Raw genomic sequence first — 68,809 nt, 5'->3', positions numbered from 1 at the left:
AGTGCTCTGGTTGCCTGCACAGGGAGCACGGGGTGGTGGGGGGACCCTGCACGGGTCACGCAGCCCGAACGCCGCATGCTGTGCACGTAAAGCCAGGGCAGAGCTGTCACACCTGTGGTTCTGTGGCCGGCATCCCCCAGCTAGTGAGCGGTGTTTGCACATTCTCACTGACCTTGTGCCTCTTTGGTAACAATCAGCAATTCATCTGTTTAATGTGCACATGTGGGGAAGGTTGTGGTCTACGTCCCCTAAAGCATCTCAGCTGCGATTCACAGGTCTGAGCAAGGCTCCGAGTTGCTGTGCTGTCCTCAGAACGTCGTGCCACGTGGCCAGTGTTTGCATTCGCATGATACACAGTGCAGGGTTTAAGGAGGGGAGAGCGCTCAGGTACAAGGTGGGCACTGGGAAGTGCCCTTGTCCACACGGGGCAGGGAGGCCATGTCAGTGCCCCAAGCCTCCCTCCCTGCTGGTGCACGAGACCTGCGTCTTCTGCAGCAAAGGAAGGAATCCTTGGAGGGGCATGCAAGTTCCCAGTTACCACAGCAACACTGCATGGCAGACATCCCCAGACTCACTGTCCGCCGTGTTCCCTTGTGGTTCTGCTGTGACTGGGCCACACGTGTCTCAGGCTGCCCGGGCAGCTGGCCTGCGTTAGCCTTGCTCCTTCCCAATTAACAAACGAGCTTCTGCAGCAGGTTATCCAGCGATTGGCAGTTGGAGGCTGTAATCCAAATGCTATAACCCAAGGAGGTGGCCCAGTCCCAAAGACACCCCACACCTGTATTCCAAGGGGAAAAATGCCAGGTGAGGGCTGGTCACACAGCGACTGTAGGGCCTCTGTGGGACAGCACGTACGCCAGCCCAGGCCCGGCTCCAGCCCCCCACCCCTCCCCGGGAGGAGCTGAGGAAGGAGGAGGCTCACCCTGAGGAGGACTGGGGTAGAAGGACGTGCTGCTGCCCCCCGTCCTCCACGAGGAAAGACCCGGCCTATGTGGGGGCGAAGTTGAGGGGTCTGCGGGCAGACAGGCGGGCACCAGCACCCTCAGTGTATGCAGGCAGGCCCTGGGCTCCTGGGCCTTAGGAAAAGGGCGTCTACATGTAGACAGAGCCTCTCCCCATCCCAGGGCCCTGGACTGGGAAAGGTGCATCCGAGGACCAAGGCCACAGGGAGAGCCCTCCCCACCGCCCGGTCCTTGGGGCTTCCGGACACAGCAGCCCGGCTCCGAGCGCAGACACCCCTGCCTCCTTCCCCAGTGCACAGACCCCTTCCTAAAGAGTGTGCCCTGAGCTCAGATGGCTGGGGGGCCGGGGTACCAACAAGGCCCACGCAGGACAACGGGGTCCCTTAAAGTATGGTTCCTGTGAGCAGTTGCCCCCAGGAAGGGGGCCCCTCTCTGCCCACCCCTGGGGACACTGCCATGGGCCGCCAGGCCTGCCTTCCTCACGGTTTACTCTGGGGCCAGTTGACCTCCCAGCACTGTCATGGCAGCTCGGGGAGGCTTCATTTTCCTGAGAAGCCCTTTGCTCTCACACTGAGGGCTGGGTCTCCGTCACCTCAGCGCTCCCCAGAGGTAGCGGGAGGCACTTTATTAGCACCATCCACATTGCTGCTGCTGTTAATTCAGGTTTATTATGCACTGCCAGGACTGCCCCTGCGCTTTGCATGCACGTCGGCACACCCCAAGTGAGTTATGGCATGGCCTTCATGCGCCCGGGCAGCCCCCACCCAGCGTGGGTTGATCCTAAAGTGTGTTTGCTGGCGTGCACTTCTCCAGCCTGGGTGTGTTTTCTCATGAGAGAGGAGATGGCCAAGCGTAGTTGTGCTTTTTCTGTGACTCCACATGAAGCCTCCACGGATGCAGTTTCCTGGGGTCAAACTCACTCCCAGGTCTGGAGAAGATTCCAGAGAGGTGTCTCCCTGAATGGCATGGCAAGGGCTTCCCTGCTTCTCGGTCCCCACTGGGCAGATCCATCCATCTCTGACCCCCAAAGGCGGTGCAGAAGCCTGGGTGCTGGGAGTCACTCAGACCCCACGTAGGCTTGCATTAGACCCTAAAGGGCCTGCCCCTGGAGACCCAGGAGCCCCTCATGAGCCCACACTTGGAACCTGTGCCCCTGCCTGGTGGCGCTTGCCATCTCCTTTGTGCAACACTGGCCCGGGGAGGGGAGTCGGCATCCGAGGATGTCTTGGTGGCCTTGTGCTTGCTGAGTTGCGGTGGGAGGGCACACCCCGGCAGCCAGGCAGTGAGCGCCCTGGGCTGCTGGCCTGTGCTGGCTGCTCCATCGCCTGGATCAGGCTGCAGTGAGGTCCTGGCCATTCTGCCTTCCCACACCTGCCTTCCCATGGCAGCCTTCTGAGAAAGGGAGGCAGGCAGGCAGCTGAAGGCCCTGAAAGCCTGTAGGCTGGGCCCTGGGGTCTGTGCAAGGTGAGAAGGCTACTGGAGGCTGTAAGGGGACACTCAGCTCCTCCATGTTGTGGAATCTGCGCTCCTCATACTCCTAGAGTTTGGTCCCTGGGCACTGCGGTCCTGAGGGCTTGGTGCAGAGATGCCTGTGGCCAGCGTGCCGCCTGCCAGCCTGGACAGCCTCTCCGCCCTGAGGGCCACCAATCTCCCAACAGCCCCTGGGCCCTCACACTGCAGCCCACATCTTCCCCAGCCTCCAGGAGGTGGCCTGTGGTGCCTTCCATCCTCGTCCGGGTGGCTTGTCCACAGAAGGGCCCATGGCCCTGGGTCCCCTCCTCACCCTCCACGTGGGGCACCAGGCCCTAGACCCACTCTTGTCCGCCCGCAGTCAGAGGGAATGAAAGCGACAGTGTGCTGGCACGAGGGGAGATGGCTTGGCACCTCGCTCCCCGCACACGGCAGGAAACTCCAATCAAATTCTAACAAAAGGTCACATTTGCAATAAGTGAAAAGGAAACGTAGGTAATTGGTTCTGGAGCCTGTTAACGCCTCTGCAGGCCCTCCGAGGTGATCTGACGGACTGGAAACCTTTTTGCTCAGATAATTAAAAGTGAGGCTTCATTATATCATTAAAAACAAGGGCCAGAGAACTGTTTCTTCACACATTGTATGTTATCAAAAGAGGAAAGCAGTCCAGCCAGGCATGGCCCTGGGTTTGTGAATAAAAGGAACACAGGCAAACGAGGGGTTCCCCAAAGCCTCCTGGCCCGGGAGGGAGGCTGGTCAGAGCACCAGGTCTGGAGGCAGAGTCAGGCCCCACGTGAGCTCTGGGAGAGACTGCCGACTGAACCCTACAGCCGCAAGCTGCTGCTTTTCCAGTGAGAGACTGTCCCCAGGCCCGAAGACAAGCCGAACTGAAGGGAGGTAAGGAAGACGGCCCCCTGCTGCCTCATCCCTCCTTCCCCAGACCAAGGTGCCCAGGGCCACGGTGTCCAGGATGAGCCCTGGCGGCTCTGGGAGGGGACGGGCTTGGCGTCTGGACGGGGCTTAAGGATGATGTCACAGGCGCTCTGTCTTCAGGACACGTCCTCCAGAAAATCAAGATGAAAACCTTGCATCATGAAATCTCACTTCTATATAAACCGGGGTGAAATGTCACATCTGAAATAAAATACAGGCATTTGTATGATGTGTTTATTTGTGTAACTTTTCTATTTTCAATCCCAATGATGAAATATTTACAGGCACTTCTTTGGGCCCTCATGGGGCAGCTTTGTAGAAGACAGGCAGAATCTCTGTTGTGTGTGAGTTGGGGTCAGAGAGTAGTGTTGCGGTAATGCCTGGTCACCGCAGTAAGATCTGCATGCTGGTTGGCAGCCGCGAAGGACCACGGGCCCTGCCCATGTGTGGCAGCCCCTTCCCCTTCGAGGGCCTCCGTCCCGCGTGAGCCTTGGCCACTGGGTCTCGCCTGCATCCTGAAGGCCAGGGTCAGGTCTCCTGCACAACCCCCCGCAAAGGGTCAGGAGCCTGCACAACCAACTGTCATCTTGTGTGTGAAATAGTCTATTGTTGCCAGGTTTTTTTGGCTTAAAAGAAGAAAAATCATGATGTTCCAGATCTTTAATTTTTAAGGCACATTTTCTTGGTAAACATACTTTTTTACAAGATCCATTTACCTTGTATATAGAACAATTGGTTTACACATGGGTTTTGGAATTAAAAAAAGAAATGCTGAAATAGGTGTTTTTTGTTTTTAACAAAAATTCTTATCAACCAAATCCCAATTTTATCTAAAAATAAAATACTGTGCCAGAGAAAGTAGTGTATTTCCATGTGTATTTCTCTTCGTAATTTGAATTTCCAGCATTCCAACTTATTTTTAACTGAAAAAAAAAATCTCTCTATTTAAAGTTTTCTCCTTTATTTGCAAACTGTTGTCTCAACCTGTGGGTGAAACTAGTGGCCAAAGTGGAAGAAGACAGCAAGCTCTGCAAAGAGATGGGTTTTGTCATTAAGTAGCCCACACAAGTGAGTCATAGTTTTCCATTTATTTCCATTGCCTTTGCATGCGGGGACCGATTTCACTGACCCGTGGCTTCACGCTAACAACACGAGCCTGCCCGGGGTGAAAGGCTGTCCCGTGAGCTTCCATAACTGTGCTGAATGTGGCGACTGACTGGCGGTGTGGCCTGATGCCCCACTTTTCTTACCTGACAGTCAGGCAAAGCCTCACCCCCTGCGCCTGCACTTCCTGTTTGAGGGTTTTGCATTCTTCCTTCAGGACAGCAGGCGACACTGATGTCCTGTGATGCCCCATGAAAAGCTCTGCTGTCTGTGCAGGGCCTGCTGGGCTTCCCTAGGGACAGCCTGCAGGAGCCGCACCTGGGCGCTCCCGCCACCTAGGCTTCTGCGTTCCAAATGCCAGGCCCACTGCCACCCTCTCCTGTCCTGGGCCTTGCTGTGTGTCTCCCATTGGGGCATGCTGTCCCTCCTCTGTCCCCCGCTGTTCTCCTCCAGGGTCCTCTGTCAACCCCACCGTGCCCTGGGCCTGTGGTGTCTCAGGGGAGCTGTGCATCTTCATGGGGGTCCCCGGGTATGGTGCCGGGTCTTCCTCCCCAGCTGGTTGCCATCCACTCTAGACTCCAGATGTATGGCATCAAGGATGTGCCAGGCAACCCGGAGGACAGCTGCTCTGTGCCATGACTTGGCCGGCTGCCACCCTGTCTGCAGCTGAATGGCTTAGGGCTCAGCTGCCATGCCCTGTCCTGGAGAAGCCTGAGTGGAGCCCGCCATAGCATGGCACGATCCCCAGGAGCCTGCTCCCTGTGACGGGTCCACCCTCAGCCCTAGACCTGGTTTTGTCACACCCGGCTTAACCATACATGGCTAATTTGCCCTACAATGATCCCCGCAGAGAAGGGAAAGCATAAAAGTCCTTAAACACCGAACTCCACATGGCTAATGCCTAGGGACCCTCCTTCCGAGTCCAAAAACTAGTTCCTTTCACACTTTAGGAAGAAATGGTAAGGGGTCTGTGCTTCTTACCAAGCTGGGAGCAGCCAGCCCTGTGCAAAAAGCTGGCCTGGGACAAGGTCTGGCCACCAAGACTCCCTTCTCACTGTGCCTGGTGGCACAGCATTCCCACTGTTCAAACCCCCACCCACGCGCCCTTCCCACCTCGACACCTGGCCAAAGCCACAGCTCACAGAGGGCTCTTGCCGGGGTGGGGCCACTCCGGCCGTCCATACCCAGGCCTCAGGCTCTGAGCCCTAGAAGGGGTGCCTCCCAGGTGCACCCATGGGAGCCAAGTGGGTGGGTGCCTGCTGTGGGCCAGCACAGAGGGCAGGAGGCCTGCTGCTCTTGACCCAGACATCCCAGGCAAGCCAGGAGGAGGAGGAGGGTGGGAGGGTGCCTGAGCCAGCTGGGGCCCTGGGGGCTTCAGCCTCTGTGTTCGGCTCCAGCCCGACCCTCTCCTCAGCCCCACTGTGCCCTCCCGCAGTTGGGGTTCTGGCCAGGACTGACCCAACGCCGAGTACCCCCTCCCGAGTCCCCAGACTCCGCTGGAGGCTTTCCTATGGCCCCAACAGCTGCAAACAGGCTGCACAGCCACTCAGGTTTCTGGGGCGCCATCTGCGGCCTTGGACTCGGCCAGTCGTAAGGGTCTCCACAGCGAACACACTCACCCATGTAGTAGGAAAATGGCCCTTTTAACCCAATCTCGAATCTTAAAGTGCAAATAAAAGAAAAGCAACTTCTATGAGTGGCTGCATCTGCTCAGCAAGTTATGGCCACATGCACCTGTTTTAACAAATCATTCAGGGTCCACCACCACTCCATCAGTTTTAGGAGAATGAAACGAGTAGAGTGTGACATAAAAAATTAATCTGCCTTCCTTAAAAATATTACATTGATCATTTCAGTGGGGAATAGTCACTGTGTTAATAAGGCTCAGATTTTAATATATGAGAGTCAAGTTAATTTGCTGCTTATATGAGAATAATACTGAGTATTAACAGAAGGTCTGTAATGTTCCCAACACAGTCTCCCATGTGTATCATACTTCCTAGTCTCCAGCAGCCTGATGTGAAGCATGGGTTGTGACAAGAACCCCCACTTCTGGGTGACCCCCAGCCTGCGCTGAGTTCCCTTCACCTGCTCTGCTGTGCTGGGGAACACAGGATTTCTGCGCTGCTTCCCGGGAAGCCAGGGGAGCTTGCCGGGGCCCCAAAAGCACACAGACCCCCACGCCTCTGTCAGCGCCACCTGTGTGTGCTGTGGGGGTTCAAGTTGCCCCCTCTGAGCCTGCACAGGAGTGCTCCCCGGAGGTGGTGGCTTTCCCCCAGAAGGCCACAGCAGGTTTTCCTCCCTGCATGGGCCCTTCCTCTCCAGCTCGTAAGACATATTTTGGACAGTGACCTAGAAAATGACTCTGACAGGAAAGGCGTGATAGAATCAGTGGTGACAAATGCTGCATGGGCTCCTGACCCCTGCCCACACAGACAGCTGCCTTGCATGTGGTGTGTGGGTCTGGGTGGGAGAACTGGCCTCACGGAGCCACCCAGTCAGTTCGTGGGGGGACACACCACACCCCTGGGCCCACTGGCAATGACACCCGGGCCAGTTTTCAGATGGGCCATTTGTCTTGGAAGTGAGGATGTCCTCTGGTGTCTAATTAGCAGAGAAACTCATTCTTCCTGTTTTCAAACGAAATAGATAGTGCTGAAGATTTCAGCTCACCTGGGAGTTTGGGGCAGGAACTCCTGTGGCTTATAAAGTCATTTGTCACTTTGCTGTGATTGCGCAGGCCATGCAAGGGTCGGGGAAAGGCCAGTGATGACTCTGCTGCCGCATCTCAGCCTAGGAAAAGATGCGCTATCGATCGATAAGGAAATGGGAAAGCACAGCCGTTGGACCTCCCTGGGCTGTCGGAGATCTTTGCCCCGCCAGCTTGGGTCATTCTTAAATGCTATGTTTCCAATAAAGGGTTTGCCTGTTCAGCTGCCTATTTAATTAATACATGATCTGCTTCCCTCTCTCTAATGTTGCAGCAAGACGCTTCCTTGATATTCTTTTTGAACCACTCTCCTAACTCTGTATTTTCTCTGCTGTCAAAACTGGTTCCTACAGCAATGGGTTTGTTTGGAGCCACTGGAGAATCAGCTAATGACACTTAGTGCCTCTGCCTTCTTGCAGGTTATTGGAATAAATCTCTGCTTAAGGCGAGGAAGCCCTGTGCCTGTGAGGGTCCCGTGGGAGGCCGGCCCTCATGTGCAGGGGACCGAGCTCACAGGAAAGCCAGGTGACCCCTCTGAGGACACACAGGGGCACGTCACCTGGTAGGGAGCCGGAGAGCAGGGCCTGTCCAGCAGAATGTGCGCTCTGCCGTGTCGGGACACCCCACCTCGTGGCTGCCAAGGGTGGTCCATGTGCCCCAGCGGCTTTCTGACCCTGAGAGGGCCCCTGGGCTCAGGCGCCATCATGCAGAGCTTCTGGACTGTGTCCACTCGGACGCCTGAGGACGACTCGAGTCAAGCCCACCACCCCACGTGTCAGGGTGCCCCCGAGCCTGCTGAGGCCATGGACGGGGGTGGGCACAGTGGGCAGTGGGGAAGGGGGCCCTTAGATCTGAACATGGCTGAGCTCAGGGTCCTGGGGCTTCTCAGGGCTTCAGACATGTCGGTTGGGGCTGGTGCTGGGTGAGAGTGTCCCCCAAAAGTCATGTCCGCCTGGAGCCTGCAGTGTGACCTTATTTGGAAATGGGGTTGTAGCAGCTGTGAGCAAGTTAGGATGAGGTCATAACAGATTAGGGTCAGCTTCAAATCCAGTATGACTGGTGTCGAGGGAAATCTGGACACAGGGAGAAGGCTGTGTGGGTTCAGAGGCAGGCACTGGATGGGTACGCCTGCAGTCCCAGGTTATGGGGAGCCCCCCACTGCTGCAGAGGTTCTGGGCCTGATCCTGCCCCAGGCCTCCAGAAGGGGCCCACTGTGCTGACCCCTTGATCTTGGGCGTCTGGGCAGCCGGTGCCCAGAGCTGTGAGACAGCACATCCCTGCGTCAGGCCGGCTGTTTGTGGAAGCCGTGCTGGGCCCGGGGTGGTCAGGGCTACGTCTGTGGTGACTCAGGGTGGGAAGGAAACCCCGTCCCCAGAGGTACAGTACTGTGAATTCTCTGAGAGGCCATAGGTCACACACTGTAGCTGAGGCTCAGGCCGACCACCAGGTGACCAGTCGCCAGGCTGGGCATGTGCCCCAGGCCCCTGGGTGTGTAGGTTGTGGAGAGCATCTGCTGCTGCGGGTGTTGCCCATGTAGACAGGCAAGTGGCACCCTGTGGGACCCCAGGTCGTACCAGGAGCCACGCGGCCCTGGAGAGCCATACGTGTCCCCAGACCACTCAGTGCCAGCCTGCAGAGGCTGGGGCCCTTTAGCAGGTGGCTGGCCATTTGCAGGGAGATCACCGCTGTGTGCATGTCATCCTGTAAGATCAGGAGCAATGGGACGTGTGAATTAGTGGAGCAAATTCCCTGTTTGGACAGGAGGAGGTCAGCCTCTGGGCCCCTCCACTGGGAAGAGGATCTTAGGGACCCTGGCCTGAGGCCCGCCCCACCCCGCTATCTTGCTCTGCTTTGGGGGCCCCTTCACATTCTGTCCCTTCTCAGGGGATGGTAGGGCAGGAAGCAGGAAGATAAGGCCTCTAGGCCGGGTTATCTGGCTGACCCTTGGAGAGGCTGAGAGGGGAGTGTTGTCATCCCAGGGGCACCGAGGGGTCACACAGGGAGCAGCCGTGGCCATCCAGCCCGCTGTCAGCACGTCAGTGCCACCGGCTCCCAGACACCCAGACATGCCTGAAGGGCCGCACGCCTGAGTGCTCTCATGAATTTGCCTCTGAAAAGAGCAGAGGGGCCTGCAGGTGGCCTGCAGACACAACCGGGAGCAGGCCTCACCAGCCCTGGGGGAGAAGAAAATAAGCTTTTCATTTGGATGTGGCGTTCAAAAAATGATGGTAACAGGAAGCCAAGACGCAGGGCGATCTGCGAAGAGTCTGCTTCCCTGGTCTGGTTAAAACACGTCCTTTCACCTTCTGACACCAGAGTATTGGGAAAACAAAGGAAGCTTCTTCATTAAAAAAAACAAAGCAAAACAGGCCTTTCACCTTAAGGTTGGTTCTGCATTCATTTGTAAATAGACAGGCTCCTGCATATGAACCACTTGAAAATAATCTCCATTTATTCATGCTGAACCAAGTCCCAGAAACATGGTGTGACAGCTTCATCTGACCAGTAGGGGAGAATCAGAAAAACATTTTTTCCAACCATCACTTTCTAATTCCCGTGATCAATTAAAAAGTAGAGAGTGTGATTTGATACTATCGTATTTCATTAAAGCCATGCTTTGGAAAGTGACGTCAGTGCACGAGTTTGCACGTAGAAATGCTGACACTAAATAAACGTTTTAGATGCTGGTGTGTGAGAAAGACTATTCCCATCTAGAATTCAAGGCAGTTTTGAAGCATTCTGCAGTGCTCATTTGATTAAGCAGCCAGCATCTATGTGGTCTAATTAATTCTTGGATGCCACTTAACAAGAAAAATGACTTAATGTTATTCATTGGAATTATAACTGGTTTTTATGTCGTTACGAAGGTACCTTGACAATATTTTATAAGGTACATTTTATTATCCATATACTACACATGTGTTGCCAAAGTAAAAATCATTTTTCAGAGTAGAAGAAGTGCGGTTTACAATCCTTTAAAGAGAAGCTTTCTAGATGATAAATTCCATTCTAGCTTAACAACTTAACAAAATGATAAAAAACCTGATATCCTGATATGCAACTGAGGGCAAATGTACTTTTAACTAATATAAATCTTTAAATTACATTCTGCAAACCCTGCCCTAAAAATGACTGAATTTCAGTGAACCAAGAAATGTGTTTGCTATTTGCACATGACAGTCAAGTCCACCAACCCCTGTAATGATGTGGAAACTGATGTGTGTGTGAATACTTTATTACAGGAACTGAGAGGTTTTGAAAGTGAAAACTGTAGCTGCTGTTATGATGTGGGTGGGTGGGTGGGGACGCAGACACGTGACAGACGGGGCAGAAGCTGTGGCCACGTGCTGGCTGGGTGATGGCCGGCCTGGCACCACCTATGGACACAGATTCCCGTTTCAGCCTGAAATACTTGGGTTCTGTCTCTGAAGGTGACATGTGACAATTCAGGGCTGCATGCTCTTAAAGTGGTGTTTTGGTTTGCCCCTTTCTCTGAGAAGCCTTGCTTTAAAAATTCTCAGTAGTGAAATAAAATGTCCAGGGAGCAGCTGTGCGAGACTGTTAGCTCCCGGGGACTGTCTCCATCTTCTAGTGGACCCTCGTTGCCTGCTTCCGCTACCCCAGAGTGATGCATGGGCTCTGGCTCGCAGAAGCACTAAGGCTGCCATGCTTCCTGGGGCAGCCAGGGCACATGTGGGGTGGAATTTTGGATCTTACGGTATGAACGTGAAGGAACGACACGAGATGCATTGACTCCACTCCACAGCAGCTCATGCAGATGCAGATGCTCAGTGTCTTGTGCTGGATCGCACACGGACACCTGGTAGGACCCTGGAAGCCTTCAGAACCCACGGCCTATGCTGCCCACCCAGTGCCACACACGGAGACTCAGTGCTCGGGAGCTGGGCGGGTTCCCTCTGAATGAGCCAAGGGGCAAGCTGCAGGGGCAGCTGCTCCCCCCACCTGGAGCTACCTGCTTACCGTCTGTGTTCCCTGAAAAGCCCTGGGAAGGTTTTCTCAGTTGAGAAAAGACAGCAACCACGGGAACTGGTTCCTCGACAAGACACAGCATGACTCTTGCTTGTAAATACTTGTTGCATAAAATCAACTGGCCTGCACTTGCCACTGTCTGTAGGTGGGGAGTCTTGCCTTTCCAACCCAGCTTCCTGCAGTCCTCCAGTGGCACGGAGCTGCAGGTTCCTTAGCTGAGGGACCCACTTCCACTGAGATCTGAGGTGCTCTGAGACTCAGACCCCTGCTGCCCCGAACTGTGGCAATTCAGCCTCTCCGTCAGTGTCCAGGGCGCTAATTCCAGTAGCTATTTTCTGATGAGGAGCTGGGTGTTGACGTTAAGGCTGGGCATTTGAAGGCTGTGCCAGACTTAACATTCAGGAGTCGCTTGCTCTGGGGCACTGTCTGTGAAACACGTGGATGGTCAGGCCCTCCGGAGTTCCCTGGGCCTCTCGGGCCCCAGATGGGCACCAATCTGGCCCTTGGTGGCCCACACCTGGCTGGTCAGTGCACCAGCATCCTCAACAAGGCCTTTTCTGATAATTTGGCTGGATGTGGGATGCTGTGTGTGACTCAGGGTCCCAGATCTGGAAGCCCTGAGTAAGGGGGCCCGGGAGCTGTCCACAAGCGTGCTGTGTCACAGCAGGGGCCACGGGCACTCAGGGCTGGGCGATCCTGCCTTCTAGCCAGCGGGTCGGATGCTGGGGCCCGCGGGAGCGTTTTCTTCTCAGTGATTCCAGATGAGGAATAGCTCTGCCACATGGTGCAGCCATGTGCCCGAGCGAGTCAGCTCCCTGAAGGAGACCGAGGAAAGGCCTCTGGCCTCGTCCCCCAAAGGCAAGTGCTTCTCATTTGCCAACATTTCTTTTTGAATAAACTCTGTTGACTTAACTGAGTTTGTTCAAACCCACATGACAAACTGGTGCGTGGAGATGTGGAGAAGGCTTGGGTCACAAAGGGGCCTGTTTGCTTGAAATGCCCCGAGCGAGGGTCCAGGCGTGGCAGTGAGGCACCAACGATTTGAAGGGGCCACCACGGCAGGTGAGATGCAGACATACAAACATGTGTTGCTGTGCCTATGGGCCAGGCAGCGACTCTGTGAGGCTGCCTTGGGGACACTGGGCAGCTGCCAGGGCTCCGTTAGGTGTGTACTGGGGAGAGGTGGCTGCTTCTCATTCCTGCCCTGGGTATGCTGACCGAATGCTCATGGCAGGGTCTTGGCTGCCTCATCCCATGGCTCTGCCTTGTGTTACACCTTTGTGTGAATCCCCTCAGTGTGGGTGGGAGCTGGGACATGGGTGTAACCCACAGACCATGGCTAAGGTACAGTGCATGCAAGTGATTCCATGTGTGATTGCAGGTGTCAATGCTTGTGCGTTACATGTGCAAGGCCGACAATTACACTGTGTGTTGTCTGCACGTAATGACATGCATGTGTACGGCCACATGTGCACACCTATATGTGATTACAAGGTACAGTTACGTGCACATGATTATATTGTGATTATAGGCACCTGGTCACACCCACAACATTACAGATGCATGATCGCACAGATGTAATCACACCTGCACAACCACACGCATATGATTGCACAGTATGATTATGCCTGTGGTTTCGTGCAGCTGTGACAGCATCTTGAGCGGAGACTCCCCCTTGTCGGCTGGCCATGAGGAAGCACAGGGCTGTGCCTGGGAGTTCCAAGCGCCAGGAGCCCAGGGCTGGTGTTCAGCTCTCACGGTACGAGCATACATGCGTGCACACCCCAGCCTGCCCAGCTCCAAGGACAGCCGCTGCCGACTGTTGCCTGCAGGAATCTGGGTGTCTGTTCTCGTTCTCCCGCGTCGGGTTGGGGGGTCAGCTCTGAGCCAGTTCCAGAAGGTGGTGCTCGGGAGCAAGGGAGATGGTCAGCCAAATGCCAACGAAGCTCCTCGCTTATGATCAAACATGAACAACACAATTATTTTCCACAAATAGTTTTCTCAGGGTGGGCCTGGGGCACAAGCTGTGATATGTGATCTGATGGGTGTTTGCCAGTACCAACCCTCCCATGGTGTCTAGACACAGACAGTCTGACACTTGAGCCACTGGCCCTCACTGCTCAGCTGGACTGTTGGGTGAGTGTGAAAGCAGGTAGGCACATCATCTATGACCGTGTGCATGCAGGTGAGCACATGGGTGTGCACGTGTGTGCATGTGTGTGAGTGGTTGTGTCAGCATGTGTACGTGCACGTGGGGGTGCGCTGTGTTCTTGTGGACATGTGTGTGTGCATGTACTCTGTATGTTGCTGGCTCATTAGACATTTCATTCTTGGGTTCATTGAGAGGCTAACACTTTGGGGCCTTGGGCCAAAGGTCAGAGAGAGTTTGAGATGTGGATGCAATGGATGACCTAGAATATTCTGCCATTGGCCTCCGCACCAGCTCACAGGCCCACATCTGTGCTGGGAGGCCCTGGTCTGGAGCCAGCAGGCCTCTTTGTGTGAGAGGCTGGGGTTGGGGAGTGTGTGTGGGGGATGTGGAGCTGAGCAGGAAGGCCTGAGACCCTGTCCTGGACCTGAGGCTGATATGACCGTCCTGACTAAGCTTCCTTGCAAGGGGAAGAAGGGTGTGGCTCCCCCAAACTGCTGTGCTGAGAGGTCCTCATCCTGCACAGAGCAAGGGCACTTTATGACTTATATGCACCGGGCCGTTGTCTGCGGAGGATCTGGACAGCCATGCTGTGAGCTGGGACATCACACCTGCTCTGTGGAGTGAGCAGGTAGGATGGGGCTGCCCTCAGCACGGGAGTCCTCATGTTTTTGGAGATGCACCACACGGGTCCTCAGGCAGCTGCCTCCCACCATGCGCTCACACTATACACACGTGCGTACACCAGCATGCACACGCACATGCCTGCCCACACACCACCCACATTTCCTGGGGTCTTGGGTTTTCAACATCTCAGTTCTCCTGGGACTTTCTGGGGCCCGCCAGAGGGTGTGACCCAATGGTTCCTGTAAACCCGGATCTGAGCAGGGACCGTCTGTCTGGACCTGCACCTCTTCCCTGTGGCTGATGTGCTGGCAGTGACAGCTGGGAGGCCGGGAAGTGTCGGTGAGGTAGCCTTTCCTCACCTCCCTCTGTCACGTCTGACCCTCTGCCACTGTGGTATGGGGAGGCCCTCCCCGCTGCTGCCGGCCCTGCTGCGGATGGGAGCCAGCGGCTGCCAGATGACATGCACCAGCCGGCCGGAGAGGCGCTTGACCTTGCTGGCATGTGCTGTGGAGAATCCACAAGTTGGGGGGCCTCAGCAGCCATCTGGCACATTGCAGAGGCTCTGGCGACCCGGGGTGATGGAGCCTCCCTCCCTCTGGGAGTGGGAGGAGCAGGCCCGACTTCAGCCAGCCTGGTGGGGCCGTGGCCAAGCCTCCACGTCCCCCCTGCCTCTCCTGGCTCCCGGCACCAGGATGGGAATGTCAGTCTGCCCGCGGCGAATGGGGCCTGTCTGGGCCTGCGGGCCTCCTGCCTCCTGTGCACCTGGCTCAGCTGCCTCGGGGCCTCCTTAGGGTCCCTTGGGTCACACTGCAGCCTGCTAGTGCTAAGGCCCCGAGACCTGCCTTGAGCCTTAACCCTTTTCAGCCTGGCCCGGCCAGGCCCTCCAGCCCCACAGGGTGGCTGGCGATGGCTGGGGCCTGTGTGGAAGAGCCCTGCGTGGAGGTCACCCACCGCTGGCAGCTCCCTGGACCAGCCGGCTAGCACGCCCACTGCTTAAGCCTCACACCTCAGCTTCTCATGCCACAGACCTATTTCTTACTGATGTTAACTGAACACTAAAAAGTCTAAAAAGCAATGAAAAATAATTTTAAAGTAGCTTCATTACAGGAAGACTGAAATGTGTTTCATTGGGTGACTTTATTACCTCTTTTCTGCTGTCTTTTTATTTTTAAAAATTAATAGATTTCATTTTTTGGAGCAGTTTTTGGTTTACAGAAGAACTGAGCTGAGGGCAGAGCTCCCAGCCTTCCTTGGTCCCCATGGGGACGCCTGGCTTTGGCATGAGACCCCTGTTCCCACCTGCGAGCTGACACCGGTGCATTGACTAGGGTGTGTGGCTTCATGAGGCTTGCCCTCCACACGGTGTGTTCTACGGGTATGGACTGATGTAATGGCTCGTACCCACCATTACAGGGCCACCTAGAATACTCCCACTGCCCAAAAATTCTCTCAGCTTGGCCCTTCCATCCCTCTCTCCCCCGAGCCCTTGATGACCCCTGGCCTTTCACTGTCTGCAGTTTTGCCTTTTCTAGAAGGTCATTTTCCAGCTGGCATCATGCAGTGTAGCTCTTCAGCCTGGTTTATTTCACTTAGAAACACGCACTGAAGTTTCTACCACACCTTTTATTTTTCTGTCCCAGCCCGGTGGGCTTCTCACGGGTGATGCAGGCCTGTCCACAGGACTCCGGGCTTCTCTGCATGGCAAGTACCCACAGCGAGCCTCAGGAGTCCTCTGCCTGGTGGCCCAGGTGCCCTCTGCTGCTGTGTTCAGGTGCAGGTGTTCTTTGGACAGAAAATCTGTTCCCCTCATTTCCATCTAGAGCCCCCGGGGATTCATGGCATGGGAGATGCACACTTATTTTGTCTTTAACTCTGTTATGAATAAGCTATGACTGATAGCTTGACCAACCACACTGAGACCAGTGGACTCCAGCACGGCACATGTGCACACACACATACACACACAGAGATGACCATATGCCCACACATTCTTGAGCACACACACATACACCTGTATGTACGAGCACACACATGCATGAGTACATGCCCCCCACATGCACAAGCACATATACGCACATGCACATACACATGCGTGAGCATACACACACACATGTGAGCACATGCCCAAACACTGATGCCACTGATGTCCCCAGTGGAACTGGGTTCCTCGGGAGGTAAGGACTGGCCCGCTGCCTGGGCAGCCCAGACAGGGCACATCTAGGAAGGGCCAGCAGATCAGCTGAGGGTTATTCGTCCACTGCCCCTCCTCCCTGCCCTTCCGCACAGGTGGGCACCCCTTTTTCCTTCCTGAGGTCCCTGTGCCTGGGATCTCTGGGGAGCCATGTCAACGAGCCAGGCACTGAGGGACGGGCACGGGTGGGGGCCCAGCGCTGTCCGGGGCCTGCCCTCTGCACCCATTTCCATGTCTCCCTTTCCCTCCCTCCCGCCCCTGCCAGGCAGGAGAGGCAGGAGGCGCAGGAGCAGGTCCTCGGCCACCACTGAGCCAGGTGCCTTCCAGAGTCAGTCACTCCACTCAGCTGGCAGGTAAGTGGGGATCCCCAGAGCCCAGCTGCCACAAGCCCATGCTGAGGGGGTGCTGAGCCACAGGGTTCCCACTGTGTCTTCTTGGCCTGGGTGCCCTGGTGCTCACAGGGTCATCTGTCCTCCACACCACGGCAGGCTGCAGGCCTGGCCCAGCTGGGAGGTGGGATCCAGCTTTGTCTCCCTGACTCCCCTGCCCTCCTCCCCTTGGTGCAGGGCCCTGATGGATGGGCACTCAGGGACCAGCACCCTGAAGAGGAAAGTCAGCCTGGAGGGGCCACGCGGGCTGGTGGGGGTGTGCCCACTAGAGTCACGAGGAAACCACCTCGTGGCTGGGAGGGCTGGCGGGTGAAGGGCCAAGGACTGGGGATGGTCTTCAGAGGGAGGGGTCTGCACGGGGCCCTGGGGGGCGGAGCTGCTCATCCCCAGCCCTGCCTGCAGAGGGGCTCCCCAGCCTCACTGTGGCCAGAGGAAGGGGAGGCTTCCACCCTGTCAGCACTGGTTGTGACTTGCAGACCCCACCTCCGCACCCTCTGCCTCTGGGCCAGAGGCAGAGCAAGAAGCACCAGTGGCTGGGGAGGGTGGCCCGTCCAGTTGTGGGGACCCTGAGGAGGGTGCCTGTCCAGGACAGGCCAGCAGAGAAATGGGGTAGGTCTTACCAGGCTTTGCCCACCACATGCCTTGTCAGATACACCTTTGATTGTACTGGATGTGAGTGACCCCAAACTTCTCCTTTGAAAGCGAAACTTCTCCTTTCCTCTGGAAAGTACACCCCAGTAGTGACATGTGGCATGTGGTTGCCCTCCTATGTGAGGCTGAGGTTTTCTAGACCGACAGGAAGCCTGGGCCTCTAGTTCCACTCAGTGGGATCTGGAGACATCTGCGTGGGCCCCGCTAGGCTTCCCTTCTAGAAGCTCCTAGTTGTCATCCTTTGTCCTTGTGGAAGATGATACCAAGCCTTGGGAATGGGCAGACCAGACTGTCAAGCATCCTTCCAGGGGATTGCTGGGATCTGCTCTGCTGATGTGACCCCATGGGGCATGCCTCTGCCCTTCAGGACTCTGCAGAGCAGGATGCTGGCCTGAGGGGAGCTGGCAGCCATGTGCACACTTCTTGCTCATCCTCAGGAATGGCGCCAGGTGGGGCTGGCAGAATTCACCTGACTGTGGCCTGTGGACAGAATGCCTCTTTCACATTCGCTCCTGTTCCCAGGCTCCTACAAACCCATGGCCCTCTGACGTCCTGCCCCATGTGACTTTTCCAGCAACTTCATCACTAATCAGTCAGTGTGTGACTCATGTGTGTTCCATTATCTGTGAGGTCGTGCGTCCCAAGTGAGCCTTGCTAGGACGCTGTCCCTGAACGCCGCTGCCTCTCCCTTCTCCTGGCATTTTCCTGCCCTGTTTCCTTCGCCTCTTCTCATCCTCACAGGTACCACCCTTGTGGGGTCCCTCAAGGAGAGGAGGCTGCCTGTGAAGGGGCCATCAAGGCGTCCCAGGGGCATGAAGTAGAGGAACCTTCACTGAGCCGAGAACACACACACCCTCTGTGCCCAGGAGGCAAAGGGGCTGGAGACAGGGTGCTCTTCAGCTGCGTGCACCGCCACTGCTCCAGGGCACCCTGGAGACCATCCTCTGATGCGCTGTGAGTTGAGGTCACAGCCAGGGCTCTCATGCTGTCGGACGGGCAGGGTGTTTCCCAGGAAGTGAAGCCAGCTGCTCAAATAGCCATTTGTTGGGGACCATGACTTAGGATCTCTCTGGAGTGAGGAAAGCACATGCCCAGCCCTGCAAAGCTCTCCCGCCTGGGGGGCTCCGTGGGGCAGCTTCTCAGGTCCCCAGCCTGTGTGGCCACATGCAGGGCAAGCCCAGCCCCCAGGCTCCCAGGCCATGTGCTGCCAGCCTCCTTCCCCAGAGCCCACGAGCCGCCTTGCGCAGCCTGGCTGCCAGCACTCCCTGCACCGTGCAGCCGTGCAGCCGAGTGGCACCGCCTGTCATTGCGGAGCAAATAACGGGTTCCTTCCCTCTTTGCAGATGGCCTGTAATTGTGCTCGGACTGTGTCAACCACAGGTTTAATTGGTGTGGAGGCTGCGAGGCATGAATCATGGCACATGTAATTTATGCAATAAATTTCACCATTAACGGAGAGGAAAAATAAAGAGCAAACTAACGTGTTTCATACTATGACCACATAATAAAGTCTGAACTGGAAGTACTGCATGGCCCACAGGCTTCCCCTGGACTGGGAACCACGTCGGCTTCTCCCCAGATGCTCGGGGCAGGGTTCTGGCACTGAGCACCCGTGGTCAGGTAGGTTGGTTTTCAAATGGAACCATCTGAAAGGAGGGGACCACTGAGAACCGCACTGCACCGGTCAGGCAGGTGGGCGTGAGGTGGCAACTGGGACGACAAGGATGAAGTTTACATTCTCGTGTGAGAAAGAATCGTGGCGACAGCCCCTTGCGGAGCTGCGTCCAGCTCCAGAAGCGAGGGAGGCGAGCCTCACCGGCCGCGCCCACACCTGCTCACGTGCCAGAGTCGACAACCATCCTCAGGCTGGACTGTTGAGCAGCAGAGGCCCAGTTGCCATCACCATTTCCAGCCAAGAGGAGCTGAGTTTGTGTGCAAACCTGCAGGGCTCCTCAGGGGGCTGGCGTCCTGGCTGTCACTGCAGGCGACTGCAGTCCGGCAGTGGAGGGCAACGTGGGGGTGTCTGGGCTCTGCCCGGGTCTGCTCCTGTGAACAGAGAGGCAGGGCTCCCTGGATGTTCCCTCTGCAGCCCAGTGAGTCCTCACTGATGGAGAAGGAGCATGTGGCAGGCAGGACGCATGGGCTATAAAGCCAAAGGGACCTTCCAATGGGTGCCATCCGGGGTTGGTCGTCAGGGAGGCGGCCACAGTCCCAGCTGGGACAGGGTGGGAGAGGTCTCTGGAGATGAGGTCCCAGCGGGGGTGTGCCCAGCAGAGCCCCCAGGACTCCAGGGGCAGCCAGGGGTAGAGGAGGCTGCCGACAGGGTGGGCTTGCTGGCTCACAGCCCGTGTCAGGGCCTCCCAGCTGGCCTGATGCCCTCCTCTTCAGGGCTGTGGGTGAGGTGGCTCAGGAGAGCAGTGCCCAGGGCAGGGGGGTAGCCCCCCTTGGAGAGAGGCCTCTAGAGCCCTAGGAGGTAACCTGGAGGGAGGCCACCCCCACTGCAGTGGGCAGCCCAGCTCTGACTGGAGTTTGCCTCAGCGCCTGCAGGGAGGGTGGTCTCGCTCCTTCTGTGAAGCCACCTGGACCAGCTCAGAGCCCGCCTCCCTTCCCCTGTGGCTTCGAGCTTCCTGGACTGAACCCACTTCCCTGAGGATACATTCGCAGCTACTTGGCCTCTGTCCTTTGGGCCTGGCACCGTCTGACGCGGCCTCCTCGGTCCTGTCTGGCCGTCTGAAAAGTGACTTCCAGCAGGCGGTAATCTGGGGATCTCTCATCCTGACATTGGAGCAAGGCGTGCAGATGTCCACGCATCCGGTGTCCCCCTGAGGTCAGCAGACCCTAGTCTCCGGCTGGGCAGGAGGGAAGCAGGCTCACGTTCTGGATGCGGATTTTGGCCTGTTTGGTTCAGCGGGAACAGGATGGGCCCTTGACCAGGATGGTATCCAGAGGAAGGAAGCTGACTTCTGCTTCCTCATGCAAGTTCCCATCTCACGGGTGAGTGGGCAGAGCCAGTGCCTTCCTGGTGGGAGCGGAGCAGGTGTCCTGACAGCCAGGAGGGCCAGGGGCCAGTGGTACTGGCCACATGTCATCCTTGCTGTGTCTGTGGCCCGCAGGGAGCTCAGCCCTGGCTTGGGCCCCACGGGATGTGGGCTGACCCGGGCTTACTGTGCCTGTGGGGAGGCTGGGCCAGGCAGGGGTCGGGCATCGTCAGGCCCCCCACACACCCTCCTGGCCTCCCCTGGTGTCCTTGCCACTTGCCGCAGTGTGACAGTCTGTGTGGATGGCCCAGCCAAACCTGGGAGCAGCGGTGAGGCCTCCCTGATGGAGGTGGTCACTGAGGCCCGGCAGGGACACACTCAGGAACCAGCAGGTGGAGGGAGCCTGGGGCTCAAGCTCTCCTCCCAAGCGGGGGGTACCACGGGCATGGGGACCCCAAAGTCCACAGGCTGCATGCAAGCCCTGCCACCCCTCCCCCTCCCGTCCTCTCTGGGATCACCTCCCCCACTGAGTGCCCACAAAGATGGGGGTCAGACTCTGCTCCCCGGGGGCCCCAGGCTCTACCATGGAAGAGGCAGCCTGGAAAGACCCCAGAGGGCAGTTCTGAGCAGGGATTCAGCCAGGACAGGGGGGCCTCCTGCCAGGGTGAGGGAGGGCCATTGGTGTGTGAAGGCTGGTGGGGTAGGCGGGAGCCCCCTACTCTGCACGGACTCCTGGGCCCACAGCGTACCCGGGGCTGCTGCAGCACTGTGACGCTCTCCTCGGCTGAGCCAGCCTGTACGGGAGTCCGACACCACCCCTGTGGGTCGAGGCAGCAAAGCACCGTCTTCTGCAGGAATGGAAGAGCCCAGTTATTGGACCCCATGTATGCCCACCTACCTGGACCATTCGGCCTTTGGCTCCCTGGGTGGTGGCTGCAGCCGGGATGGAGCACCTGGCATTTCACGGGGTGAAGTGCAGTCACCTAGGATCCTGTGGGCCCTCCCAACAGCAGGCCAGTGGGAAGTGCTGACAGATGGGCCAGGAGGCTGACCATCACTGGGGCAGGGTTGCTGCTCATGACGGGGCGGGGAGGAGCCCAGGGGCCCACTGAGGGTCGCGGCTTCCACCAGGAGGGAGTGAAGAGAAACTGTGAGGTACGTGCAGCCAGCAGGGCAGGCAGCCAGGGAGCAGCCTGGATTCACGCAGGGCACAGGCAGGCAGGGCTGGCAGGGGCAATGGGAGGGACACAGAGGAAGGAGCTGAGGTCTGGCCTGGCCCTGAGCATCGGCTCCCCTATCGCCACAGGCCCCCGGGCCCGAGCCTCCGCCGTGAACCTAGTAAGCTCAGCCCTGAACCTAGTAAGGAGCATGAGGGGGTCTCCTCCAGAGCCAGGATGCCTGCCCATCGCTCAAGCGCACTCAGCCTCTCCCAGAGCCCAGCCATGCTGCTGGGGCCGATGCCTGTCACCTGTGGGCTTCACTAGCTACAGCCATGGGTCCCCACCCCTAGGGTCTGCTCAGGGTGGGAAGGGAGGGAGGGAGCTTGGCCTCAGGTCACTCATCCTGGAAGTGCAGGAGGGCAGTCTCTGGGGCCTGGCTCTGGGAGGGAGCTGCCCAGGTTAGGGACGGGAGCGTGTCTGCCTTGTCCGTGGGACGGGCTCCTTGGACTGGTGGGAAGGAGCTGGCGGACCACGTCGCTTTAACAAAGGTTTGGATCCTCCAGGGAGCTCTGGAGACTGGGGGGCCTTCACTGGGGTGGCGGGGGGTGCTGTCTGTGTAATTCCCTGCCGGAATCCTGGGCCCTTATGCTGCCTCCAGGTAGAGGCCCAGCTTTCCTGGATGAATGCAATTCCTGTGCAGGCCCGGCTGGGCCTCTACCCTGTGCAGCTCTTGCTCTGTCTAGATCCACTTGTTCATGTAAGTCTGGGAGGGGCTCCTGTGGGTTCTGGAGGACCTCTTTCTGGGAAACTTGTGAGGTCAAGGTTGGTGGGAGGACATGCCAGGCCTTGAGGACACCCCAATAATCAGCTTCTCCCCACTGCCTTGTCAGCCCTCACCTTCAGCTGGCAGCACCTCTGTGGCCCCAGGCGGCTGGCCTGCAGGTGTGACTGGACCTCGTCTGTGGGGTGGGAGCCTTTCTCAGCCTGAGGCTCTGTAGTCTCCTACATGTGGGGCAAGCGCAGGCCAAGGCATTGCATGGTAGCCAAACTGCACCTTCGCCCACCGGGAGGGCCTCCATTCCCCTGCAGGGGCGCTGGTCCCCTCCCACCTGTCTGGCTTGTCTGTCACTGCCTTGCTTGTGCGGTGCTCTGGCCTTCAGGCCCCATGTGCTGAGCAGCTGCCCCCACCTCTCGAGGCCCCAGCACTGAAGAGTGGCACAGGGCAGACTCCGAAGATGTCTGGGCGTCCGGAGAAGCGAGACCCTAGTGGTCCCGGACAAGGCAGCTGGAATGAGGCCAGCCGTGACCGTGGCCTCCACATCTCGGCCCCGACTCCGAAGATCTGTGGCGGCTCTAACCCCAAGCTTCCAAAGGCATCCTGAGGGCCGCGCCTCCAGAAAGCCACCACGGCCAGCTGCTCTCCTGGACTCAATTTCCTGGGAAACACTTGCTGGTGTCACGTGAGAGGTAATTGCAAAAATGTGCGTAAAGAAAGCAATTGGAAAAAATTCCTTGGGGCTGTGCTCCAAGTGAGGGTACCACACGCGAATTTTATTCTCCTTAAAGTCCTTTTCCCAAATTCTCTGCATGAGGTCTCTGGTGAACAATCCGAGAGAAGGAAAGGGTCTGTGGCTGCCCCAAGAACACCCCTTACCATGGGACGGTTGTCCCGGTGCGAGCGAGTGGCTCAGCTCCCACAGCGAGAGACTCGGACAAACAGAAGCAGCGGGTGGGGGAGGAGGGTGGCTCATGTGCCATTTCTTTCCGACACAAAAGAGTAATGGGGAGGTAACATGGGTAAGGTCAAAGGACAATGATGTTTGCAGGTGACCTGGGGCCTCTGTCCTTCCTGGAGCTGAGGGGCTGTCAGTGCGGTGATGTGAGGAGGGCTGCTTGCTGACCAGGGACCAGACGCGACCAGGGGAGACACGGGGGGCTCCATATGCCCTGGAGGGTGGGGAGCAGGGCCCTGAGCAGGTGGAGGTGGGGTGGCCCAAGGGGGGCTTGCCGGAGCCAGGACCAGCCCATTGCCCCACTCTCTGCTGCAGTCCAGCCCCAGCCTGTGGTGTGCCCCGGCCTGCGGCGGGAGCTGCTGTTCCTCCGGGCTTCATCCCCAAGGCACTTACGTCATGTAGAAACTTCTGTGTCTCTCCCTCTGAGATTTAGTTGATCCTGTCAAAGCCACCCTGAGTCCTCTGGCCTCTGACCTCTACTTTGCTCTAGGTGGGACAGCAACGTGCCCTGAAAGAGAGGCATCAGCGGCTGCTGACCTTGATGGGGCTCCGGGATGAGCTGTTCACCTCCATCCCTGGGGCACGCACCCGCGTCCTGTCCCTGCCCCTGCCCCTCTCAGAGCCTCCTCCTGCCGTCATACCTGGACAGCTGTGCCTGCTGCTTCCTGGTCCAGTGCTGCCTTCTAAAGGCTCCTTCGTAGCATCTGCGGGCGAGGCCCTGAGCTTGGCCAGCCTGTCCGGGCTTGAGGCTGTGTGCCCGGTGAGGTCGGCCTCGCCTGGGGCTGTGCCTGGTGAGGAGCAACACTTGCCAGGATACCCCTGGGCCAGAGGAGCAAAGGGTCAGGACGATGCCCGGCTTTCCCTTCTCCTCCCATGGCCTTGGCCACAGACACAGGCTCGGGAAATGGTTGCAGCTGTGCAGACGTCCTGGTAACAAGTGTCCAACACTGCTTGGATTGTTCTGTACCTGGATGAATTAGAAAGAAGGTTCTCTGCCAGTCCAGCACCCACTGCCCCCACTCCCCCCAACTTGTTTCCTTGATGCCACAGCTGTGCCGGGATGCTCGGGGAAGTAGTGATTAATGTGTCCCCAAACTTGATGCCTGCAGAATCGAGGTACTGCCGATTCTGAGATGTGCAGCCAGGTGGTTCCCAGCAGCACACACTGTCCTCTGAAGCACACCTGCATGTCCTTGGTGCCATTCTGTTGGTGTTTCATTTGTAAGAATGTCCTGGAAAGTAGGAATCAGGAGGGTGAAGCTGACATTGGCGATGCTGCGCTCTGCTCACCCTGCGGGTTGAGAATGGGGCGGGCCTGGGGTGCAGCAGTAAGGGCCGTGTGACTCTGGGTAAGCGGCTCTGCCTCTGTGGCGGCCCTCCAGGGCTAAGTGACCACCACCCGGCAAGGCCCACTGCCATGGGCTCAGCCCCAAGGAGGGTGATGGGGTTTGTCCTGGCAGCGCCCTGGCATCGCTGGAGATTAGGATCCTGGTGAGGCTGGCCTGTGACCTCAGGTCACCATGCGGCAGGAAGACGTGCTCCCCTGCAGACGACTGGGCACATGAGCACCCAGGGCCAGGAAGGAACCACTGGGCAGGTTCCAGGAAGCAAGGGCTGCCATGCAAAGACCCGCCGGAGCCCGGAGCCCACTCTGCCCTGTGGACCATGCACACTATGCAGCATCGTGGACTGTGTCCTGTGGGCTGTGGACCGCTGAGGCATTTGGGTTTCCAGAATTTGTGTCAGTTCTGAGCCACGGACTAGGACTAGAAACTACCAGGAGGCCAGAGCGGGGCTCCCACATGCACAGCCTCCACTGATGGGCTGGGGGTCCTGTCTGGTAGGCTGGGCAGCACCCACTGCAGACAGGTCCAGTGGGGGCACAGGCCCTTCACACTGGCCTGGGCCTGGGAGCGCTGCAGCAGGGTGCTAGTTATTTACCCAGAATCTTTATCAGACTCAGATGTTGTTTTGCATTGTTTTATCTGATTGTGGTTCTCTTTCTGCTTCTGTCCCTTTTATTATACAAATCAAGCAAGATTTGAATTGGCTTGAGTCCTAGGAAGGTCCATTCACAGCTACCATACTCAGTGGCCAAGAGCTGCACCTTCCCTGCCAGCCTTTCTCCAGTCCCCACCCTGCACCCCACCCAGGATGGGGCGTGTGGAGGGCAGCATCGCGCATGGGGCGGGCTTTGAGAACGGGGCTTTTCTCCTCCTCTGTGCTGTCCTCAGCCTTGGCAAGGGGACCTTCTCCAGGCGGCGAGGGCCCGGGTGGGGGTGGGCGGGTCACGCCAACAAACCCCTGTACCACCTCGCCCTGCCTCCCCCACTCTCGCATCCCAGCCAGCGTATTCTGATTTCATTTACCCCAGGCAGCCATCAAGGCCTCATTTCCATCAGTCAGGTAGAAACAGAGCCTCTCAGCTGCTAAAGCCGATGTTGTGAGGCCGCACACAGCTGCAGGCCTTGAGTCTGCCTTGAGCTCACCTGGCACTGGCTCCTGCCTGGCCTGTTGTCCTAAAGGTCTCCCTGCAACCTCCTCCCACCCATGTCTGTCAATAAAAACTGTAAATTCTTGCAGTTCTGTTTGAGTGCATGGTTCACCCTTCCTGTGTCACAGTTTGTCCCTGAACTGAGACGCCTGGGATTTGAACCCCTCAGTCCCAAAGCCGTGGGAGGTGCTGGGCCTGTGGGCTCCGTTACACGAGGAGGGGAATGGGGTGGGGGCATGAGAAATGCCCAGGGTGCCTGGAGGATTCATGCTCAGCTGCCCAGACTGGCCTCCTGCCTCTCGCACACCGTACCGGCCACATCGGGCCCTGTACGGCTGGGGATGGAGTCACTGGGCCCGCAGCAGGCTCAGCCTGAGAATCTGGTTTCCAGGAATTGTGGCCCTCCAGCTACTGGTGATAAGGGCTTCTTCAGGCCAGCACAGAGCTCGACCGTCCTCACGAGGCCTGGGTGGGAATTAGCAGCCAGGGGTCACCAGTGCCCAGGCCCTGCTCTGTGCAGTGTGACCGCCTGGCAGATGCAGCAGCCGCTAGTCACCAGGGCCTGTCCACAAACAGGCGCCAGGCCCCAGAGGACCACAGGTGATGACTGAGTGATCATTTTATTGCCTTGTGCTACATGCCGTGTGCTGCACACCACCCGTAACCATCACCGTGGGCGTTTGGGACTCCCCTGCCTTTCTGTCCAAGCAGATCAGACGCTCATTCTGGACGTCCATGCTGGAGGTTCTGTCCCCTGGACCCACGTGCGGCACTCAGCACCCTGTCATCAGGAACCCTGTGCGCTGAGATGATTATCATGGGTGCAGGGCGTGATGGAGGGGCCGGGGCTCCCCCGTGGGGACTGGGCCAAGGCGTCTCCTGGAAGGCTGTGATGAAAACGTGAGGATGTCTGCCTGGAGTCTGCAGTCAGTCTGGGTGTTTGAACACCCCAGGTCTTGATTTGTGGGGTGCCTGGCAATCTCCTGTATCTTCTGAAGCCCAAGGCTCCCTCAAATCTGCTCCCCCAACCTGTGGAGGCCCTGTTGAGGATGCACTGACCTGGACTCCCTCAGGGCACGGTGGGCAGTTGGGGGTGAGGTGCAGACAGCCAGCCCTAACGAGGCAGGGGCACGCCAGGCCGCTGCAGCGGGAGGCCCCTCCTTCCTTCAGCCCCTTTGTCCTGGAGGCGCAGCAGACCCTCCCAACCTAACCGCCCGCTGCGTGTGGTTTGGGGTGAGCAATGTTCTGACCCGGACGTGTCCTGTTGGCTCTGACGTCCCAGCCAAGGCCTTGCCTGGCACTGTGTGCTGGAGAAGGTGGTTACCCCTAGGTGTGCACACAGGGTGGGGCTTGGCGGGCCCCTTCCTGTACTAAGGAATGTGTGTAGGTCAGCATGAAGGTCCTGGGAGGGTGCTGTAATCTGCTGGTGTCACTGTGGTGAGGACTTTAGCTACGGCCCTGTCCAGAGCGCCCTTGGTGCGTGGAGGGCCCCAGGAGGAGGGCAGAGAGGAAACACACAGGCCGGGCTGGCGCTGCTGCACTGGGCTGCCACCGTGGCGTGGTGGCTCAGGGATACCACTGTGGCTCCTTGCCACACTTCAGTGACATGGTCACTTCTTATTTTCTAGAAGAAGTGAGAAGTCAGGTAAATGTATATAATAAAAACACACATATGATGTCCAATAGCAAAACCACGGTGATAAAGTCTAATCTTGATTCTCAAGTAACCATCTAGAAAATACTCGTAAAACTACTTTTCCCTTATCTATATGTACTCCCCTGTGTTTAGATGACGTGTCACTTTTACTTTTAAGCATCTCTGTATTTATTTGTATCTCACAGCTTCACAAAGGAATGTAGCCCCACAGTCTTGCCATTGTGTTGCCTGCTGAGATCCACCCTTGGTGTTTGACTCCAGGAACAAGCTGGGGTCTTGGCGGGGGTGCCGGTATGAGTGCACCATACTCACAGACGGTGGATGACAATGTGGCACACCCTACAGTCTGGACATTTCTATGACTCAGATTTTGGCAAACCGAAATTTATTTTAAATACAAGGACAGTATTTTTAATGAACTTAATGATAAACAAGGATGCATTTGGAAATAAGAGACTTTGCCTCTTCTTCTACTGTCTCCCTATTTCATAGATTTGTATTTTCTTAAGCAGGTACATCTGTATAAAAGCTACTCAAATAAGGGATGTTACACTAAATGAGAATAGGACATGTTAACTGTCAAGGATAATAATGTATTCTGTACTTGAAACCGGGAGAGTGAAATGAATGCTCTCTGATTTCCAGAAGCATGTGAGCAGAAACAAAATAACAGTGTGGTTTGTATCATTAGGGAGAAGGTGAGGGGCCTTGGGATCCTTTGTAATGAGTCACCTGCACACCTCCCCGAGGTGGCCCAGCACCAAGAAACAGGTGAAAAGTCGTAAATGCTGCAAATGCTGATAATCAGCCCCTGAGCAGCTGCCTCTGCTGCAGGCAGGTGGGTGAAGAAGCAGCTGAGGAATGAAATCAAGATAAGAGCTAACAGGGCTCCGGGGCTTAGCGGGTGGGTCTCTCTGGGCAGCGAGGAATGCCCGGGTGCTGGGGCTGCTGGAGCTGCGGGCAAGTCCTCCCTGGGGCTGTGGGTGCCCCTCCCACGGGAACATGCCTGCTTCTGAGCTGAAGTTCAGGTCCTGCGCCCTGCCTGAGCAGTGCACAAACGGTTTTCAGGCTAATGCGCTGTTGAGAAAGCAGAGGACACATGAGAAGTCCCTGTGTTGTCCCCTCCCCTGCTGGCTGAGCCGCATGGAGCTGGGTCCGTGTGAGGACTTCCCCAGCCCCGCAGCCCGGGCTCCTCCCTGGTCTCAGCAATGTGCCCTGGCATGGCCACACCCTCCTTCTGCCTCTCCCAGCATCAGCCCCCTCCCACACCCCCTAGTCCTGAGGGCAACAAGGGAGGGAGGGGCTGGGTGACCACCCTGTCTCCCTGAGAGTGCCTTCCTGAGCCCTGGGGACAGCTTCCTCTGCAGTGCCAATTATCCCCCACAACCTGCTGGGAATACAGAGCCCTGCCTCTCACTCCAGGCCCTTGCTACCCCTGGCTGCTCCCTTTGCAAGGCCCCCACATGTGCCCCATAAGTTGCTGCCACATAGTGGGGCTTGGCTTGCATGCCTAGGAGTGCTACAACCTATTTTCACTATACAAGTGCCAGGTAGGAAGGGTCAGGTGTGGCCCTGAAATTTGGAAGTTCTCACCTTGGAATCCCACCTCCCCCAAAGGGCCCTGTGTTCACAAGGACAGGGCTACCAGGGAAAGGCCCTGACGCTTCATCTTGTCTTCCTGCATGGAAAGGAGTATCTGCCAGAGACCCACAGGCTAAGGGAAGCAGAGGTGAGCCCCTGCCACCAGCAGGTGCCTCTGACAGCACTCAGTGCTGGTGACAGCACGTGTGTTTGTGAGGACCTCCCACCACAGAAGGGTCTGTCGCCAGGGCCGGGACTGTGCTCTGCTGGAGGCCCCGTGGGCTGCCCCGGGTCACACGTGCCCACCTGCTTGCCTGATGTGGACTCTGCCCTCCCTCTGGGCAAGTGCCGCGGCAAAGCTGGAGTTTGTGTTCAGGCTGATTATCTTAACTTGGGCTAATGTTCCATGAAGAGAGTATCTATCATCAGACTCACTGATTCAGGCCCCATTTGCAGTCTGACTGTGAACGGAGTCTCTTGTGTGGAGGCACAGGCCTGGCTCCCTGCTGGTGACGCGTGAGCACATCAGCCACCCTTCAGGGGCCCGACTGGACAGAGCAGGGAAGTCTGGTGGCCACGTGTTCTGATTCCTGGTGGGGTCTGAGGGTCCCACTTAGAGCTCTCAGGCTGGAGCTTCGGGGTGGGAGTCCTGGGCCAGGTGGGACCAGGTGGGTGCTGCCTCCACCCAGGGACTCATGTCCAGTGCATCACTGTTCAGCCTCACTGGGGGACCCCGTCAGTGCCGAGGACCTTGCTGAGCCCTGCCTACCGCTCCACGGGGCTGGGTGGGCTGGCTGAGTTGGGCGGTGTGCACTACCCCTCCACCTCGACCTCCACGCCACTCGGAGGCCGAGCTGGCCCCTCCGGCTGCCCATCTCCCCAGGGGGCCAGCAGCCTGATTCCACAAGCCTCCCTATTCCCCGCTGACAAAGTCTTCCAGACACAGGCCCACACACATGCTTCCTTCCCCGCGTCTCCAAGCCCAGGGGTGCCCCGTGTGCCCTGCTCCGCCTCTGCCTCTTGTCCTGTGGTCGGGAAGCAGGGCTGCTCCGCCTGACCCAGGGGCATGTGTGAGCCTGTGTGTGCACCTATGTACATGCACACCAAGCAGGGGTTGCCTCTTTGAGAGTCTGTCCCCCAGCCATTCACAGCAGCCCAAACCTTCCAGGAGGCCATTTTTCCCAGAACGGTGCTGGGCCAAAGGTGCTGGGCCCTCTGTGATCCTCCCTCCCATCCTGCCATGGTGCTGGGGCTGATGGAGGCCATGGGCATCTACCTGGCCCACCTCCTGCGAAGCCCCCAGCCACAGGCGCCCCTCAGAGCAGCTCTGGCCTGTGAGGCACTCAGGAATGCTCCTGGCCAGGTCAGGATGCAGGGGGAGCCGCATGCACCCATGGGCTCCCTGCCTTACTGCTCCCAGACACGCTCTTAGTGTTAGGAGCTTATCTCTGGGTCTTCCCGACCCATGATTCCTCCCTGCCGCATCTAGTGATAGTGAGGCCACCAAGAGATGTTAAATCAGCCCACGGAAGCCACCCTTCCTCCTGTCCTGGGGTTTGTCCCTGCCACCTTCATTCCAGTGTGTTATTGGACATTGTCCTTGACTTTCTGGCCACCACACACCAGGTGAACCTTAGAAATTTGAGTGAACTGACCCCACCTGCCTGCACCCGGCCACCTTGCCCCCACCTACTGGGCAACCTGGGGCTTTCCATCCCAGGGGGCTGATCAGATGGCCTGGAGCGACTCCTGATCATTGTCCCCAGGCTCTGTCATTGTCCTGGGTGTCATGCCCCCCTTGTGGTCGCTGTCCTTGCACCCCCTGCCCCAGCCCCTGGTTGATACAAGCGCTGGCCTCTGCACTGGCCCCTCCCCACACCCTTTGGACCCTCCCCACACTCTCGCTCTGTCTGTCAGGGCCTTCCTGGCTTCCTGAGTCCCAGGCCTGGCCAGCTGTGGGACCCCTGCTCTCCAAAGCCAGGGGCCATCATTCCAGAGGGACCCAGTGGAGCTGGGGAGGGGCGGACACAGAGCATGTGCTTAGCCTGCTGGGGAGGGTCCGGCACCTTGCAGGGACCCTCTTGCTCTGCCCCAGCCTGGGGCTGTGCTTGTCTTACCTGGCCTGGTCCGCTGGGTCCCAGGTTGGCACATGCCTAACCCAGGCACCTGCTAGCCCCGGACCATGGGAAATGGGGTTTCACGCAGATGTGGCACAGGACTCCACCAGTGTCCTTGGCTGTTTTAGGTGACGAACATGATTGTGCATTGAACACTGCAGTGCTTGAGAAGCAGGGGTGGAGACACCCAGCTGACACCCTCCCCACCAGCCGCTCCACCTGTCGGGGGTCCCTCCTCTGTCCTCCTTACTGCTGCTCTCAGCTGCTGTTCCTACCTTACCAGGAGGTTCCGGAGGCCCTAAACCACCCTCGATTCTGCTCAGTCTGGGGTTGTCTACACCAGACGGGAGGGAGGCAGGCGATGGCGCAGCAGCTCAGCTCCTTTTCTGGGAGGCCCCCAGGACCACACGCTGGCGACAGCGGCCTTAGCCACCACGCTTGGGCAAGGGTTCAGGTGAGCTTCGGAAGAACTGCTCCTTCATCTGACTCAGGCTCCGCAGCATTTGGTGCTTTCTTACATTTGGCACACAGTTCAAGACATCGAGGTTCCGGCCTTGTGGGACTTCGGGCTTCTGAGCCCCCCACTCTGTGTTTAGACGTGTTGGGAGGAGGCCCTTGAGTCTTCCCAACCCTTGGCTGGGGAGGTGGGACGCCTACTTCTTAAAAGTTCACAGTGGACTTGACTGAGGCCAGGGAACCTTGCAGACTGCACCCACCTTCCTCAACAAAAACGTGGGTGTCTCTGGCTCAGGGCTCACTCAGGTGTGCATGCAGGCGGCCTGTCTTGTCCCAGGACTTCACCCCAAGTCCTCTAGGGAGGAGGCACTTTATTACAAGTGCTTCTCCATAAAGCTGATGGCAGACACGTTGGAAGGTGGCCCCTTCATCCTCTCCTGCTGGCCTCCCCTCCCTTCCCTCTTCCCCCTTCCCCATCTCTCCTCCCCTTCCCCATCCCCCCTGCCCCTTCCTTCTCCTCCCTCCCTCCCTCTCTCCTCCCCCTCTCCCCTCCCCATCCCCTCCCTCTCTCCTCCCCATTTCCCCTTTCTCCTCCCCGTCTCCCTTCCTCTTCCTCCCCTGCCCTCCCAGCCCTTCCCTCCCTCACCCTCTCCTCCCTCGTAGCCCCTTTGTTCTGGTTCCTTTGCAACAAGGCCTGATACCACGGTCAAATCAAAAGGTCATGGCGCCTCCTTCCCTGGGCTTTACTGCCTTCGAATGATGTGACCCTGGGTAAGGGGGCTTCCCAGCCTCTTCAGCGGAGTGGCTGGGAACAATGCTTCTGCCAGCGTCACTGCGAGGGAGGCGACAGTGCAACCCCAGATGAAGGGCAGCCAGGGAGTGGCACTGTCACGGCGGCCGCAGTGCTGGGCACAGGCGAGGGGGGGTGGGGACCCGCCTGCCTCAGTGGCACCAGCTCCAAGACGGAAGAGGGAGAGGGTCAGAGGGTGGAGGGTCCCCCCAGAGGGGTGGGTAGGCGGGCAGGCGCAGGGAGGAGTGGGCGGCATGAATCGCACACACTCTCAGGAGACAACAACTTTAAATCTTAATTGGTTGCCTTTTAAATATCATTTAAGGGCTGACTTCCCCGCCTCTCTCTAGTTAAGGAGTCGTGTTAAACTCTTCCCCTTGCTGGGTGTCCCTCCCTTATGTAAAAAAAAGGAAAGGATAGAAAAAAAAAAGGAAAAAAAATGGAACCATCAGTGCCTGTTGGAGGGTCGATAAAGCTTTTAGATTTGGAGGCCTGTCCGGGAGCCCGTTTCCCGCGGCTAAGGGTTGTTAATGGAGCTCCAGGAATGATCTCGGCATCTCTGCCGTATTTCTCCGCGCGGCTCCCCTGGCGGCGCGGAGATGCTTCTGTCAGACTCGCTTAATGAAAAGTAACGCGCCGCTGATTACGGTTTTATTCGGGCTGGATGCAAAGAGCGCCGCTAATTTAGCGTCCCTTCCTTGGCGTGTTTGAATTCGCCACGCCTGAGTGGCCGGGACCGTCGGCCCGCGCCCCTCGCAGCGCAGTTCCTGTCCTGGCAGCGACCCCCGCACGGAGCGCGACAGCTCCCCGCCCCCAGCCAGGGTGCAGCTCGCCCCCGCCCCCCACGCCCCCGGCCCGGGATGCCCTCCTCCCCGGCCCCCAACACGGGGTCCTCCTCGCCTGACCCCAGTCCGTGCAGGGCCGCAGGGCGGCGAAGGGGTCCGCGGCGAGCCTTCCAGAGTGGGGTCCCGCAGGGAAGGGACGTGGGTCCTCAAAGCGACAGCCCCGCCTCACCATCCTTGAGGGCGAAGAGTCCCTGGCGTGTGGCTGATCCCCCACCCAACTGGATGTCCATGTCGCACAGTTTTGCAGTTTGATCCAGTAAACCACTTTCGGTCAGCCATTCCCTGGGAGACAGAGGGCTGGTGGGGCGAGGGGCGGGGGAGGGGCTCCTGCCGCGCGGGGGCCTGTGGGGAACCCAAGGTCGGCTGGGCGGCATCAGGTGGCCCTGGGCCCTGGGCTCGCCCCGGGGAAGGGGTCCGGCGTCCACACCCGCCGGGCGTGTCGCCCATGAGCGCCGCGGGCACCCCCCTGCCCAGCCTCCTTCTGCGGCCCAGGACCGGCTCTGTGCAGGGCGGGCTGGGGCGCGCGGGGCCGCCCTCCACAGCATTAAGATTCCCGGCGCCCCAGCCGCGGCCGCCGGCCTCCCCCGAGACTCCACTCTCGCTATTACTGTCAAGTACCCTTGACTCTTTATTTTTGCCCTTTTATCTATTACAACTAATGCGAGTTCCTTTGCCCTTTTCAGTCTAAGACGTGGGCTTTCTGCAAAGCCTCCCCCTGCCAGCGAGCTCTCAGAGCGCGGAGCCTTTAGAAATTGAGGGGTTTACTGTCAAAATGAAAATTTCACTTCAAATTATCTTGGCTGATGCTCGCTCGCCAGGCCGGGTGCTCCCGCCGCAGCCTTTTGACAGGCACATCAGCGGCGAGCTTCCGACTCTCGATAATATCATCCCGGAGAGCGAAAGTCAATACGGTGACAGCGCGGGCGGATACAATCCAATTACCGCGGCGCGGGGCAGGCCTCGGCTCGCGGTGGGCCCGCTGCCCAGGGTCCGGGGATCGAGGTGCCACCACCGAGTCGGAGGTCGGTGCACCTCCGGCCGTCAGGGTCCCACCGCGGGGAGCGCCCACTGCAGCTTCCGAGGCCGGTTCCCTCTCTCGCCTCCGCGCCCCCTTTCCAGCGTTCCCCTCCTGCCCGCGGCCTTTCCCAGGGGTGCGGGGCCCCCTAGGGCCCCCCCAGTGAGGTCCCATCCAGCCCCGGGCTCGCGTGTCCCTCCAAGCTGCCCGCGGCCATCAGCGTCTCCAGCGAGGCGTATGAGCGGCTGCCCCTCTGTCCTTGTCCCGGGCAGGGCCACCTTCGCCTGGTCGCTGCACGCTCTCGGCCGCTCCATGCGTTCAGGTTCGCTGGCTCTGCTACCCAGACTCCTCGGACGCCTGGCACACGAACGGGCCCATCAAAGCCTCAGGTTGAGGGCTTGCAGGCAAGGGGCGACCCCGAAGCCACAGCACACTGAGCTCCCCACGGCCTGGAGGAGCCAGGCGCCTGCGGGGACAGAAGCGAGGGGAGGGAGCCAGCGATTTTCCCGCAGTTCAGAGCTGCTGGAGGACAGCGAGCTCGGCTCTGGGGTCGGGGTGGGGTAACCGGGCTTGTGAGCAGATCCCGGGGTCTGCACGGTGCGGGAACCTAGGCGAGGTGGGCGGGCCCGCGTCCCTCCAGCCCGATCCCTGGTCCCTCCAAGCCACGCCAGCGGCCCTTCCTTCCAGCCCCGATTCTGGGGTGCGGCCCACTGAGTACATCCCCTCTTGGAGCCACAGCCCGACAACTTTCCGAGGAGACTGGCAGCCGGTGGTCGGCCTGGAGGGAGAGGAGGCGGCGTTAGGAGGTGGGTGGTAGGGAAGGCCGCCCCCAGTCCGGCGACGGAGGGTGTGGGCAGTCAACAGCAGAAGGGCCTTGGGGCAGTTATGGCCCCTCTCCCCCTCCTCCACCAGGGCACAGTCCAAGGGAATTTAGGAAGTGTAAAAGTCATTCTAATCTAGCCAAAGGACTTGTATTTTCTCAAAATCCTGGATTCTGGCAATGGGAACAAATTTTAAAGTTTTGGGTCTCTCATCCACTTCTGTTAGAGTTCAACAGAATCTTGAATGCTTACTGTGACTTCTTCTAAAAAAAGGCTTCACATACATCTTAGGCTCTGCAAGCAGCTCCACCTGGGGTTCAGCGACCCCTCTCGCACCCCATCCCACCCTTCCCTTGAGATGTGCACTTTCTTGCAAGTTCTCAGACCTGTAAGGCTGACGTGTTCATTTGGCAATGCAAACACCATCATTCTGTTTTATTGGTTTTGTTATACTAGCCTCTGAAGCAGGCAATTACTGGTGTGAACATACATGTAAAAAAACATAACTTTACCGCCTTAATAGTGTGCAATAGTGTAAACTCGGTGGAAGTGCTGTTGGTGAAAATCATGTGCTGAGGATGGCATCAGAAGGCCGGCAGGTGGAGGAGTCTTCACAGGGACACCAGCACGCCTCAAACCCAGAGGACGCAGCAGAAGCAGCTCAGAACGGAAGTGTCTTCTCCATGTAAACTTTTGGACGTAAACTTTATGCTTATGGCGGCTCCCTCCTGCTCTGAGAGCAGCCCTAACCACCGAGTCCCCCAGTTTGGGAATGACCCCAGATGGGATCCTGTCCGGGTGCGGCCCGCAGGCCTGGTGGGACGGCCCTAGGGACTTGTCCACTGGCCAGGAGACTGAGTTTAGATCCTCTCTCTATGGTGGGCTGGCTGCCTGAGCTTCGCCGAGCTCTTCCTTTGCTTTGGAAACTCGGTAGAAAGCGAGTCTGTGATGGGACAGCCTGCAGCCTGAGTGACAGCTCCCTCCTCGGCTCAGGGGCCTGCCCAACTTAGGCGCAGAAGGGCTTACCGCTGGCAGTGCCATCAATGGCTGGCGTGTCATGGGGCACAGGCGGGAAGGTGCTTGCCAGCACGTTGGCGCCCGCCCCCAGTGAGCGCCCCAGCGGCCCTGGGTCCAGGAGGGCGCCCTTGGCGGTGGCCCAGGCCTGGTTCAAAGTGCTATGTCTGAGGATGGGGTCGTGAAAGACCCCGTCCACCCAGTTTCTGAGACTGGTTACCGGGGAGTCCTGGTGTCTGTCAGGGACACCGCCGGTGGCTGGGGCCACAGGCGAGGACAAGGCAGGCGCCAAGGAGGCGGCTGCAGGTGCGGAGGGGCCTTGGCGCCTGAGCATGCATGACGGAAACTCAGTCTGGTTTAGGGTGGAGGCGGCGGCTGCGGTCGCCGTCTGTGCCAGGGACCAGATGCGAGGCTTGGCCTCAGGACCTGATGTTGCCCCAGCCGGCGAAAACCCCAGCTTGGCCTCACAGGCCTGCGGGCCGCCCCCAGCGCCAGGCGGCTGCTCCGGCCTGCCCGCTGAGTTCCGGAGGCAGCTCCGGGCCCTCTCCAGGTCCTGGTCCAAGGCAGCCCCACCCCCAGCAGCGAGGGGCATCCGGAGAGCGACCGAGGCCTCCTTTCCCGGGATGCTGGGGCCTTCAGGTGTGGCACGCACCCGCTCCCGGATGCTGTTTGGGGGCTGGAAGGGCGGCTTCAGCTCACACTCTGGGGGCTCCCCCTCAAGCGGGTCGAAGTCCTCCAAGTCGCTGAGCTCCAGATCCTTCTCCTCTTTGTCCACTGACTCTGCCCAGGAGGGAGGGAGAGGCCAGGGGAAGGAGAGAGGACTCAGAACCCCATCTCCTCCTTCCCAACAGCCCATGGGTGTGCGGCCCCTGGAACTCGGGAGAACACCCACCACCTTCCGCCCCACCTTTCTCCCCTGGATGTTCCCCGTCCCCATGCTGGTGACACGGGCCAAGCAGTTTCCATGTCCATCAGTGGGGGTGGGGTACTATCCTGGTTCAACGTCTTGGGGGCACAGAACCGGCCTGGGAGGCCCCGCTCCAGCCCCAGCCCCAGCAGAGCAGTCTTGGTGCCCACCTTCATTCCTGGTGCTCTCGAGAGGCTCCCCCCGGCCTTCCTCCTCAGCCCCCTCTTCCTCCTCGCCCTCCCCGTAGGGCCGCTTCTCATCAGGGCACTTGTTCCGTGGCGGCCACGTCATCTTGTTCTCCTTCTTGAGGCGCCGGCGCGCGTTGGCGAACCAGGTGGAGACCTGCGTGAGGGTCATCTTGGTGATGATGGCCAGCATGATCTTCTCGCCCTTGGTGGGGTATGGGTTCTTGCGGTGCTCCTGCAGCCAGGCCTTGAGCGTGCTGGTGGTCTCGCGCGTGGCGTTCTTCCGCCGCGTGCCGCTGTCCATGGTCCCGTACCTGGAGACAGGCTGGGCAATGGGGTGCCGCCGCGGGCCGCTGCGGTGGGGCCCTGCGGTGGGCCGGGCCCATGAGGGCTTCCAGGCCAGGTGGCTGGGTTGTGCTCATGGTGGTGAGACCCTGGGCCCGGCCCAGCCCCGATGCTCCCAGGCACTGCCTTTTGCGGCCCAAGGGCAAAGATGTTTATGTTTGGTTAAACTTACACAGAGCCGGGTCACCTTCCTGAGCCAGAGGTCACAGGGCAGCCAGGCGCAAGGCCAAACCAGGGCCCTGTCACTTTACCTACACAAATATTCCTTCCAGTGCCTTACCGGACTCTCCCACCATTCTGATCCGCAAACCAAGAAAGCATATCACTGAGATTGGAACCCACTACTTAACATGGGTGCAAATATAGTCATTGGTGCCTATGGGGAGCAGGTGCCCAGAGGGCTCATGTAGACTTTCTGCAGTAAGTTTGTCATTAGCGCCCCACCGAAGCTGGGGCATGCTGTCTGCGCGTGGGCAAGGACTCCCGTCTCCGGTTCCCAGTGTAGGAGGTGCCGAGCTGGGCGCCAACACATCGTGGGGCTGCACTTCCATCTGCCAGGGAGGCGCCCGGAAAACCACAGCACAGCGAGGCTTGGGAGTCTGCACAGCGTGCGGGGGGAGGGAAAGGAGGCTGGGAATGCATTTCAGCCCGGGAAGCAGGTGGTCGCCCCTGGACAGGGCTGGGACTAACCCAAGGTCAGCTGGAGCCCTACAGAGAAATGTCCTAGCTCCTGCTGTCCAGCCTCTCAGAGGGGCATCGGGCTGGGCGGTGGGTGGTGTTGGCTGCCAGGGGCTCAGGGCCTGGGTCTGGCACGGGGAGGGCCTATCCCTCACCTGTCATAGGGGTACTGGCCCAGCGCAGGCTCATAGGGGTAGTAGGCAGCGGTGGCAGGTGCAAGGCCCGCGTGTGCAGATCCTGGGCCTTCCTTGGAGTCGAAGCCGCTCTGTGGGAGGCCAAGAGCCTGGGATTGCAGCTTAGGGGACCCTCCCCTCCCCCTGTGTCCTGCAACTCCACACAGAACCCTGGGCAGCCCCACACCTGGCCTGTCCTCAGGCTGTCCCCCGGCCCAGGAGGCGAAGGGGCCCCAACACCTACAGGGGGACTAGCGAGGTTGGGGGCGATGCAGTATGGAAGAAAGGATGAGATTGGAGTGGGGAGGGGCGAGGGGCAGGGACAGCGGAGGAGGGAGGTGAGTGGCCCTGTTGGGTGAGGACCAGGAGGGGAAGGGAGGAGGGGGCGAAGAGGAGCTGGGGGTCGGCGAGGGAGCGCAGGCAGGAGGAGGGCTGGGAAGAGTGGGCGGGGGCGTGTGGGGACAGCCGGGCACGAGCGGCAGGGTGGACAGCAGGCTCCCAGCAGCCACCAGGCTGGGTCAGAAGACCGGGGCCTGGCCCGAGGGCTAGGCGGTGTTCCGAGGGGCCAGGCCAGGAGGTCGGCCTAGGCGTCCGTCCCCCACCTCTGTAGGCCACGGTCGGGAAGAGCGAGTCTGACAAACCGAGGGTTAGGGCCCGGCGCGTGGGGCAGGCTTGGCACGCGCTCCCGGCCCTTACCAGCGAGTAGAAGGCGGACGCCTCGGAGCCGTAGGTCACATAGTTGCCATAGCCCTGCGAGCCGCCGTAGGGGCCCCCGTAGACGCCCAGCGCCGCCGCCGAGTTGAGTTCGTGGCGCGCGGTGGCCAGCAGCCGGCTCTCGTAGACCGGGCAGTAGACGGGCGCCTGGGCCGAGGCAGCGGGCCCGGAGTCAGCCAGCGTGCGGCCCCCCGACTCGCAGCACGTGCTCAGGGCGTTGGTGGTCATCAGGAACTGAGGAGGAGACCGCGGAGAAGGAGGGCAGCCGCGCGGGGGGCCGGGGCCCAGGGCCGCCTCCCCACCAAGAGCCTCGCGAGAGGGCGCGCCGGCCCGGGCCCGGAGGGTCCACGCCCCGCCCAGAGGCCGCTCAGGGGCCACGGTCCTCCCGGGCCCTGGACCCTCCCGCGGCGCGGCCTCGGAGTCCCGGGCGGGGGCGAGGAGCAGGCAAAGAGGGGAACGGGGGTCCCGCCCCGCCCCGGTGGCCTTCCCAGGCTCCTGCCCTCTCCGGGCTGCGTGCGAGGGGCGCGTGGCGCGGGCCCTGACCGCCGGGAAGCCACCCCGGGTCGCCGGCAGCCCGCGCGCCGGTGAGTCCGGCGGCGTCCCCCGCGGCCCAGAGGGGGGCCCCTCACCTGGGGTGCCGACGAATACGGGTATCCAAACTGCGGGTAGGACATGGCGGGCGCGGCACGGAGCCGGCGGGCGGGGCCGGCTGGGTGCTGCGCGCGGGGCCCAGAGCGGCGCCGCCACTGCTCGGGAGCCGCCGGCTCCTAGGCGCTGGGAGGGCGAAACCAGAGAGCCGATCAGCCCGTCCGCGCGCCACGCGAACTTTCCAGAGCGCGAAGGAAAGTGGGCCGCGGCGGCCGCGAACGTCCTTGCAGCCCCACGGCGCCGAGGGGGGCTCTGGGACCGACCGGCCTCACAGCGGCGACACAAATACATATTTTGCAAAAAAGAAAAAAAAAAAGACGAGTCGCGCGAACCCGTCAAGTCAGCTGCGCGGCTGTAAGCAGCGGGGCTCTGACGTCAGCCGCGCGGAACCGGCCTGGCTGCGGAGCGCGGGTCACTCGGCCGGGCCGCGGGGCGGGGACAGACGGGCGCCTCGGGCACCAACGAACCGCTCCCGTCCGAGCCCCGACGCGCGGGGTTCTCCTTAGGCACCGCGGACGGCAGCCACCTTTAATTAGCAATTAATTAATGAGCAGCTGCTCCGTCCCACCCCGCTGTAATCATTACTTTCAATTACAAATGAGACATTGGAAGGGACACCCAAGTGAGGGTTCACTGAATTGTAATCAACAGTTAAAATTAGCCCCACGCCGGCGCGGGCGGCGGGCCGGGCTTCGTCTCCAGGTCGCACCGAGGCGGCGCGGCAGGCCGGCGTGCGGGCCCTGCTATTGTTTCCCGGAGAGTCAGCCCGGCTCCAGGGCCCGAGGCGGCGCCAAGAGCGTCCGCGTCTGGAGGCCAGAACGTCCCCGCGCTGTGCGTCCCGGGCTTCCCCGATGCCGGCCACCCCAGGCCTCGGTGGCCCAAGAATTGCGGGGCTCGGCCACCTCAGGAGTCCCCGTGGTTGGGATCGTCCCCCACCCTCGGCCCCGCCCGTTCCTCTAAGTTCTTGCTCAAGCGGGGCCGTCCTCTCAGCCTCCCCTGCCCCTCGCGGCTGAACCCGGGACTGCCAGGTGGGTCTGCACGCTCCGAAGCGCAGGTTTCCCGACGCAGCCCCGGGAGCCCCTCCCGCCGCGCTGGCTCCTCCCGGCGACCTTCGGGGTAGGTACGGGGAAGGGGGCGCCGGGCGCGGGGCCGAGGCCTCCTTCCCCGCCCGTTCTAAGTAGCTTCCTGTCCCGGGCGCACGGAGAGGTCTTGGGAGAAGACCGAGTGCCTGCTTCCGGACTCTCCTAGCCAGTCCCTGTCCCTTGGACCTTGCCCGAGTCCGAGGAAGAGGCCAGCGCGCGGGCGGCAAGGGAGCGCCCGGGCACTCCGAATTCGCTTCCCGCCATTTGCGCCGCCGCCCTCCAGGGGCCTGGGCTCGTCCTTGCTGCCCGCTCCGCTAGGCCGCCCGCGGTCTGCCGGGAAGGAAGCCGTGCGCCACGGCGCTGTGCAGACTTGCTCGGAAAGCTTCCTGGGTTCAGACCTGCGGATCGCCCCAGGGTCACCCTCTAATTAATGATGACGTTCTCGCCCTCTCCCCAGCTGCAAACCTGCCTCCCAGAAACGAAATCTGCCCGCTCTGACAGCTCGGTTGAAGGTGATTGATGACTATCTGGAGACCACAGTGCGCATCATATAATATCTGCTGCGTAATTGCTGTAATTTACAGATGAAAATACGCGTTCTCCGATCGAGTTGGCCCGCAGCCGGCCACGTCCGAGCCGCTCGCAAAAGAGAATCATCGGAAATAATGAATAGCTGCTTCATGCAAATTATTCAGACAGTTTAAGCGTCTGTAGCCGGGAGAGATATATAAAGAACACGAGTCAAATGACATTAATAATTGTGTTTGAATTCTGTATTGATTTCACGGAGGCCCTGCTTCTTTCTTTCTCACCTGAATTGCTAATATCACCTTCCCGTAAATAATAAGAAACTAGCCGACGGGGCTTCTGGCAGAAATGCGTCTTCCCGTCTCCCTCCCTCTTACCCCTCTGCTCCTTCCCTCCCCTCCTCCCTCCTCCCAACTGCTCCCAGTTTTCCGTGCCTGCCCAGGCTTTGCAGAACCCCTTCTGCCTCCCATTATTTATTGTTTACAAACAACGCGCTCCCTGCTGGTAATGAGGCCGGGCCGAGGGTGGGGCGTGAGCGAGGGAGGTCGAGGGCGCAGGGAGCTGGAGTCACGGTAGAAGGATGCATTTGGCAGCCATTCCTCACCCATTCCCGTGGCCCCAGCCAGGGCGATTGTGAGCGCTCAGCCAGCTGGGGACGTAAGCCGCCGCCCCGCGTCCCAGCGGCCAGCGCCTCGGGGCCCCGGCTTGCAGCGCGCGGCACCCCAGGCCTGCTTAGCACATGCCCTTCCCCGGAGACCCAGGCCACAACGTGGAGACTTGTGCCCCTGAACACGCGACTGCCCATCTGTGCAGACTCGATCGACCTCAGAGACCTGGAGGGTGCATTCTCCACTTCCCTTGGGGAGGGGTTTCAGGGGCTTCCTTTGGCCCCCCACTGCAACGTTCTGTTTTCCTCTCTGGCCTGCGTGGGTGAACAGACACTCCACTCCCAGTCCTCACCCGCTGGCTCGGTTCTCGCAGGCGCCCAGCCAGGCTCTCTTTTCCGATGATCCAGAAATCTAGCTCACCGATTACAGTATCCTAGGCCGCTGCACACTGACCCTCCGCTTCCTGCCCTAGGCCCAGGCCGGCCACCCTGTGTGCGGAAGCTCAGCGCAGCCAGAGTGGCCTGGCGACCTTGTGGGCCTCTCACCCCAAAGGCCCCCCTACCCAATCCTGGATGAAGGGTCAGCCCAGCCTGTCTCCATCCCCGGCGTCCCGCTGACAAACTGCACTCGGGAGGAGGCTGGCCTGCCTGAGCCGGGGTACTTTCTGGGCCGTCTTTGTCCTATAGATCCTGCGGGAATAATGATCCAAGTGCCCTTTCCTAAAAGGCCAGGCCTTGAGCAGAGGCTACCGGTTTCCCTTACAGGAATAGGAGTGTCAACATGTCAGATGCCGGCTACGTGGGCCTTCAGCGCCCACCTCCCAGCAGGGGCCTCCGGTTCTGAATACATACGTGAGCGGGGGCCCCCCGGAAGCCGTGCGGTTCCCGGCGGTCCGGGCAGCAGCTGGGCTTGACGAGGTGCCCCCACTGGCCCGCTTAGTTCGGCAGGGGCTGGGGACAAGGGGGCCTGGGACGTTTAGCCTCAAATGTTAGAGGTCCGGAAGTCGCCCTTCTTGCCAGGGATGATGTTGGCCGGTGGAACAGTGGAAGGCCTCTGGGGCAACAGGCCTCACCCTGACCTCCTCCCGCTACCTGTGGGGCTTCCCCTGCGCCCAGCCGAGGTGTCCCCGCCTTCCAGGCGGCTTCCGGAATCCTCTCCCGGGGCCAGCCCAGTTGCTCGCACCGTGAGGGAGCCGCGGGGAGCTCTCTACACCCACGCTAGGCTGCCGGCAGGCGGAGGGCGGGGGCGCAGCGCGCGGCACCCTGCAGGGCCTTCTCTCCCGAGGCGCGGGGACCAACCCTCGGGGTGCCTGTGCTCGCCCACTGCTCGCGGCCCCTGGGCAGAGCGTGGGCCCCATAGCGTTCGAGAATGCTCGCCGCGCTCGCGAATCCGGAGGTTGGCAGACCGCTCCTTGCCGCCGGTCCTCTAGGGTCGCGGGGCGAGCCGCAGGCGCGCGCGTTCATCCCCCCCTCCTACGCCTCCATTCCTGCCGGCTTCCTCGGCCCTCCCGCCGCGCCCCGCCGCTCGCAGCAGGCTCCGCCCGAGCCGGGAAGGCGCGCAGCCGGAGCGCCACGCAGCCCCCACGTTGTTCCCCGCGCCACCGCCCGCACCCCCTTTTCCGCAACTTGCAGCAAGCGCAGCGGCCCGCAGAGACCCCTCGGGCGGACCGCAAACTTTGTGCCCTGCAGGTTAGGAGCGATTCCAGCAAAGTTTGCGCGGCCGAGCCCACTCCCTACCTGAGCTGGGGACGCGCCGCCCGCGCCGCTCGGGCGCCGGGGCCGCGGGGAGCAGCGCGCAGCCCGGGACGCTCCCGGGAGTCGCCGCAGCCGCCGTCGCCCGCGCCCCTCGGCGGCCGCGCGGAGCCTCCGCCTCCCCGGCAGGGGGGAGGGGTCTCGGAGCCCCGGGGCGGGGGCGGGCGCGCGGACCTCGCCTACCTGCGGCGGCGCCGGGACGCTACCGGCAGCCCGCGAGGGCTCTGCGCCGCCGCTCGGCGCGCGCGCTCCACCGGAAAGCAGGCGACAACTAATGGAGACATTTCCAGGCGGAGCACCTGGCGAGCGGAGCGCGCCGGCGTCCCCAGGCGCCGCGGCCGTCAGCCGAGCCCGCACCGGCGTGACGTGGGCCAGCCAGCGCGCTGCTCCCACCCGGCCGCCCATTAACGCTTTCCCCCGCGGGCGCTGCGCACTTGCCAACTTTCCCTTCCACCCGGCCAGCGCGCGGGGCGCATGGGGAGTAGGGTCTGGATGAGGGACGCGTGAGGGCGGGGGCAGGCGCGCCGGGCTCTGCGAGGACACCCAGTCGTAAGAGGGAGGCAGGGAGGCACGCCACCGTCAGGCCGAATGCTCTGCCCGCAGTGTGGCCCAGGAGGCCTTGGGCTCCCCCAGGGCTGCCGGGGGCCGGAGGAGCTGAGCCCAGAAACAGCTTCCCTAGTTACTGACTGCAGTTCCCCCAAGTGTCCCTTAGCCATGTTATCTCCACCTCGGAGACCTCCTTGATGACATGGTTGTGTGCAGCCCCCAAGCTGGGGGCCTGCTTCTTGAAACAGGCTGGGTGCCCAGGCTCTGGGACCTTACTTTTCTTCCCTGCCCCCCACCCCATTCCCCATTTACAGGAGCCCAGCTTCTCCTGTTGTTGCTGTCCACACTGGTCCGCACCCACTCAGGCTGCAGGAAGCAGCAGATCTCCTCGTTGAGGGCACCAGGACTTATGCAAGTAGAGGTACACCAAGGTGACAGAAACTAGTTGGTGGCCAGCAAGCCTGTTCCCTGCCCAGGACTAGTGGGCCTGGAAGGGGAGATTTTACAAGGAGGTCCAGTGCCCTGCTGGGCTGGGCCTCTGGCCTGGGAACACACCTCCACAAGGTCAGCCTGTGGCTTCTGCAGCCTAAAGCCAGAAAGGAAGGTGTGCATGTGGGTGCCAGGTCCTGGGCCACCCTGACCCTCATTCAGCCAGCCTGGAACCCCTTGCCCTCGTCTCCCTCATCATTTTCACTTCAAAGAACCACAAACTTGTTTCCCCTCATGAAATGTGGCTGTGCAATGACATTCGAAGTTTGTTGACTTGGATAATGTCCCAGAGTTATTTGCTGTTTACCCCTTTCTTCCAAGCGCTCTGCAGCGGCTGCAAAGGCAATGTGCTCGCCTGGCTGACAGTCCACGGGGATAGTGTCCCTCCCCTCCCCCACAGGGTCTGGGAGCAGCACTTCTGGAAGGCCAGAGCAGCAATTCCCAATGCCAGCCAGGTGCTGAGGCCAGGGCTTCCAGAGGTTTCTCCAGGCAGGACACAGCTTTGGTCTCTGGGTCTGCTCTGGAGCCGGGAAGGTGGGCCTCATCTGGGCTACAGACCCATACACCTCCACCCAGACGCACATGTCAGCATAGCCCAAGCTGGGTCCCCAGGCTGGTGGAGAGGGGTTCTGGGAGGGGTGCCCTCTGCACAGGGACTCCCAGGCTGGTGGGGGGTTTGCAGCCCGAAGGCAGTGGAGGAGGTGCATTAGCACCTGGGCTGAGGGCTTGCTTGCATCCCTGCCCGGCTGGGCAACTGCCTTCACCCTCTGCTCCAGGCCCTGCAGGGTCTCCTGAGGGCTCTGGGGCCAACAGGAACACGCGTGTCAGTCTCTCCCTGCAAAGCTTTCCCGGGACTTAGATTCCTCTCATAGCTAGAGATAAGTGAGGCACGTTCGTGTTTACAGCCTTGATTTGGAGATGAACTCGTTTGCATTTTCTAGCAATGAAAACAGGAATAGACATCTGAGAAACATCAAGACCCTGCTGGCTGTGTGGGGGCTCCCTGTGCCTGGGGTTTCTGGAGTTGAGCACCACTGGGTGCCCAGAGTCAGCATGAGCCTGGAGGAGCTTGAGCAGCGGGGCTGCTGTGGGGCTGCATTCCCTGGGAGGGGTCTCCTCGCACTCGGCTCCCCTAAAGCCTGTTTGCAGTGTCCCGCCATTTGATGCTGCCAGGCCTGACCTTGGCCTGGATCCCTGACTGAGGACTGGATGCATCAGCAGCCATCCTCTGACCCTAGCCCTTGACCTCTTGTGCAGGGTGGTGGGCTGCCCCACCTTGGCTGCAGTGTTGGGAGGGCCTCCTGGGTTGGTGCTCTGAGGAAAGGATGGAAATACCCCAGATCTTGTCTAAGGGCCTGGCAGGGAAGTCCCTCCTTGGCATCCCCGTGAGTGATCAGCCCAGAAGGTGAGGGCCATTTCTGAGGGACAGAAGTCCTCCCAGGGCTGGTCGGTCTGAGGGTGGGCGCTGGCACGTGCCTGGGCAGCACCCCTGCCCCCACTTGCTCCCTGATGCATTTGTGGTCTCTCAACGCCTCCTTTGTTTTTCTTGCTGGCAGAGCGGTCCAGTGCAACCTGAAACAAAAGACTCTGTGTCCCCAGGGCTTGGCCCTGCTGCCACCTCCTCCTCCTCACCTGGAGTTGCTGCAACATGCAGAGGCATCTAGCGGGTGAAATCGCTGTGCTGGGGCTGACTGGGCCAGCTCTGACGCTGCCCGGTACCTGTCACCGCCATGGGGTCCAGTCTCCTCCTGCCCTGAGAAGGAGCTTCCTCCCTGATCCTCTCCAGAGACTCAGGAGGAGCAAGAGCCTCCTCCCCAGGTCAACAAGGAGGCTGCAGGAACTGGTCCTGAGAGAGGACGGCCTCCCTGGGATCATGGAGCACCAATACCCCACACATGCCCTTTTCCTGGGACGGGCTCCACCTTTGGTGCTGACCTAGTAGCAGGGCAGCGTTCCAGGGCCCAGATCCTTAGGGTGCAGAGTGGGGAGCAGCATCTTTAATTTTCAAAAAGTTGCCTTTGAAAAATGCCACCTCCTAGGGTGGCAGGGGTAGTTCTTCTCACTTCCCTTCCCTCTTTGGCAGCCAGAGGTGGAATGTCTGAAAGCATAAAGCCCAAGAGGTTGCTTTTTAAAACAGAATCGTGTTTGGGGCAGGGCCCACTAGCTGTGGCCTGGCCGCAGCTCTGCGGTGCCTACAGTCCTGCACAGTGACCTCCAGGGGTGAGCTCCACGCCTGCACTGCCCCATCTTCCTCTCCTGCTTTTCTGTCTTCCTGAGACTGGAAGGAGGCCGAGAGAGCCGAAGCCAGAAAGCATTTTCTTTCTCCTCACTTCTGGAATAAGAGGTCACATCCGTGATGCTCAAATGCATCAGCAGATGGTAGGTATGTTAAAAAATGTAAACGTGAATCCTAAATGTATGGGCTAGTGTTTGTGCAAAGGACCTCAAAAATATTTAACCTCAGATAAGGAGCCTCACTGGGTGGCCTGCCTGGGATTTGCACCAAGAAAGAACATACCCTGCAGAGGAGAGAGGGAAGGCATGGCTGCTCCCTGCTTTCACTTACGTGTTCTGTTCTTAGCAATTGCAAAAAATACTTCCACAAATAGAAGGTGACAAGATACCAAATGGCGTTTGCACAGGCCAATAAGTAATAGGAGAAAGAGGTGACTGAGTGGGAGTGCGATAGCATCTACGTCCATCGGCCTCTCAGAGCAAGGCAGTGTGACCCTCTCCCCTGGCTCCCGGGCACTTGATCTGTGATTTGGCATTCGACCTCTGCTCCAGCCCTCCCAGTCGGGGCCCCTGGAGGCCGTGCGTGTCCACTCAGCGTGCACCCAGTGCGCCCAACAGCACACGAGTCGGGGTACGACAGCCCATGTTGGCCGCTGACTGCGTCATGCCTGCAGTGGTGCGGTGGACCGCCCTTGTGTTTATGCCCTGTGAAGCCTGGGTGTCCCTTCCAGGGAGCTTCAGGAGCATGTGCAGCCACCCAAAGCAGTCCTGATGGGGAGCTTCCTCCCTGATCCTGGCCTCCAGGGAATGGTGCAGGTGCCTTGGCAAATCTCAGTGTGGCTGGGGGCCACAGTGCTCCAGCAGTGACCAGCAAAGGTGCGGGCTTTCAATTACGGCAGCAGGAAATTACACAAACGCCCTCTGGAAGTCAGCTCGTTTTTATAGAAAAAGCTGTTTCACAGTATTTTTGAAATTCAGTTAATTGAAGGCCCCAGATAAAAGGAACACCTTCTCAATGGCTATAAAATAACCCTGAGGTGGGAGAGGGAGCCACAGAGCCTGACTTCAAAGAGACTGAAATACTTACTGTTTCCCTTTAAAAGCACCTCAGTGACTCAGTCAAAATTACTTATGCGTTTGGCAACCTTTTCATTTCTAATGGAAATGACAGACAGACGTCAGTGGCCGGCGCTCCTGAACAGGGGCTTCGGTCAGGACGGTGGTCAGAAGCATGTCTGCTCCCCGGTGGGGACCCGAGGTGAGTGTGAGCCTCCGGGAAACCAACTTGCTCTTCTTCCACGGGCTGTGCTGGTGTCCTGGGGGCTGAGGTCGAGCACCACAAACCGCTGCTGAAGCCGCAGCATTTGCTCCCTCGGATCTGCCCGCTGGGAGTGGTGTCAGCAGGGCAGGTCGCGGCAAGGTCAGGAGAGAGGCCATCCGGGCTGCCCCAGCCCCTGTGACTCCCTGCCTGCCCTGGGGGTCCTTGTGGAGGCCTCCCCTGTGTACTGGCTTTGCTCTTACATGACCCTCTCCCTGCATGTCTGTCTCTGTGTCCAGGGTTCCCTGCTAAGGACACTGGTCCTGTTGGATGAGGTCGGCTCACTCCAATACCATGTCATTCTTACTAAGTACATCTCCAGTGACTCTATTTCCAAACAAGGAAGTCCTGGGGATTAGACCTTCAACAAGGCGTTTAGGGGCACACATTCAGCCTATGACAGAGGGGGCAGGAAGTGCCATGCCTGGGCCTCAGTTTATTTCATTACATTGACCCCCCCACTGCCTCACCACCAGGTCAGGGGACCATTTCTCCCCCAGCAGTCACTGAGCCCTTCACCCCTGTCTCATCTGGGGCTCTCTGCTACCCCTCAGCCTTGGAGGGGCTCCGTGAGAAGCGGTACCCAGCTCTCTCTTCCCCTTAGACAAAGGGCTGCGTGGGTGCTGTGTGTCTGTGTCCTCCTCCACGGGGATCAAGAGGGTTGGGATTTAAAAAGAACTGTCCTGATTAGCAGGCTGAGCAGCGTCTGGCCCAGGGCTGGCACCTGCCAAACAAGGTGTGAAGGGGCCCCTGCATCCGAGGGGCAGAAGCTGAGAGATGCATGGACTCTTCCTAAAGGAAGGCCAGCAGGCGGACGGGAGCGGCACCTGTTCACTCCACATGAGCACCTTCCAGGTCCCAGAGCCTCTCGAAGCTCCCTGGGGCATGCAGCAGGCAGAAGGGAGGTGCCTGTCCCATGTGGCCAGAGAGGCAGCACGGGCAGTGAGTAAACTCGGGAGCTGACTAAGCGAGTGGGCACCAGGTCAGGTATCTGGGGCAACATGGCCGAAATACTGTGGCTTAGCTTGTCCGGGAGGCCCTCTTCCCCCCTGGAGCACTGTGGGGCCAGCCACTGTTGGTTTTATTCTCTTCTTGTCCCTTCCAGTGTGAGCTGGCACATTTTTTGATGGAAGCACTTTCTCTAGAACTGTGGCGGGTGGTGGCTTCTGTGGATCTCACTGGGGTTCACTCCATTAGACCAGGCTTTTCCAGATGACCCCTCTCTTTCTGGGCATCCTGCAGAGACGCCTGAGAAATAGCAGCTGCTTTGTGGCTGACTTCTCTTACCCTTGTCTTCCTGAGGTTTTGGCAAAAGGCTGCGTGGTCATGGGGGTGTCACTGGACCCTCCTAGTTATGATCTCACTAGACCTTTCCTGTCTGAGGTTGCTCCATCTTGGTGGTGCCTGACCAGGGCATTGTGTAGGCGTGGGCACCCATGCTGCCAGCCAGCACAGGAGCCCTCTCCTGGCCACAGCTGGTGGATCGCACTCTGCTGCCACCCTGGAGTGACCCTGTGACCGCCCAGCCAATGAGATGTGACCTGCACTGCTCTCTTCCATCTGCGGTGGCACACAGCAGCACGCCCCTGGGCAGAGGCTCCCACAGCCTGGCTTCATGCACAGCACAGCACAGTCGGGGCCCCGGCTGGGGGGACAAGAGCGGGAATCAGCTTCTGTTTGAGCCGCTGAGATATTGGGACTGTGACGGAATGTCTCCTCACTGACAAAGCTATTTTTTTTGCAAGTTAGATTGATGATGTTGTAATGTAATTGTATATTATTGTGGGATTATGCTATAATTATGAACTATATGATTATAATTTTATGTTATTATGTAGGTATATCTATAATTTTCAATGCAGAGAAAGCAGCTGAACAGAAACATTATCTTAAAGGGCAAATATAATGTTAAGGAAAAATACACAATACCAATAAAGGCTGAAGGGAAAATTAGGCATCCTTTTGTTACTGCCATAGTCATGAAAAAACATTTCCAGGAAAGTTAACTTACACATGAATCTCTTACATCTATGAACGTTCCTAGCACCCTCTGGCCTCAAAGCTTTGCCCTGTGAAGTCCCTTGAAGTGCAGCTTGGACCTGGCTGTCTACTGGGGCAGAGCTCTGGGCTCCAGGTACTGGGCTGACCACAAAGAGTGAGGGGGGGTAGCAAAAAGACTGTTCAGATGGCTCTCAGAGCTTACAGAAAAGTGACAAAACAGCATTTGAAGCCAGCAGCCCAAATGCACAAAGAACTAGAGAAATTCTAAGATAAGACTAATATTAATAGTATTAATAATAATATGTTAAAATTACTAGTAGCAATATTAATATCAAATATCAGCATTAAGTAACAAATTGTGTATTTTATGTAACATTTAATAATTCAATATTTATTAATATTAAATAATGACATTTAATATCATCTATTGTGTCTTTTGTGTAACAAATATTTTGACAGTCAAATCTATCATTTTTTCCTTTACCTATTTAGTTTTGTTTTAGAGTTGAGTTGCCCAATCTTCTTCCATTTTTATAATTCCAATCTTCACCTTAAGGCTTTTGATTCACCTGAGGTTTATGTTTTTTATCATATGGTGTGAGGCAGGGATCAATATTTCTCTGCAGCAGCAGCCATTTTCCATATGATCACTCACCAAAAATGTGTTCTTTACTACACGGATTGCAGCCTATCTTTCTGTTCCTTGGATGTAACTGTAACCAAAGTCTGTTGTCATAAAACAACTGCTTAAGCCTCACAGGTGTTGATCCTGTAAGAGGAGCACATACCCACACTGATCTTGACGATGGGCATGATGGGGTGCAGACGGGCTGGTGGCACTGGTGGCTGGCTGCCTGCAGATCTCTGCGGGGCAGAGCTGCTCACTGGTCAGCACCTCACCCATGCTGCCACTGAGAGGTGGCTGCCCAGCTGGCGTCACCCCTCCAGCCTCCCCTGCAGCCGAGAGTGGGCCCTGAACAGGTTTCTGTCACTGATGTGAGGGAGGGTGATGCACTGTCCTCCACACACCTGATTTGAAGGGAACCTCTGATCCTCTGCTTCCTACCTTCTGGTCCCCCATTGCTGGGAAGTGGTAACAGTTAGTCATGCTGCATCCAGAGATAGAAGTGGTGTCTGGAGTCTGGCAGAGCCACCCTACTGCGCGCCCACCTCTTCAGTCTCTGATGGAAGAGAGGACAGCTGCTGTTGGCCTGTTCTTTGCATGACGGCAGCTTAGCCTTCCCCAGACTGGGGTCTCGGCTTGACCTAGGGCAGTGCGGTCTGGATGGTCAAGGTGGGGAGGAGCCGTGAGTGGCTTTCTGCTGGCTAGGTGGGTGGGAGACAGAGAAGGAAGCATCAGAGAGGATTCGGGGCCTGCCTGTATGTGGGGTGCATGGTGGCACCATGTGTAAACTGGGGTTCAAGGGAGGAGGCTCTGGTCTGAACGGCTGAAGGCCGTGGCTGGGGGCCTGCAGGTGCACTTCGCCCAAGCCTCTCCACTCTTCTGCATATTGATTTTCTATACACTAGATTTCCATAGAAAGGTGGTGGGGTTTCTGGGGAAAAATAAGGCATTTGCAAAGGCGGCCTGATGTGGTGAGTTAGTAGGTGGTTCCAAGCAGATTTCCTTTGCATTTAGCATCTGATAAAATGGGACTAAACAGTTAATGTCAGACTTTCTGGAAACAGGGCTTCTGGCCCCCATCCACCTTCTCTGTTAGCATTTGCCTTAACGCTGGTGGTCCTCATGCCCACGGATGTTCCCTGCCTGCTAACTAAGGCAGTCGTGGGCTGGGGCCTGAGTCTCCCGGACACACAGTGTGCCCATCCAGAGCCCCACGCGGTGGGTGCACCGTGAGTCTGGGCATTGCCTGCCAGTGGGGGCCCCTTGGGGATACTCACCTGCTTCTCTGGGGTCTGGGGACAGGTCTGCAGGCCTCTTGAGGCCAGCTGCTTCCTCAGAGATGTCAGAAGATCCCTATTACCTGGACACCAAACATCACCCCAAAGTTTGCAGACTCAATTCCAACTTCCAAAAAGGCCACCATATTTAAAAACCCTGTGTCTGAGGATTTGTTCTAGTTTCATCATACACGAAATGGGCTTCTGTATATTAAAAAGCATTGTCCTGGGAGTTGATTCCTGGAGCTTGCATGGGCCTGAGGACTGGGACAAATTGCTCTGCTCCACAATAAAAAACAACAACTCAGCTTTAGGCTGGCCTTTCTCTGGGAGTGGCCCTCAGGGCTGGAACAGTGCCCGGTGGCCTGGGACACCTGCTCTCAGCCTGCAGGCTCAGGCCCATTCCCTTTCCATTGCTGTCCTGCTGCAGGGAAAGAAGTTGTCAGGACCTCTCTGGGGCACATTTGGTCACCAGGAGAGGGTAGGAGATGGGGCATCAGAGGCTTTGCTCTCCGGGCTGCCTGGTTAATGCTGTGATAGACTGCAGGTTCTCTGACTTTGGAATCCTGGTCAAACTCCTGGGCCTCTAGGGCAGGCTCAGGGCCTGCTGAGGCTCCAGCTCTCACCCTTGGGCCGTGTCTTGTGGGGGAAGACTTCTGGGTGGGAGGGCATGATCCCTGGCAGGTCCCGGTGGACTGCCATCCTGATCTTGGACTCCCAGAGCCCCCACCCTCCTGCACCTCCTCATGGTAACACTGACTCTTGGGGACCTTGTTATACCTTTTTTTTAAGGGGAGGGGGAGGGGCTGTCATTTTGGCCAGAGTGGAAGCCCTTCGAGCACCAGGAGTCTGGCCATCACCTTGGCCACCAGTTGGCAGAAGAGGGACCTTGTTTGGGACTTCTGCTGTCCACAATTTAGATTCCACAACATTGGGAAAAGGTTGCTGGTTTTCTCTTTAATTCTTAACAATTTTTTCAGGACTGGCAGGGTAGCCTGTGCTCAGTGGTCTGAAGGGTCATGGGCTCTGAGAAGTTGTCTATGGACTAAAAAAATTCAAAACACTTTGACCGGGTAATTTGAAATCTTGCATTTTGTCCAAATCTCTCTCTGCAGCTACCAGGAGATGGAGAAGTTTAGAGAAACAGAAAAGTCTACTGTTATCCACAGCCAAACACTCCATGGAAAACAACAGGGTGAATTACAGAGGCAGAGATATTTTCAGAAGAAACTCAGAAATGGAATGTTTGCAATCGATTTGAAATGGGTTAAGTGTTTTCCTGTGAATCCTAGTAAGTTGGTTCAATATTGAGAGTCCTGGCTGGCAGGGCAGGCAGGCGTTGCTGTCAGGTGGCCGAGCGAGATTGCTCTGCTGGCTGCGGGTCCTGGAAGCAGGTGCTCAGCAGAAAATCAATTGGCATCTTCCTAGCCTCGCTGCCTCTGGGATCTTGTTTTCAGTTATGTGTGTTTACTTCTGATTTGCTTTTTCTGATGTCGCCATTTTACAGCTTGCTTCCCACCCTGGTATGGCCTTGGCTAGACCCCCCCACCTCACAATCTTTTGGAGCACTGTGGCACTGACCGCATGCCATGATGGTGTGTACTTGGCTGTTCTTGGACGGCTGCTGCAGAGTTAAATTCCACTCCATTGCGTGGAATTTCCAGCAGACTTCAAGAATCTTGGTGCTTAACCATGGTTCCATTTTTGTCTGGCCCCCACCCACCCTCATGGGAAGTATCCTGTCAGCAGCCAGGGAAGCCTCGGTGGGCTCAGAGGCAGGAAATGTGGTGGGCAGGCTTGCGGGGCCCGGGGGTCTGGGGCCATACCCTCGCTCAGCACATGCTGCGCCTGGCTCCCGGAGGTGTGAAGAGGCCGAGCCGCACCTGCTGCTCCGTGGGCTCCAGGACCCAGTCACCGAGATGCAGGGCCCTCCAGCCGCTGGCCACAGGGGCACCTTGAGAACGGACGGTAGTCAGGGCTCAAGTCTCCACCCATCACTCTGATGCTCAGTCTAGAAAATGGAAGCACAGGGTGTGAAGGCCTGAGCTTTCTCTCATCCCAACTCCACATTTTAAAGCTATTTCTCATGGGAAATCCCAGACATCTACAAAAACAGACTAGAATGGAGAGGACACACAGGGGCCTGCCAAGCAGGGTCAGCCCTTGCCTAACTCAGGGCAGATGCCACTGCACCCCTCAGCCCGTTTGCTGCAAAGCAAATGCACAGCCTCATGGCTGGAGACGCTCAGATGCGTCTCTGGGGGATGGAGGCTTATAAAACATCCCCAGGACAAACACCAGACCCAGACCGATGAATGACCCCTCCAGAGCCTCAGACACACAGTCAGTGGCCCCCTTTCCTTGTTTGTGCCCTATGTGTGCGACCTCGGGACTCAGGCCATGTGCTGTGTGTGGCTGGTGTGTCTCCAGTCTCCACGTATTTAGGTGACCAACCTTATCTTTTGTCTGACGTGCTGTCGTCATGGAAGAGGAACTGGGTGTTTATCATGTGGCTTCTCCCATGTCGTGTTTGCGACCCTGTCCTCGTGCAATCAGCCGGCACGCTCCTCAGTCCCCTGTACTTTACATAAATTGGCAGTTGGTCCAGAAGTCTGGTCAGATGTGGGCTCAGTGTTCAGTGGGTGAGACTACTTCAGGGGTGGTGTGCACCCGTGAGAACTCACACCCATGGATCCCTGCCGGGGTCTGCAGAACGGTGCTGCTCGCATCCTGCCAGCGTTTCCTCGTCTGCTGGCTGGAGTCCTCTGCAAGGAGCCGCTTGCTCTGGTCAACCATAGCTCCTGGGTACATGGCAGGGGACATGGGTGAATACTGGATCGATGTCTTAGAACCCCCAAAGGTGAGAGCTAAGGGTTTTTTTGAGAGTCAGTGTCACCGCCTGGATTTGAACAAGGTTTGCATGTCGTCCTGTCGGGGGACCACGGCCGGCCACCAGGCTCTTCCCATGGGCTGCAGCCTAGCTCAGGAGACTGTCACCACGCAGAAGGTATACTTCCATTTTTCATCCACATTTTCTATTTCTTACATTGTATTTGTTGTTGAGTAATGTTCCTATCCGTACAAGGAAATAGTACTTTATATGAGGGCTAATATTGTATGGTAGCTATCAAGCAAACACGTTTTCCTTTCTCAAAATGACTGTTGCCACTCTCTTGGGGTTGCTAGTGGACCTCTGTTCTCACGAGCCCTTTGCAAGGGCAGCTCAGAGTTCATGGCAATGAGCCAACCCAGCCCTGGGTCCTGTGGGAGCACATGGGGTGAGCGCTACGGGTGAATTGTGGCCTGGCACCTGGCTGAGGGGAGACTGGAGCAGACGGTAGGTGTGGTATATGGCCTGTGGGCTCTTGTTGTACCTGACGCACCAGGAAGTGGGATGGTTTTGAGAAACACGAATATGAAATCCTGTGTGGGTCAGAACACAGATTCCCCCAACTGGAAACCTGTCAGTGGGGCTGCCTCGCTGGGGGGAGCTGTACCCTGGGGGTCAGGGCAGGGAGTCAGCCACCTCACTAGCTCCCCCTCCTGCGGCCCCTGGGCCAATCCAGTCAGGGCTCACTGGGACCATGCTCCCTGGGTGGTTCCCCAGGCAGCCCCGGATGGCGGCGCATGTGCAGTGCCACCTCCATACAGAGGCTGATGGCAGAGCAACCACAGGCCGAGGAGGGCAAAGGGGGGTCTTCCCCATAACTCCCCCTTTCTGAGAGCCTGGTCACGTGCCTTGATCCTCTCATTTAGTATTTCAACAGAAATAGCCATTTGGTTAAAGAGGGAAGCTTGCTCGAGTTCCCAGTGGGCATGTCGGCCGTGTGGCAGGCCCCCCAGGCCCTGGCTGGGGGACGAGCTGGCGGCGAGGGCGCCCTTGTACCCCTGCAGGTCCTGCTTATCCCCTGAGCCTCTTTACTCTGAACCTGTAGCAAAGCTTCCTGGAACAACAGCTCTCTCATACAAACTCGATTGATTTTATGGTGCTCAGAAATGTTTTTCATAAGCACCTCATTGGAAAAACATTCTTCAGTAGGGCCTGCCAGCAAGTTGACTTAGAAAGGGATTGAACTCACTCAACCACTTCTCCACGGCTTAGTCAACTGTCCCGTTTCTGAGACTCCAGGAAGGTCCAGTTGGTACCTGGCATCATTGTGCACCACTGGAAAGGCTGACACAGTGCCAGCCCACATTGGGGCACAGTCAGCCCACTGCCGGGCTGGAGACAAACCCTAGGGCACCACCACCATCCCTTTCCCAGGGCCCAGGCCACAAGCCCCAAGAGGGCTTACAGCCTAGCTCAGGCCCCGGAGAGAAGCAGGCTCTGGATAAATGCATCTGCAGGAAGAAATCAATGACTTCATTCATTTGCAGTCATGTCCACTCCCAGCCAACATGGCTCTGGGGCAACTCTGAGTGGCTTACCTTCCCCCTCGCTGGCCAGTCCCAGTCTGCTCTGATGCCAGCCCTTCCCCCATGTGCCTCTGTGAGCTCAGCACTAAGGACCAGGCCCCCTGGCTCAGCCAGTCACCACACTCCCCTTTCCCACCCCAGGGACTGCTCCAGGACTGTGTTAGTTAGCTGCTACCTTGACAGACTGCTCCAAGACCTAGCAGCTGAGGACAACACCCCATTATAAGCTCCAAGTTTCAGGGGTTGTACCTGGGCACAGCCTAGTGGGGCCTCTCCTTCAGGGCCTCTCACAAGGCTGCGAGCCAGTGGCCAAGGCTGTGGTGTTGTCTGAAGGCTGGTGGGGAGAGAGCTGGGTCCAAGGCCACTTATCCGGTGTGGGCAGGGTTCAGCTCCTGGGGTTTGGACCGAGAGCCACAGTCCCTCTTGTGCAAAGGCCACCCTCAGGTCCTGAGCAGGTGGGCCTGCCAGATGGCACTGTCAGTCAGGGTGACACATGGAGAGAGAAAATGTGAGCGGGCCGGAAGTCACGGTCATGCATAGCCTAATCTCAGAAGTGACAGGCTGTCACTGCCACATTCTCTTTGCTGTGGGTAAGTCACTGGGTCCAACTCATGCTCTGGGGGAGGGCGTGAGACCAGGAGCCTGGGCCGCTGGGAGCCACTTGAGAGGCTGCTGGTCACAAGCCTGAGCATGTGATATGGTGCTGGCCACTGGGAGGTAAGGGGATGTCAGCTCAGGGCTCTGGAAAACGTTTCTTTGTGATAAAAAGTGCCACAAAGGGTGGGCCTCTCTTTCTGCTGGAAGGCTCTATCTGGAGGTGACCTCTGGAATGGCCTGGGGAGGTGGCGCCAGGCAGGCAGAGAAATGGCACCATGCCCTGCCCCTGCCTGTCCCTGCCAGCTCGCCCCCTCTGTGGCACCTTCCCAGACTTCCTCTGCACACAGATGTGGTGGGTCAGGCATCCCCCCAGCCAGCCAGATCCCTAACCCCATGTAGAGGGGGTGCCTGACAGACCTGGGGGAATGTTCTATTGCCACCATTAAACCCAGTTCGTCAAGAGTGGGTTAAGATAATTGCAATTACAATTAAACAGTTAAGTCTAGTTCTTAGACTCAGTTTTGTCCCTAGGTTTAGTTGGTCGCTGCTGACACCTGGCTACCTGGGTCGGTAGGTTGAGTGCATAGTGAATAGTTCTGTGCACGAGGAGAGGGGAGGGGAGATGACGACTGTCTGCTGCCCCCTGGAACTGGCTGTGGCATCAGACCCCACCTTGGATGAACTACACGTCAGGGGCCTCGAAGCCTTTGGGAGCAAGCCAGGAAGGGAGGAAAGCCCCCAGCAATGGAGAAGGCTTGAGCCCCCACCATGCAGTCCCAGCTACCTGCGGGGCAGCTGCTGCGCGGGCGGCTCGGCAAGGTGTGGCGCTTTGGTGCCCGTCTCTGCTCCTCACGTGAGTCCTGCGTGCACACGCGTGGGCGTGCACCTACAGAGGGGCGTCACAGGAGGCACATGAGGGCAGCACCGGTTTTCCTCTGGAGGGCACACTTTCCCGAGGCCTGGCTCTGGAGCACGTGGTGCCACCCCAGTGAGCTGCCAGCGGGGCCAGAGCCGAGTGTGATGGGGAGGCTGCCTGAGACAGGTGGTCAGAGAGCCTGGCAGAGCTGAGGGACAGAGGATTGGGTGGACAGAGCTGCCAGGCCAAAGGCCTGGTTCAGGCTGCATGCTGGAGGGCCGCGAGCGAGGGGGGCAGAGGGAGAGGGAGGCCAGGCGCAGGCCTGGGCTGTGGTGAGGGGCTGCGTTCTGGGCCAGGGTTGCTGGGAGCACAGAAAGATTCAAAATCAGTGATGATATTTGTGGTTTACGGGAAAGGCGGTTCATGGCCTCTGGGTGTGGAGGTGGGGCGCCGGGGCAGAGGCAGGGGTAGCTCTCAGGCTGGTGGTGCTGGCTGGCGCCTGGGGGAGATCCCGAGTGCCCCTTGTTGCTTACACCTAACAGCCAACGTCTGCATGACTGCTTGGAGACACGGATCTAGAAAGACAATCCCGGAAGTCTGCGCGTCTTAGCTCACGAGGCGGGCCCGGCGCCGAGGCAGCTGACACTGAGAGGACCCCTGGGCCGGGCCTCGCAGTGCTGCTGGGGATCTGGAGCCCACGGGGGCAGCTCTCCATCCTGGTGGGGCATCGCAGGCATGCAGCAGGCAACTTCCGTTTGGGGTCAGGGCTCCAATAAGGTCAGTATGAGTTGCTGATGCCCTCTGGAGTCTTTTGGGGGCTCAGCAGAAACGTGTTGGCACATGTGATTGATTTGGTCAGTGTTTGCTGAGTCCAGGCATCCTCTCCTGCCAGAGCCACATTCCTGCCTGCCTTGGGTTGGCAAGGCCAGGAGGCTGGCTCTGGGGGCACTCGGTGCCACTCCTGGGCAGGCCTGGGTGCTCTGCCCTTGTAACCTCTCACTGTTGGCCCAGCTCACAATGGACTTCACTTGAATGACAAATTGCAAACTTGCTGACAAATCTCAAATTAGATTGTGGGGTGAATGACTGCAGAAGCTACTCTAGCTCATCTTGACAATTACACAGTAGATGAGGCCTCGCCTGGGCACCGCAGTATCACACAGAGATACAAGATGTCATGGGAAAGTGTGCATGTGTGCCCCACGGACACCACAGGCCCAGCTCCATCTGGGATCTACCAACCTACATGGGGGCCCATTTTCTGTTATGTCTACTTTACCATCCCCCCTCCTCAAATTTATTTAAGTCTGTTTATTCTGAAATTACAATGCTTGAAATTTAAATTACAGATGGTTGGTGTACTAATTCAGAAATGAAAATTGTGGGTTTGTAAGTAAGACCCATGTTCATTTGAGACCATCTTAGAAAAATCACTAGTAATTTAACATGTGCCAGAACAAAACTCAGCTCTCTTTAGAGGAAGATAGTGGAATCCAGAGTCTACACAACATATTGCATCGCCCAGTATACAAGCACGAATCACGGGACATTGTCTACAGGTGAAAACAGGGCGACTAGATTTGCACCCCTGGTAATTCAGATGTTGAAATGGCAGACAAAACCGCATCAAGTTAGCATCACCATCATATGCAGATAATGAGCGGGCCCCCAGGGGCTGTCCTGAGGCCAGTGCCCCCCACCCCACCCCAGGAAGCCAAGGCCAGGTGAACTCGTTGCTGTGCCTGCTGTGTGGTGCATCCTGTGGCCATCACACACAGAAGTCTCCTGGGACGGCCACCACATAGCGGGGCCCCTCCGCTGCTCCGATGTGCCTGTCCTCATGATGGAGGCAACTCCTGGGCCTGCCCACTCCTCTCACCTTTTGCAGCCAGCACCTCCCCATCTGATGGCGGTTTCTTTCCCAGGAGCTTGGCATCTGTCTTCTTGTCCGTGCTTGGCCCCACCAATACCCCTTTATCCTGTTTCTGGCTGGTTAGTGCTTTGGAAGCATTTTGCTCTGAGGTTTTATATTCTCTGATAATGGTGGTTTGAACTTTTTTGGGGGAGATCAGGGACCCTCTTGGGAATCTAGTGAAAATGCAGAGCCATTGTGAAAAACATACAACTCCACGAATTTGCACACGGCTTTTGCAGGTCACTTTGGAGAGCAGAGGTCAACATCTGAGTGCTGCTTAGCAACACCCTGTAACCCAGTGCCCACTGCCCACACAGCCTGGCTATTGGGTCTGACCACGGCTGCAGACCCTTAGTTCCATGGTGCTGTGGGTGACAAAGAAAAGATCTGGGGACACAAACCTTGGCTGAGTAGTTGCTGGCCTGCAGGGGCAGTTCTGCATCCCGTGTGAGGAACTGGCCCTCACCTTGGGCTTCTCTCGACTCCAGCAAGGACAGGTTTGCTCCTTAAGGCTGCCGTCCCCCATCCCTGGTGTCTTGATTGCTCGGGTTACCGTCTGGCCATCAGGGTGTCTTCCTCCTGGAGGCAGGCACACCTTCCTGCTATGTGGTTCTGCACTGCTCACTTTTTGAGAAGAACTAGACACCCTGCCCAGCACGATGGCTGCAGTCAGGAGAGCTAGTCCTGAGCTCAGCTGGACCCCCTGCCCACAATCTCTGATCTGTCCCAGGGATCAGGGCCACCCCCACCTGAAGAAGCCCTGCTGTCTTCCGTCACACCCAGCGCCTCGGATGTGGCCAAATGCTCCCTCCCTGCACAGAACTGCAGAGGCTTGGCTGAGGCAGCAGGCAGAGCCCCCTGCTGTTCGTACACCCTGTCCTTGTCCTCTGTCCCTGAGAGCCAAACTCTCTGATTTGTGATCATTTTCCCCAAGCTTGAACAGAGTAGTGAGCATTTGATTTATGGGAATCAATGCATGTGGTGGCATTGAGGACCCTATCACTGACCCTCTTCTCCAGAAGTTGGGGGTGGAGGGGTGCTGGCAGCCTCTGCAACTCTGGCTAAATGGGGCACATGGCCAGCACAACCCCAGCCAGGCCATGCCCAGTGATGGCCCTCGGCGCTTGCTGGGAGGATGGAAGCTCCCAGGCCCTTACTCTGTCCTGGCTGCATCGCTCCACAGGGCTGTGAGGTCCATGGGTGAGGCCTGAGAGCTGGGCGTGACATGCTGAAGCCTCATCTCTGGTGGGGGTGCCCTCAGCCCTGTGGGCACTGTTGGCATGCCTGCCCCCCAGGGCTTCCCTCACCGCGTGCTGGCTTGGGGGGAACCAGAAGGCAGGAGCAGGAAGCTCTGAGCAGGAGCCAGGTTGGTTCCTCTGACCCCAGCCTTGCCCCTCACCTGCTGTGGGATCTACCCTCCTTCCTAGACCCTCCACTTCCGTGTCCTGCACAATGGGATTCCTTCTGTTGAGATGCAAGCACAGCCTAGACCAAGCATGCCCCAAAGCTGCGGGTGAGGCCCCTCCTGGGGTCTTCCGGACTCAGACTGCTGGGGAGCAGAGGCCCGCTGCCAGCCACTCTGCCCGTAGAAGCTGCTTTCAGGGCCTGCGAGGTGCAAGCCTCCCTGGGGGTCCAGGCGACCCTCTGCACCCAGACGCACACCCTGGGGGCTGGGACTGGGGGCAGCAGCTTCCCCTGGAGCCACCCCTCACCAGGCTTGGGGTGGTAGAGCCCTGGTCCTGCTGGCCCTGGGAGCCGTGCAGCGTGGTCCGCACCCCCTCATGGGCAGCAGTGCTGGGTCTCTCCACCCCTGGGAGGAGCTCTTCCTCTGTCCGCTCTGGTTTCCATTTTCAGAATTCTCCTACTCCAGGCAGTCCATTTGAGTAGAGCCTGGAGACGTGTTATTACATTGTTAGTTTCCTTCAAGAAAAGGGATTTATAGTAAACAGAGGATCTACGATCTCAAAAGTGCATCTGCTTTAATCCCAAGTATTTCAATTATGCAACAATATTAAATTCGGACTTGTTTGGTCAGGACATGCCTATGATCCCTGGATTCCGGGGCACCGTGGGGAACAGAGAGGTCAGTGCTAAGCCTGGCATGCAGGAGGGTCTCTGTGAGGGAGCCGTGCTGGGCCCAGGAATGTTTTAAAACTGTGCGATCTCCCCACATTCACCCCAGAACATAAAGATGATGTACACACAGCATAAACCCTTCTCATTAAGTATGCGCTTATTTTATAAAAAAGAATATCAGACAAATTAGGTTTTCTTTTCTTCAAGTCCCTTTCCTGAGCATGATTATTTACAGCAGATTTTTTTATTCCTCTGCCTTCTATTCCTCCACAGGAATGGAAAGCAATTCTGAGCTTGACAAAAAATCCGTTTTTAATCAAGAAAAACAATGTTTGGGAAATAGAGATGTACTGCTGCACCTCAGACATCTCAGCAGGTGTGGGACCAAGGGCTGCAGCCTGCAGACGGGGCTGGTCGCTGGGGCACTCTCACTGCAGAGCTTCTGGGGCCACTAAAGCCTGCTCCCGTTGGCCAGGACGTGCTGTGTGGGGTCCGGGGGCCAGCTGGCCCCTCGGGAGGCAAGGGCCAGGTCTGCCTGTCTGCATCGTGTGTGTCTGCATGAGCAGTTGGAAGCTCGTGTCTCAGGCCAGGACTGGGCCCAGTGGCCAGTGAGGGAGAGGCCACAAGTCTGGAGCCATGGACACCCCCATGCTGTGAGCAAGCCCAGCCCCCCACTGAGGGGTACTGCACTTGGGGTGTTGTGTCACCCTGCAGTAGGCCCCAGCGAGTCCACTGCTCCCAAACCTTTGGAGGCCGGTGGTGGGTGGTGATGGCAATCTCTGTTGGAGTGTCCCTGTGCCCTGGGGAGTGACCTCCTGTCTCTGTTCTGTACATTTCCAGGGCCGAGGGGCCAGCTCCCTGCCGACACCCAAAGCCTTGGTGCTTGGGGAGACCCTATGTGCCTGCCATCTCCTCTGTTCAGTCTAGAGTGGGAGGAGCACTCGGCCAGTGCTGGGGGCCCAGAGGCAGGCAGGGGGCGTGTGGCTCCCCCACGGAATGGGAAGTGGGGTTGCTCTTGGGAATCCCAGGTTCCACTTTCCCCTGGCAATACTGCAAAAGGCCCTCTTCTCTCCCCCAGTGAGAACTCCCCTCACTGTCCTGGGGACTCTGCCCTAGATCTGAGCTCCCTGCACCCCGGGTGCTGCCTGGGAGGCCTGTGTGCCTGCTGGGTGCTGGGTGAGCCAGCCTCAGGTCTGCCGGCACAGACCATCTCGGTAGGTCTGAAAACCCACTGCTGGGCTGTAGCAGATGCTGGCATTTGGGTGCCGTGGTGTCTTCTGTCTTCACAGGAGACCCGCTGGATGGGACAGGAGGGGCAGGATGGGCCCTGGGGGCTGGGCTGGGGAGCCACCAGCTGTTCTGTCTGAGTGCTCGGGCCAGCCCTGGTGTTGGGGCCAAGGGACCGGGGCTCCAGAGAGGGGACACTTCATGCAGCCGCTGTGTTTAATAGTCAGCTGCGTCGAATCACACATGCTCTCCTGAAAGTTTCAGAAATAAATGTCAATATTTTCATTTCATCCCAAAGGAAACTTAGTGATGGTGAGGAAACTCATTTCCCCAGAAGGGGAGCCTGGAAGCCCACCCTGCCTCCCATGCTGCGCCCTGCCCTGCTCCGTCCTGGCCCAGCAGACCCACTCTGCTCCCGCTCACTGCAGCTCCAGGCCCCGCTGCCACCAACTGGGCCCAAACCCGGCCGCCTGGAGCCAGGGAGAGCTAGACCCAGCTCGGTGTGCAGAGAGTGACAGGGGCGTTTCCGGGCCAGGCAAGGGGCAGGCCCTTGAGACCCAGCTCTGCCTGGAGGCACCTCAGGGGCCGTGGATGCTGTCGCCAGTCCGCTGACCGCCACTCCTTGGTGTTGGTTCTCCGGGCATCCAGATCACCTTCACCTCAGGATGAGGTGGGTCACCTCCTTCCCTGATTTGCTCGCAGAAGTCTCCTGCCATCTAGGGAGAATATGGCAGCCTGAGTTGGTTCTATGTGGTGACAGCTTCTGTAAAACATTTTTTTTGGTAAAAGTTACAGTGGTCATTGTAGAAGTTTGGAAAACACAGAGAAGATGAAAGAAAATCAAAAGTCACATGTAACCATGATGCTGAGCGTTGAGCGTCGACACAGTCTCCAGTTTTTTTGTCCTTTCCCGACTCGCTGTGACAGCAGTGATGGCACAGGCATTGTCTGAGGTGCACCTGCTGCCGATACTTGTGGGCAGCGCGATGTTCTCCCTGGCCTGCGGCAGGCACAGGACGTGCTTTCCACCAAGGGGGCAGGCCGTGCTGTGTCAGTGCCGGAGAGCCACAGGGCCGAGCCACTACTTGGTCCCAGGAGACGCTGCTTGGGGCATGGCTGTGCGCTAATAAAACTTTATCCACAAAACCGATGGCCAGCCAGTTTCCTCAATAGTTCCTTGGAAAGGTGACACCGTCTCTAAAATCATGGAGATCTCAGTTGTTCAATTAGAAAAACACTGTTTTAAGGGATTTTTTTCTATCCCTCCCAGTTCTTATCAGTGTGTGTGCTTCATGAAGACACCAGAATGCGGTTTTCCTCCCTCACCACCTATCCCAGTTAGGGATATACGACCTTTTCAAAGGTCCATGCAGCACGGGCACTGGGTCAGACAGAGTTATCTGCTAGCCAGCTCTTCACCTCTGTTTTAAAACCCATTATTTTCTAAGAAAAAGAATGAAGCCTGGAACCTAAGCCTAGCGGACATCTGTGTTGAGGGAAGGGCACCAGACGGTCCCTTGGGGGAACTGGCTCAGAGTGGGCTGCTCCACAGATGCTTGGGCAGTGGACTCCCAGGAGGTGAGCCGCAGAAGGAGCCCCAGTACTTTGCTAGGAGTGGGAGCGCCCAGCCTGCAGCCCCTGTTCCCCAGCAGAGGTGGACCCCTGGCTGGGGCTACCCAGAGCATCCCTACCTTGGGGGTGCAGACACAGGGGCAGGGTGGGAGCAAGGAGACGACCTTGGGCAGCACGTGGGGGCCCTGGGCTTGCTGGGGCATGGGGCGCAGGGTGCAAAGGGCTGAGGAGGGGTGTTTCAGGCTCCCATGACTGTAACATAGATCAAGGGGGGGCAGGGCCGAGCTCTCCCTGAGGTTCCAGGGCAAGGCTCCTGCCTCTTCCAGCCTCTGGGGCTCCGGGTGTCCCTGGGCTCCTGGCCGCGTCCCTCTGTCCTCCGCCTTGGGTGTCATGCGGCCCCTCCTCTGGGTGTCTCTCCCCTGTCATAGGGCACTTGTGGTTGGATTTAGGGCCCGTCCACTTAGGCCCAATTCTGAATAAGCTCTTCATCTCAAAACCCTTCACTTAGTTACATCTGAAGAATCTCTTTTTCCAGGTCTGGGGATGAAGATGTGGGTGCGATTTCAGCCTAGGCCAACTGCTCAGGGCAGCCCTAGGGAGCTGCCATCCCAGCAGGGTGCCAGCCTGCCTGGGCAAAGCTGCAGCCAGAGGATTCCTAGGGGGGCTTTGCCTTCTGAGAGCCTTTCAGAAAATTCCCCCTGACTCTTGCGTCTTCTCGGTCTAAGTGGAAGCCTCTCTAAGTATTGTTCACCTCGGCAGGCAGCATTATTCTGGGAAAGAGGAATTAGATTGGGTCCTCAGGACAGATCCTTTGGGGGTGGTGGAGGCGAGTTGCCAGAAGGATATTTGCTGATCAATATTCAGGAAAACTTTAAAGGAGGCGGTCGGAAATAGGCGCAAGCTACCATTGAAGTGGTGGATTCTAGCTTTTTCTCCTAAACTGGTTCTGTGGACACAATCTCTGTAGAAGAAATAGAGTGTTCAGAGGGAGAGGTTAGATGGCCTCTAAGCAAGAATAGAAAGAGGATGTCGACAGAGCTTTATGTACAAGGGATTGAGCTTGGTTGTTAACAAGAGGCCCTGGGAATACAGTGCCTTAAGTCAAGCCAAACAGCTTTCTCCTCTGCCATGGCTGCCCCTGGGGCTCCCGTGTCCTCTGGCATCAGACTGCTCCCGTGACCCCACTTGACCTCATTTGGCTTCCATCCTAAGTTTGCTTCATAGTCTTAATGTGACTGCTGATGCTTCAGCCATCACATCTGTATTCCAGGCAGGAGGCAGGAAAAGAGGGCAAAAGGTAGATGGGCCTTTCCTTAAAGTCCTACCCAGCAATGTCCTCTCCCAGCTAATCGGCCACTTTGTTTGGTGATGGCACTGATCCAGACAGCCACCAGCCAGGAGGAATTATCTCTCATCTGCAGCAAAGTGGTGCGAAGAAGAAAAAAAAAGATTGAGTCTTTGTTTGAACTAATTTAATTTTTGTTCTTCCAAATTTTTTGGCATTAAAATATACTTTTGAGAGGGTGGATGAAGTAGATTGTATTTTCTTGTTTTGTTCAATGTCCTTGCTTTTCAAAATAGTTTTATTATTTCAAAAAATAGTGTGAGCAGAGTTCAAAAACTGAATAGCACTAAAAGGTTTATAAGAAAACACAGTCCAGCCCTGGGGCCCTGCCTTCATTCTCTGGTTTTGCTTCCCAGAGTCACCTCTCTTTTCTTTACCTTTTCTTCAACTATTTGTTTTAATATTCATAAACAATACAGTTTTCCTGCTGTTTATTGGTTCCTCATTTTCAGACCATATTTGTGGCTTCCTCCTGTAGCTGAAATTTAATTCCTTGTGCCCTGCATGTATCTCATTTTCTGGGAGACTTCCCATTTTCCTAACACACTTTTATCACAAGTTTTGGTGAAGTCATTTTTATTTACTGCTAAGCCAAGCTATGCACTGATTCTTTTCCCTTTGTTATGTAACTTTTAATTTTTTCGGGACATAATATTTGCATGATTGTTTCTATAAATAATTTTTAATTTTCCATAAAACTCATGCTATGTTTTCCACACACTCTCATCCATTTCTGACGTGTCTGGGAAGGACATTTCTAAACGTCCACACACATCACATGAAGTAATAGCTCCTGATTCCCACTCCTACCCCCAGTGCCAGAGAGCTGTTGATCTGCTTCCAGAGTTGTCTGCCTATATAATTTTTCCTGTTCTAGAAATGTTATACAAATGTAATAATTCAGTATAAGCTCTTATGCGTCTGGCTTGTTTTAACATAGTGTTTTTGTTTTAATTTTTTTAGTGCAACGTTTTTGAGGTTCGTTCATATGGAGCGTGACTTAGTGCTTGGTTCTTTCTTGTTGCCGGTAGGATCGCCCATGTGGGCACTTGGCCTGCACACTCACTAGCAGACGGACTTCTGCTTTGCTTCCAGTTGACTGTCATGCTAACGCCGCATGGGCACTGCGTGCGAGTCTGCGCACACGCTTTCATGGGCTTATGTATCCTCACTGGGCTCAAAATGTGTGTTGTCAGTGTAAGGAACCTCAGAACTTAAAAAGAAAAGATAAAGAAAAACCCGCACAGAAGGACCTTCAGAGCCTCTTTGATTGTCTCCTGGTGTTTTTGAGTATTTATGTCATGGGAGTTGGGTGCGTGGCTATCACGGGGCTAAGCCATCCGGAGGAAGCCCGAGGTGGTGCCGACACAGGAACTCAAGTAAGATCGGGTGGAAAAGAGGCTTAGATTTACACTTGTAATTTCAAAGAAGGCTTTTTTTTTGTTTGTTTTTAAGGAAATACCAAAGTGGTATCCAAAGAAGGAAGTTTTTCCTGAGAAAGTGGAGGGATAAGAGCACCGGGGAGGTTTCCCACCCCAGGGCTGGGCTCACGGGATCTTCCATTAGAGCACCTGGACTGGTAAGTCAGGGTGATAAAATCCACCTTACTTCTGCCTGAGCAGGTGCCAGGCCGCGGCCCTCTTGAGGACCTGCGGCGGCTACTCGGGGTCGTCCTCCTCTTTCTGGAAGCAGCCAGCAGGATCTCAGCAGACCACGGTGCAATCACTGAGGTTTGCAGTTTCCAGCCATTGCACCTTCAGAGCCAGGGGGATTCCAGCCTGGAGGCAGCTGGCCATCCAGGCGTCAGAATGCCCCTTCTTCCACTCGGCAGGATGGGCTCCCGTGTGGCGCCCGCCGCGTTCCTGCACTCTCTCCCTCAGGTCCAGTACCAGGCCAGCTGCCAGGGCCTCCAAGGAATGCCTGCTCTCTTTCCTCTCTGACTTCCTGTCTTTTGCCTGCAGAATCCGGAGCAGGAGGCCCGTGCAGAGATGTGGCACAAATTAGATCTTAATTGTAATAAACAAAAGTGAGTGGGAAGGTTTTCCTTTGCCTGGGAATTCATGCGAGGACTTCTGGTGCACTTCCCTCCTGAGCACATGTCTTACCTGGGTGTTTGCTGGCATGAGGACATTGCCCAGCAGGGCTGAGGGAACCCCCCCGAGCCGTGTGTGTGCTGAACCCTACTTCTGCCTTTTCTCCATTTCTCCCAGTTGGTAGATGGCTTTGTTCTCATACTAAGAACCAAGGGAGCCGAATCACATGGTGCCTTCTCCGTGGCACTGTGCATCACCCAGCAGACTGGGGTCCTTCTGACCGAGGTCACATGAGGAAGGACTCTGTCCATCCCAGGGGCCCTCTGTGCATGGCCTTGCTTGGTGCCTGGCGCATGGCAGGTGGACAATGAATATTTTCTGACTGATTGATTGATTGGGTGAATTCCTGAATAATATTAGTTTTATTCAAGGATATTTGACTTTGGCTGACGTGAGTGTGGCCATGTTCCAACATATTTGCCACCACTCCTTTGGTGAGAATTCTAGAAACTTGCCCAGGTGTTTTGTGTAATTTTGAACCTGGAGAGCAATCACAGCCTCCCTCTGCCAGCTGGCTATGCCCCTCATACGCCAGAGCAAACCCAAACAAGTCGTTGAAAACTGAGATTGTGCACAGCTGGCACGATTCTGTCTCTGAGATTCTGGAAAGTGGAGGGACTGCTCACCCTCCACACTGGTACCCAGCAGGTGATCCCGATTCAACCAGAAGTGAGCAGAGTGACAGCGTAAGAGGCAGATCACTAAAACCAATAATCTCAACCATGTTTTTCAAAAACAGAAGTAGATTTCAAGGGACCAGGAAGC

General features: G+C 57.8%; 1 protein-coding gene and 2 long non-coding RNA genes across 11 annotated transcripts; 1 reads left to right on the top strand and 2 right to left on the bottom strand.

The window, feature by feature from the left end:
• Positions 1-33,033: 33,033 nt before the first annotated feature.
• Positions 33,034-43,901, bottom strand: IRX4 (iroquois homeobox 4). Of its 8 annotated transcripts, none has more exons than XM_073238131.1 (6): positions 43,640-43,736; positions 39,469-39,613; positions 38,822-39,073; positions 38,108-38,217; positions 36,915-37,243; positions 35,244-36,617 (listed from the first exon to the last, which is right to left on the bottom strand). In XM_073238131.1, exons 2-6 carry the CDS (start codon positions 39,511-39,513, stop codon positions 35,830-35,832), a joined length of 1,524 nt encoding a protein of 507 aa, XP_073094232.1. In that variant the 5' UTR covers positions 39,514-39,613; positions 43,640-43,736; the 3' UTR covers positions 35,244-35,829. The 8 variants fall into 8 exon arrangements, with proteins under 8 accessions (XP_073094251.1, XP_073094232.1, XP_036871488.2 ...); XM_037015593.2 differs by lacking the exon at positions 43,640-43,736 and adding an exon at positions 43,442-43,600; XM_073238144.1 differs by lacking the exon at positions 43,640-43,736 and adding an exon at positions 42,557-42,682.
• Positions 43,255-50,392, top strand: LOC140849823 (uncharacterized). The gene is made up of 3 exons (XR_012132035.1): positions 43,255-43,393; positions 44,317-44,423; positions 46,048-50,392. It is a non-coding gene; the product is annotated as an uncharacterized lncRNA (long non-coding RNA).
• A 136-nt stretch (positions 50,393-50,528) lies between these two features.
• On the bottom strand, positions 50,529-56,843 carry LOC108387387 (uncharacterized). Of its 2 annotated transcripts, none has more exons than XR_012132006.1 (3): positions 56,613-56,843; positions 54,402-55,019; positions 50,529-53,958 (listed from the first exon to the last, which is right to left on the bottom strand). It is a non-coding gene; the product is annotated as an uncharacterized lncRNA (long non-coding RNA). The 2 variants fall into 2 exon arrangements; XR_001850796.3 differs by having other exon boundaries at positions 54,402-54,748.
• Positions 56,844-68,809: the final 11,966 nt, after the last annotated feature.

This window comes from Manis javanica, chromosome 1 (genome assembly GCF_040802235.1).
Source record: "Manis javanica isolate MJ-LG chromosome 1, MJ_LKY, whole genome shotgun sequence".
Lineage (NCBI taxonomy): Eukaryota > Metazoa > Chordata > Mammalia > Pholidota > Manidae > Manis > Manis javanica.
This window is presented reverse-complemented; position numbering and strand designations above follow the sequence as displayed.

Excerpts from the sequence above, each read along its gene's own strand:
- IRX4 (XM_037015591.2), bottom strand. The coding sequence starts at position 43,861 with ATGGGCGGCCGGGTGGGAGCAGCGCGCTGGCTGGCCCACGTCACGCCG. Across the intron at positions 38,218-38,821 it reads CGTCCGCCTTCTACTCGCTG|AGCGGCTTCGACTCCAAGGA; the intron begins GTAAGGGCCGGG and ends GGCCTCCCACAG. Across the intron at positions 36,618-36,914 it reads CGAGAGCACCAGGAATGAAG|AGTCAGTGGACAAAGAGGAG; the intron begins GTGGGCACCAAG and ends CCTCCTGGGCAG.